The sequence below is a fragment of the Fistularia commersonii genome, chromosome 23 (genome assembly GCF_037954325.1).
Source record: "Fistularia commersonii isolate RoL2024-O1a breed Wild chromosome 23, RoL_Fcom_v1.0, whole genome shotgun sequence".
Taxonomy (NCBI): domain Eukaryota; kingdom Metazoa; phylum Chordata; class Actinopteri; order Syngnathiformes; family Fistulariidae; genus Fistularia; species Fistularia commersonii.
In genome coordinates this window covers 14,879,239-14,940,186 of record NC_141306.1, presented here as the reverse complement: position 1 = coordinate 14,940,186, position 60,948 = coordinate 14,879,239, and the positions used below count along the sequence as shown (strand labels likewise).

Here is a 60,948-nt window from a genome sequence, read left to right as displayed (position 1 = left end):
GTTCTGAACTGCAGACATCTTTAGACGAGAATTCCATCACAGTCTTCTTGAATATTCAGCTGAAGGTGGTGAAATGAAGCCTGTTTACGCTCTAGAATAAATGTCCCCTTTTCTTCTGTACAACTGAAGCCCCCCAGATCTTTACGAAGACTAGTTCCGTATTTTTTAGTAGTTCCTCCTTCAGAGGCGACCCCTTTGCAATCGATCTGATGTCGTCCATCTTTGTGGCCCAGATCTTAAAGGCTGCAGGAAAATGTCATGGTTTCTGTCCTCATGCGGAAGCCAGTTTTGGCAGGCAAAACAACAATATGGAATACTGGAAATTACCCTGTTGTAAATCCAAACTATGAGACAAAGCAGAGTCGCTTGTCGGGTGAATCTTTTCATCCGGAAGACAAAACTGTGAGATGGTCTTGCAAAATAGACTTGAAAAGAAAAAAAAAACACTATGTAAAAATATAGAAAACAACAATGAAACCAACAAAAGCCTGAAAAAGTCGAACAAAGTACAGGAGTCAATGAGTCAAATCAAAACTCGAAAAATAAGACGACCCTTATCACCCAAATGATTTCTTATCCGCGCTGAAGTAGGAAATAAACATTTTGTTTTTTGGTTGATACCGTAAAAATACAAGTTTGCTTCTTCTTGAATGGAAAAGATGTATCTGTGACTTTTTCGGGTGAGTTTCAGTTTGACTTCAGCAGAATTAATCGGGCGTTCAAAAAGGGCTTCCGCGTGGTTGTGATGGAACCAGTCATGAAAACCAAAAGGGCGCTGGATTTCCTCCTTTCTGTTTGACTCACAGACTTTAGGTCGAAGCAGCTCCTTCCACGTCTTGGTTGGAAGTCATTTTTCTGAGGCCAGAAGTAAGTTGATATAGAAAACTTGGTGAGAAATCTTTCCACCCTCACCAAAAGAAAGACTTCTGAAGGATTCTTTTCCAATGTTGTTTTTTTTGTTGTTTTTTTCCCCCAATGAGCTTCGGGGTTTCATGAACGAGCACTGCTTTAACACCTTTTTACAGAAAAATTGAAACGTGAACAACTTTGCCCCCCGGACGGAGTATTCGGGCTACTGCGAGTTCCTTAATTTAAAAAAAATAAATAAGAGAGAGAGAGAGAATTTAGGGATCATTGGAAACAAAATCTGACGTTTAAAGTTTGAAGTGGTGTTTTTGACTTAGAAAGACACTCTCTGATATTATGAAGCCATCGATCACGAGGATATAAATCACAAGTTAAAGTAGCAATTTAGCAAGAAAAAAAAACTACAAAACTAATTCAATTATACATTTGTACTATTCTTGTGTGATCAAGTCTTGAATCTGGAAAACAAGATTTCTACCTCTGGGTTTGCCCTTGTAGTCTAAGATCTTTATCATGTAAATATTTAACTTGATAATATCAGACAGTGTTTTTTTTTCTACAAAACATGCGTATTCCCAATCATTTCCTTTTCCAATTTTCGATTTATCGAAAGGTCGACGGCCCATGAATTCAGGACTTTCAATTTTGTGGTCCCCGTTGGTTTTGGGCTTCACCAGATTTTTGATCCAAAAACAGGACAGGCTGGTCTTTGAGCTTAAAGAGGGTCTGAGAGGGTCAGGATGAGTGTTTTTCCCTCCGGGGTCTTCAGTCCTCCGGTCTTTAATCGTCTGAGGAGCGAGTGCTGGACCGAACGCATCAGATGTGTCGCCACATGCTGCATTAAGTTTTTCTCGGGCGGAAGTCTTAAGAAGTTTTGACCAGGTCGTAGACGTAAATGAGGAAGTCGTCATCGAATTTGATGAAGTAGACAGAGGGCTTGGCTTCTACCTGGTGGATCACCATTCCCGTGCGCTTGCCGCCGTCCTCTTTGGCGTACTCCACCTGTTTCCCCACCAGACTGTCCACCACCTCACCGGGTTCCCGTTCTGCTGGGACGCTGTCGTCTACACAGGGAGGTAGAGGAATTACTTACTGCTTTGATGCAAATTCTCAAACCCGTATAGAACAGGCTGCCAGAGAGAAAGCAGGATATTATAAAATAGTATTCTTCATCATGGAAAAACAAATGTCGGTGTTCCCGTGTCAACAGGCGCCTCTCCACTCGACCGGCGGCGCCCGAGGTAGCGCCCCGATCCTGGTGATGGTCGAGGTAGCTCGGTAATTTCAGTGGAGCGCAAGCCGATCAAAGTCTATCATCGTCCTCTCTACGGCGCCTGCCGGTTGCCAGACATACAGCAGTACCTCACTTTATCGCGGTTCACCTCTCGCTGTCTCACTGCATCGCAGTACAAAATCATATCGCAGATTTTTCCACGATAAGTTGGGTTTTTGCGAAACCCTCGCAGACACGGCGACAAGATGAAAATTCCACACAGAAAGGCGCCCTGAGTCGTATATGGACCGTTTTCCGATAACCGCTTATAAATTTCAAACTTTTTTCGGGTAACCACTTGCTGACTGTAAACTTATTTCTTCCTCATCTTCAGGTAAATTCTTCAACACGGTCAGTTAAGTGTGTCCTCATTTTTGGTTGTTTAGTCGTTGCAATGTGTAGGTTGCTCAGAGATGTGGTCAGTTTTTCTGCCAATTTGTGATGTTCTTTAACTACTACTGCAACATGGAACCACCTTGCAGGACTGCAGGTGAACATCAAGTGGGCCCAGATGAAAATCAAGTTGAACAAGTGACCGAGCATCTCGATAGCCAAGGGAAAGCTTAAAGACAGGAGGTTCTGCACTGGTGAGGAATACCAGGGTTAGGGTGAGCGACAGTGTGAGAGCAACCGGTCAAAAGCCTGGGCAGATGGTACGACATAAACCTCAGGGACAAAGACAAAGTGCAGCAAATAAGGCAGGACATCAGTAGCAGTCTTGAAAACATCCACAAGACCCTACCAGGTTAGCTCAAGCTCTGGTGCCTACAAATTGGGCTTCTCCCTCGGGTAATGTGGCCACTCACTATCTACAAGCTCCCAATTAACAACTGGGTAGAAGACGGAGCGAACCATGACTTCATACGAGAAGAAGTGGCTTGGTGTCCCTGCCTATCACAAGCCTCACCGAAGAGCACAAGAGCTCCAAAGTGAGACCCCAGATGACTTCGAAGAGTCCGGAGACCACATCGACCACATCAGCACCGGTGCTTCACCCCTGGTAACGGGACGGAAACGGACAACATCCGACGTGGTGCATCGGGCCCGAGCAGGGAAAAGCAGGCTTTGGCCTCACAGCAAGCAGGCCAACTTGGCCTCAATATCAGAGAGGAGGAAAACGGTGGTCGAGGGGGCGCGCCGCCGAGACGAGGCAGAAAGAAGCACAAAGGCTGTCTGTCTTGCTAGCAGGGAGAACAGATGAAGTGGGAAGGCCTGGAGAAGAGAGAGCTCGGCTGGAGGAGCTCTGGGAAAGTCAGTGCAACATGAGCTTCATCATCAGAGCCACCGACGATGAGCTCCCATCTCCAAAAGACCATTATCGGTGGTCTGGCGAACACCATACCTGTGCCCTCTGGCCAACTCCAGCGACACTGATGTCTCGACCGATTGTAAGACCAGTTTCAGACGAGGCCGCTACACCTGGAGGCACAACCAGGTCCTTCTGGGTCTGACAGCAGCTCTTGAGGGCAAGTGGAATAACATCCACTCCTTGCCCCTCAGACCAACCAATTCCATCAGGCCACCAGTAGAAAAATCACAAGCATCTCCTTCCCAAACCAGAAGCTGGACAGCTGAAACTGTCCCGGGACTGGAAGATGCTAGTTGATATTGGCCAGCAACCAATCTTCCCACCTTAGATTGCAGCCGCTTCCCTTAAACCGGACCTGGTACTCTCCATCATTGAAGTCTGTTTAAATCACTCCATGCCAAGGACCACGCCCACCCCCAGCATGGACCGTTCACACTCTTACCCTCCGGCTGGAGGTACGGGAGTGTGAAATGTAGAACGACACAATTAAAGAACTCGTTCTACCCGACTGCCATCGGACACTTAAAAAAAGCCGACACTCATTGTTGTCCCTGCACCCGTAACGTCGACTGCCACTGTATTTGTACTCAAAGTGCACTCATCCTTGCACACTAACTGCACTCAAACATCTTACTGCACTGTATTCTACTCACTGTTCCATTGCAAAGTCTGCATTCATATCTATAATAATATTTATAATAATGTTTACACTCTTCTAAGACAGCAGAGTAGGAATTCACTTTACAGGGAAACCTGTTTCTACGCTGGATATGTGAGATCTTGAGTCACAGAACTCCCAGTCCCATGGGAGGGCTCAGCAGAAGAAGCCTACGAGCGCAAGAGACCATGCTGTGCTACACAGAACTGGCAGCAGACACTCAGCGACATGGGTGGATTGCAAAAATCTATCCGGTTGAGGTGGGATGCTGAGGTCGTGTGGCTTCTTCCACCATCGGGCCGCTGAAAGACCTTGGCATCCACGGGCCGGCTCTGCAACGGATAGTAAGGTCAGTCTATGAACAGGCCGAAAGACGCATCCAGTGGATCTGGATCAAGTGGAAGGACTCTTGCCGGGCTCAAAGAGCCTCAACACGACCCGCTCAATCATCCCCCAGAACCGTCCCCGTCCATGAGGGTGTCAAGGGTGTCATTGGAAGGCTGAAACACTCGGTGATCCAATGGGAAACTACTGATAATTCACCAGGCCTGAGATGCAACAGTCACACCAGTCTCAGCATCAAGACGAACCTCATATGTACCCTCTACTGGCACAATGGGCGGTTGACCATCACGTCCCGGGTTTCATGATTCTCGGACAAATAATTAACTCGGACAATAGCCTTTACCCGTGACTTTAGGGTGGGGGGGGCCGAGAGGACAAGCGATCGTCTTTGGAAGCGAAAATTCCTGGTTGTATTCCCAGCTCTTGGTAGCGTGTCCAAGGGTTGTTGAGAAAGACACTGACGGGGCTGAAGAGCTTCATGCTGCCAAAACATTTAGCCTCGTCGCACCAACGGACCATTGAAATTACACTTGATTCACACACAATATGCACGTGATGCCGCTTTAAAATCAAAGGCGACCGATCCGGCTGCCAAAGAAGGAAAGAACCTGCTGCACGAAAGCTTGGCATCCATGAATGGTGACGATGGTGAGACGTGAAAAAACGACTCGACGCAAAAAGGCAGCAAAAGCTTCAGAGAACGCAGACACAGCAGACAGCTGAGGCGTCTCCAGCATGCAGATCCGGCTGAAAGCCAAAACGATCGCCACCGAAAGCAAGATCGAAGACGCTGGAGTGATTCTGGAGCAGCAAACATGCTCACACTAACAATACCAGACGGGTATTTCGCCATCAGATGACCAAACTAATAATATCACAACAATATCACTTTCAACTTGAATTTATTTATTTTATTGCCAGTTTATATATTGTATAGTTATTTTATTGCCTATTTGTATATTTTAAATATATTGTCTATTTGTACAGTTTTATATTTGTATTATCTTCCCAGAACTACAGATGGAAATTAGCTATGAGCTACAATCTGGTACAAATTTCTCTGCCTCTGTGCTTAATGTTATTGTACACTGTCCTAATAAACTTTTTAAACTAAACTAAAAACTAAACTTGAGATGTGGATCAGATTAATGAGTCAAAAAAAGTCTGCCCATCAGGACACGGACGAGGAAAAAGTTACCAACATCCGCAAATTAACTCAAACAATAGCTGAGAATTCCATCGGACCAGACGACTTCATGAATATGGATGAGGTACCCTTGACCTTTGACCTGCCTCGAACTTGGACCGTTAACACAAGCGGCACATCGCCCGTCACGCTGAAAACAACCGGCCACGAGAGAACGCTGTGAACTTGTGTTCTGAGCTGCACCGCATCCGGACAAAAGCTGCCACCAACGGTGATTCTTAAGCAGATGACGACGGCAAAAGAAACGTTCCCGAAAGAAATCGTCTTGGAAGTCAGCACAAGCGCGAATTCGCCTCGAGACAAAAGTCACACCGACGGCAACAACCAAAGAGAGACCGAGGAAGAGCGCGACGAAGTGATGGTGGCCGTTCGAAGACACGGAAGAAGACGACTTTAACGGTTTTAGTGCACGGGAGGAAGATATAGATGGCGATCAGCCGGAGGACAAAGCGGGGAGAGAAAACGGACGGATGGATGGACTTTTCCTTGAGTTATTTATCATTCATCTTCTTGATCAGCCGTGTTTGCAAAAAAGTTTTTCCAGCACGTATTTGACCGATGCGTACTTAATTAAAGTTTAAAGAAACGTTCCTGTGTAAATATCTCGTGTTACAACATGGACACCTGCAGATTATAGACAAGTGCGGCCAATATATGTACACATATAGTTATTTGTTCATTTTTAGCTTGTGCGGTTTATATTCAGGTGCGCTCAACGGTCCAGAACATACGGTAAGTTTACCAGCAAATTGTAAGAAAAAACAAACTAAAAGTGAAGACCTTTACTCGACGATGACCTTCCTCCCGACCCAGACAGAGTTCGATTAGCTTTTGTCAACACCGACATGATCATTTCATCATCAGCTCGTGCACAGTTTGAGGACTTACTGGAGTCGGGCATGATACGCAGGTCTCCCTCTTTGTAGTCGTCCAGCAGCTGGTACATGTAGAGGACAGGGTCTTTCTCGTAGGTGATGTAGAACCAGGTGGTCATGATGGGGGCTCGGGCCAGAACCATTCCCCTCCACTCCTCCTTCGGGCCTTCCTCGGTCTCAAACATGTGCTCCACCGCCTTGCCGATCATGGCGTCTGCTAGGTTGACGTCTGTCAGGCGGGATTTGGCTACGGGATGAAAACCATAGAAATCACGTCACCGACCAGGAGAAGGCACGTCTTCGGTCCGCGAGGCCTCGGACATCATTTTCGACCGAGGATATCTATATGTAACTTTTAAAGTTGCAGAAGATAAACAAGACGACACTTGAAATTCTATCACTTTGTTTGTTTTCACTGTTGACCAAGTGTTTGCCGACAGTTAGCATCCAAGTACGGACTTAGAGTAAGAGTACCGCAGTTAATCTGGCAAAATAAAATGTCATTTTTCCCTGATGTTCGGGCATTTCATGGTAACAAATCTTGGCGTCTTAATACTGGTGATTTGTTTTTTTCATTGGAAGTCGCTGCTATTTATCGTTGCCATGGCAGCAACTTCATCTGTTTCGAGGCAAAGCTTTATCATTTCATAAGCTCGACCGAGCGTTTGTGTGTGTGATTTGTTTTTTCTTTAAAACGCTCATGTCTTCTGCAAACAAGTCAAGTGTTGTCATGGGTCATGTTGCCGCTGCGGTCGGGACGGTTTCACAAGCTGTGGCTAAAGACACTATTTTCATTGCAGTAAGAGGCAAAATAGAAATGCGGCTCTTTCATTGACAAACACTGCAGAGACTCTTGGTTATTTATGGACTGGTTTATGTTGACAGCGTCCAGGACGTCGCTCTTCCATTCGGCTGCAACACAGCGCGTCGACCAGCTGCGGTCTCGAAGGAAGTTTGAGTTGTAAATAGGAAAAGGTCAATCATTTTCAGGTCGTCGCATCATGATTGAGGCTTGTGTATGTCCACAACAATGGCAATAGGACTGAAAACAATGACAGGTTTGGATTTAATTATTGACCTCATCGAGGTTAAGCTAATAGGAATATTATATTATCAGTGGCGGCGTTTTGATTTCCGGTCTTGATAAAGTTGAGACTGGATTAATATTGCCCGTTTAAACCGGGTCACTGACAGCCTAAGGACTGTCTGCAGGATTGAAAATGGGCAAAATCTTATTTAATGCAATTGAAAGGCAAATGTTGAATTGTTCACAGAGCAATCAGCCCTTTCTTTGTTCGCGCCAGGACCTTGTCCTGAGTTGGAAGATGCCGGAGACGCTGACTCACCCAGTCTGTCGGGAAGCACCTCCAGTCCCTGAACCCTCTCGTCTTTATGGAGCTCCAGGCCGTAAACACAGTCAAAGCCATCATATTTTATCAGATACAGAGACGGGTTCACTGGCACCTGGAGACACATTTGAAATCGTGTGCTTTCCGTCATGCATTTTGCTTCAAACCTTCAACACGTAATAGAGCGCAGAGCTGGTGAGACGTTTCAGGAAGTGTGAGAAAGCACCGAAACCAAGTCGTACGTACAGCACGCCACCGGAGCCGAAACGGCGATTCAGGATCGTTGATCTGGTTACCTGGTCGAGGACGGTTCCCTTCCAGACCACGTGACCCCCTCCGTCCTTCCAGATGTGTTGGATCCGGCAGCCGACAATGTTGCGCCGTGGCTGTGACAGAACTTTGGTGGTCGGACCCAGACTGCTCTTGTGTTTCCTTCCGGAAGACGTGCGACAACGTTAGCCGTCAGACATGACAGAAACACCGTTGTTCAGACAGCGGAGCGTCTCCACTCACTTGTGCGGATTCTTTTTCTTCATCATATTTGCAGAAACTCCTGCATTTCCTGCTGACAGAAACCATTCCATCAGCTTCGCAGCTCAAAAGTGAACAAACAGATAAACAAGGCAAAAACAAAACACTTCAAATAACTTATTGGAATTCTTTACGAGGAAATTGCTCGAGCTCTTGACTTGCATTGGCTCGGTGGCCTGAGCTACAACACAGCGGGAACCCAAGCGAGGAACACAGAGAATAGACATCGAATTAACACCCGAGAAGATATCATTCGAAGATGTCTTTCATCAGCTGAACATTTGAATAAAAAGAAATAGCTCATGTAATGTAAACTCTGACTCGTTCATGCTTCCCTGCTAAGTCTGAATCAAGCGGCTGCTAATCCTTTCCTACGGGACACATCGGCTCCACGTGTTGAACAACAGTGTAGTCGAACGATGGTCCGGTTCTTCAATTTATTTTCCATAGCATATTAATTGGGTGTCAAGGAAGCTCCAGGTACTGAGAACGTCCCTGTATTTTGTTGTATTTTGTCCCGCAGAAGCGAAAGCAATGTTTCAGCTTTTCAAACTGCCAGAAGACACGGAAATTATCAGCTCGCTGGGTAATTCAGACAAACATACATCTTCATGATTCTTTGCACCTCCACCTGTTTCTATGGTAATGGTGTCCTAAAAATCGCCTGAAATAGAAACTATAAAGAATTACCTTAGCATTTCAATAAATGAATTCAAGAATAATGAATAGTGCTGGCCAATACAGGTGTGTTCACTGCGACCCCACCGTACACACTGTATTTTTGTCGTCGTCCACAGGATCAATTAGGTGACTCCACTATAAGAAGCTCTTGTCTTTACGACAAAACTGTTAACTAAATGGAAAGTATAGCGTTGGATCTGGATGCTAAAAGTGCACCAGATTAATGCATTTGTTTAAAAACTAAAGATGCATCAAACAGCAGTGAGGACTAGCTCTGACCTGTATCAGCTGTGTCTCTGTGTCCCGGAGTGCTCTTCATTCATCAGGAGGCAGGGAGGCAGCCAGGCTGCCCCGCCACACAGCTCACAGCTCACAACACACACACACACACACACACACACACACGCGCGCACACACACACACACACTCACACACACGCAAACACCTGTCAACCAAAACACACAACAGTCAGGAGCACAAACACTGACAGGTGCACTTGCTGCCACCTAGTGGCGACCGAGGGAATTACAACAACACGCCTCACTCATCCTAAATGTTCTTCATGCCATGTGGACATATTTTCCACTGTGATGCAAACTGGGTCTGAAACAGCAACTATGAATGAGGGAGATGAATGTGACAGAAGTGTACTAGGCCTGGACGGGCGCTCGCTTGTGAAATGTCATGTTTATATCGAGTGAACAGGCGCAGTTTGAACCAGACGCTCGAGTTCAACAAACTACTTCATCGACAAGCAAAAACTAAAAGCGTCACTCTGTTGAAGCAGATTTTGCAGTATTTACCAAATCTCCTCTCCGGGAGCGCTGACTCCTCGGGTGTTCAACGCAGGTCTGGGTCTTCACGACTCACCAGTGCAGAGGAAGACCAGGACCGGACCTAATGCAGGAAAATACCAAAATAACAGAGTCGAGAACTGTTATTTCATTGACTGATAGCGGTAGAAATTCTGCAGCGTTCGAGACGCCGCAATGACATCGAAAAGAATCGACTACTTTGTTTGGGGAAAGACAAATTCAAGAGTCCAGCTGTGATTTAAAGTTGTTTTCCACTCATGAAATGACAAATTGAAAGACTGCATTATAATCACGTATTAAAAAAGTCATCAGATCTATTGTCCTGAGATTTCTCACACATCTGCATTTTTTTTACATTATTCTGGAACAGTGTGGTCTTAACAAGCTCAAAAATCACATTTGGTTTTGAACAGGAGATATTTTTGGGGAAAAAAAAAAAAAAACACATTCACAGATGTGGTCGGATTCAAAAACAGGTTATTGATCCCCTCGGGGCGACTGCAATGTGGGTGATCATTCAACATATTGAAGGTCTTAACCTGAAACACATTTCATAACTCTGTCTTCTTTCTTAACCAAATCAGTTCTTACAACAGAACCCTTTGAGAAAATAACTTGATCCATATAAAATTCAAGAATCATGACTTATTTATGTAATCTAAGTGACTGGGAATTTTGATCTAAAAATAAATGACCTCCACTCGATTGTCCAAACTAATAACCTGATTTCATTAAAAACCTGCAACAAATAGCTTTTGAATTAGCATGAAAATTTGTAAGACATGAAACATTTTAATTACTGTGTTATGTTATACAGTTATGCTATGTTACAATAATAAAATATTCTGATGAAACAAATAAACACTAAAAAGAGGCAGCAATTAATTCATTTTCTTGTTAGACAAAGTGTCTTGGGCAAAAATTTGGAAACATCTTGTGTTTCTCTCCAGCTTCACCACAATCCAAGCCAGAATGTGGGAATGAGGAGAGAAGACAAGAAGCTTCCCTGGACTTGCATTGAACTAAAGATGTGGCGTTTTGCACAATGTTGTCCGCAGTGAATGTTTACATTTCTTAAGAGAATATCCCACATTTCATTTTTAGTAAACTGACCTTTTCCACTTCCACCATTATTTATTTTAGTTTTTAGTTTTAATTTTTCCCCTAAAAGAGCGCTTATGCATTAAAGTAGAAGTAAACTCACACCAAAAATTCAAATGTCAATCTAATCACCAACGGCGCAAAACAGCGAAAAAAAATCCCACTCCTGAATAAACGGCGATGTTACATAATTTTGTTTTCTAGAAAAGTCCAACAAAATGTGAATCTACAAATACCAACAACTCAGTACACATGAAAACCACTTGACAATGAAATAGAAATTAAATGAGATTTGTTCGACAAATGAACCAGCGTGCTTTGCATCAGAGGTGAAAGGACTCGTGTGGATCCGCCTCAACGCGAGACTGATGATTACTCTGCGGCTCGCGCCCCGTTTTATTTATCTGCAAACGGGGGGGGGGGGTTACGTAAGTCATGTCATCGCTGGAAAGACTTCAAGTTGCAGAGATGCAGAGATGCAGAGATGCAGAGATGCAGAGATGCAGCACCACCAAGTCTGCTGTGCACGAGTGACACATGACTCTGGTCAAATCTGAGGCTATTTTGGTGACAAATCAGCAGAAAAGTGTGTGCTACCTGTGACACCTGCTGCTTCCTTACATCACAATCCTGTAAAGGTAAGAAAAACCCTGAGCGACATGCACATGAATGTGTATGAATGTGAAATTGACTTTTCATTGAAACCATGAGTTTGAAAACAATCCATTAGATAAAGCACTAATTGCTTGGTTATTTTGAAACACAGGTTTGGGCCTTGTGTCGTTAATAAGACAATAATTAATGAAAGACTCAACACATGTAAAGCAGCGCTTCCTGAGGATTTTCTGTTACGCCCCCCAGGAAGAAGAAAACATTTCCCACCCCCTCCACTTTCCACCACAACTATAAATACTGTCATTTCTCTATAAAATCTGCACAACACTATATCCTTATTAACATTCAAAAAAAGAAAAAGAAAGAAATATAAATCAACTTGCAATAAAGAATTAACTTTATGAACATTTATTAGCGTCACAGTGCTCGCTGCTTTACTGAAGTAGGTTTCACAAATTGTTCCCAAAATCCGGCGCGTTTTTGCAGGAAAAACTCAAGCGGCTTGTCGGTGCAACAAGGGTGTGATGTCTGCCATTAATTTTGGCTTCATGCTGTCGCTGCCTACATTTTTAGACGGTAAACACCGCGGCCTTTCCTCGTCTCCCGCCGTCGTCACGGTGAAGCCGAGCGCTACATTCGCTTCTTCATATTCCCTCATCTTAGCTGCGGGTGAATTTGGTTTGTCTCATTATCTCCGTCTCTCGCCGCCTTCCTTATCATCCTGTTAAATATTTTCCCATCGTGTCTCTTGAGGGTTTGTTCACTGCACTACTCAGTGCTGTGTGTGTGTGTGTGTGTGTGTGTGTGCTCGGTGCACACCATACAACTAATACTACACCATAAGTGTAAGATAAGATAAACTTTTTGATCCCAATAGGTGAAATTCCTTTGTCCTTCCTGTCCTAAGCAGGTTGCACGTTTGTTGAATGGAACCTTTAAAGAATTAGTAATAACTGGAAGGTTATTTGTCTTGAACTTCATTGCTGCTTCGTGGTTGATAAACAACTATCAAACAGAGATGTTGGGGATCTGAGATTTTGTTTGTTCTGTATGTGAAAAATGACCATTTTCAAAGCTACATCTGAAAACTGATGCTAATTTAAAGACGTGCAGTAAGCCGTCATTTTCACATAAAAAAAGGGGTTTGCTTGGCAAAATACGAAAGCGGAACAAGCGATCACTCGACAAGTCCATTTACAAAAGTCACATTAAACGACACTATTAGTTCCCTGGATTTCCTCCTCTCTTATCATCAGTTTGGAAAGGAGGGAATCCAGGAAACTAGCGGTGGTGTTCAGTGTTAATTTGTTCTGCTTGTTTGAAGTGGACTCTCAGTCCTGCAGCAAAGTTGGGTTTTCATTCCTTACATATTTGGTCATCCTGTCATTCTTTGCTTGGCTTTAGTTGACTAAAGACTCAAGAAAACTGTTAACACGGATATCTTTTTCCTCTTTATGGCCGACACCAGACTGCAGTTTTACTATTCCTTTTTCTGGATTTCAGTCAATATATATGAGCCAAACTCATCAATCTGGATGCAACATCAAAGTTTACATAACATTACATTACTGGTCCCCTGAGATTTGAAAAATAAAGATCTATAGAAAAGTCTTTGGTGAAGATGCAGCGTCATGCATCTAAGTCTGTAAGGTTCCAGCTTCCTCGCTGCCGCCAGCTTCATAAAACACGACGCAGCCACGTACTCCACAAATCTGACCCAACGCCGGTTTCCATCTGGTCTTTTTTTTTTAACCAGCTCAGTTGGTTTAACCTTGCCGTTGGTGATCGTTTCAATGATACTTTGTGGTTGAGTTGATTCATGCTAATCGGTGCTTTATTTCTCTCCAGACAGTGTTGTTGCCAGAGTTAATTTGAAACCACAACAGTCGTCCCAATTCCCCCCAAAACAACAGCATATCTGAGGGGGAACAAGTGGAAGTTGACAGTGGGGGGCGCGGAGTCAGATTTCCAACTGTCGGAATATCCGGCCTCCCTCCGATAGAGGTTTGATTATTTAGCGAACGGAACGCATTTCGACCGCAGAGACCGATGGACACTCCTGCATCCGGCTCTTTACCTGGAGAGTAAACTAACCTTCCCGAAATACGGGAGACATTTTGCGGTATTTGTCTGCAGCTGCTGGTGATTTCCCTCCTGTTTCCCCGAGCAACGCGCGATTAGTCATCTGTTGTCGTGAAGGGCCGAGCGCTGCCGGCCGGCCGGACGGACGGACGGACGGAGAGGCCGTTTGAAACCAGAGAGGGGGAGCCCGATCTGAACACACACTCACACACACACACACCGTACTGGTACGGTGCAAAGATCGACCCAACATTTCACCACCAAAACATCTGGATTATATCAAGTCTCAGCTCAAACCGTTCCCTATTTCAACTCTGCGCTCGGACAAGCGAGCTTACAGTCCCGACTTGCATTCAGGGACGAGCTCTTACACAAAGCACCTTATTTAAACAATATGCTGCACATGCAGAAAGGGATTCTGAACAATGCACAACCCTGTGTGAAGTGTGTTTTGGACATGACTCAGATGTCACCAAGGTCCATGTGCTCTGCCTTGCAGGGCCAGGTGACACGCAGCTCCGCTATTAATGTCAACAGCCGTTTTGGCTTGGTTACCGTTCACCCTTTAAAAAAAATCTGAAACTGAGACACATCATCCCTCTTCAACAGAAGGCTTTGCTCGCTTAATCATGGCGGCTCCATGTTTGATATTTGCAGCGGAAATTTTACCCCAGCCATAAAAAGATTGTATTCAATACATGTGAAGCCTCAACTCTTTCCATTTTTGTGAAAAAAAATAACAACAACAACCATCATAATAATCATTACAGCCTCCTGGAAAGGTGACAAGCTCGCGCTGCACAAAGTTGGGCCAAATCATGGATTGAATTACGGGAAGGTGCACCGTGTAATAATGAGCTTCATTTGTGCGACATCTGTAAATAGGGAGACGCCGTCAGCGATGCTTCGACCGGAGGATCCAACTGAAGCTCCCCGAGGCAAAGCAGCTGTAATGGATGTTAATCCTTCACACGCCGGACTCCTTGGGTTTGATCATTTTTTCATGCTTGCGCGTCATGCTGTGAATCCCTGTGTGGAACAAGACAGTCCCAACTACGCACCCTCCAAATGGGAGGAAAGAAGGCACTCTGTGTATTCTGTATGTTCTCTGGATATTCAATGATTGTTTTCTTGATGCCGCGCTTCGATCACACATGGGGAACGATGACATGAAAAGACTCATTTTGAGACGCAAACACAACTGGCGCAATTAAAAATGAGTATGGGGAGACGGTGTACACGAGCACTTGTTGGAGAATGCTGATGTGACCAATAGAGAATTCAATCCATAGTTTCTGCTGGGTGGAGAAAGTGCCATTGCACGATCCGTCAACTTTAACACAGCGTGCATCGTGAGGTAGCGTTAGCAGTCGGCCGTTGTTTTCCCTAAAAGCTGACACAAACAATACTGAATTATGGGCGGAAATGGACAAAATGTAACAAGGAGGCTACAAATGAAATCATATAAACCGTGTTCCGAACCATCTTTAGAAGCGGCCGCCTCCACGTCTGTGGAGATGTCAGGACCTCGGCACATCAGTGCCATCTTCTGACCATTAACGCGAGGGCAAAGTATTTCCGGCACAAGATGGCAGACAAATGGATTATCAACACTTAATATACCACGACTGAACACTTAAAATATTGATTCATCCATATTTATGAAGGTTCGTATCTATTCTTACAAATAAAACGGATGACAAAAAGAATCTGAAACAGACCACGATATCATATTCTGTATCTGCACCCGCAATTCAATGTCAATCAGAATGTATGAACAGTGGGTGAATGGATTTCTGCCGTTAGCATCGGTAATAAAAGGGATGATTTAACAGTGACGATCTGAGTGAGATCCGGTCTCTCAAGAATCGACGATTCCAACGGTTTTTATTTTAGACCTCATAATTGCTACACAGGTATGATGACATTTCATGGAAAGTTGACACCGTACTAGTTGCCGTTTCCTGTACCGGCGATGATTCACCCTCCGTCTGAGATATAATCCTCTCCTCCTTTGGGCTTCTGCCTTCAGGGTCTCCACAGCAAACCAATCTTCTCCATCTCACCCTGTTCTCGAGATCCTCCTCTCACACCAACGACCTTCATATCCTCTCTCACCAGGTCCGTCCATCTTCTCTCTGGTCTTTCTCTAGGCTCTCCCTCCTCTGTCTGTGACCCAACCATCTCAGTCTGGCTTCTCTGACCTTCTCTCCAAAACATCTAACACATGAGACATGATGGACTCACTCCTGGTCACTCCCAAAGAGAAGCTCAGCGTCTTCATCAGTGCGACCTCCAGCTCTGCCTCCTGTCTTTTGGTCACTGTCACTGTTTCTAGTCCATAGAGCATCGTGTCCCAGAAATAACAACACATTTCAATTTTTGAATGACAACAAAGAACTTCCAGTTGTTTATAAGGACTGTATGTCTTTGGCTGAAATCAGGCCATGGTTGTGATGAAACTATCCATCCGTCCATTTCTACCGCTGATCTTTCGCTCGGGGATGACTGGGATGCTGGAGCCCATCTCAGCTGCGATCGGGCGAGTCGGGTTTCGCTCAGACCATCGCAGGGCCACAGAAAGAGACCAACAACCATCCGCACGTAAGCGTTGGCCATTTTGCCCATTTAACCTTCTGCATGTTTCTGGATTGCGGGAGGAAAGCCATGCAGATGTGGAGAACATGCAACCTCCACGCAGAAAGGCCCTCTGTGGAAACCCAACCGGGGTCCTTTGTACTGTGAGGCGGAAGCTTTAGAAAACACATGAACGAAAACTCATCGGCACCAGAAAGACAAATCCAGGCTTCACTGTAGTGTTTCGGCGATGAGGACCAAACACCGAACCACTGGATGAAAGTACAGGAGCGAGGCGTGTTCCGGTTTCTACGGGTGACGGCGGCCGCTGCCAGTCAGGTACATACGGGTTAACGCACGCAAAAGGTGTCTTAAATTCAGACGTTTAAAAACATTCATAGACACTCCAATGCGTGGGTGCGCGAGCTCCACTGACACAGTATGTGGGTCGGGCAGGAACCTGAGGAAAGAAGCTCTCTGACGCCCCGGTTTATGATCGGCCTCCACCCAGACGGTCAGGCTCGTATTCAGCAGCCGCCGCCACCAAATACCTGCTTAGCCGTGCACGACTTAGGAAATGACGAGACATTTATGTTTTGATCCCGCGGAGCCTGAACACGAGGCTTTAACAGCAAACATCCTGTCGGCGCCCCGTGGATTCAAATGCTGAAAAAGCAGCTTTTCTGCTAAATTCAAATCAGAACGCACGGGTCTTCTTGAGATAAATGAAGGGTTCATTTCACAAAGACTGTCATCCCCCCAAAATCTAGCCGCCGAAACTTAACTGCTATTTCTTTTCAATGGCGTCGGAATGTATTGGAAAAAGTGTTCGGACCCGACACGAGCGGTGTCACGCTTCCACCACGATGACAACATTTCATAAATCTTTGGCTCCTCCTGTATCCTGATTACATTTGTTGGAACCACCAATTTGCCAGCGCTGCCTTTCAATAAACAAAGAAGCCAAATACAGTGGCGTAAATCAAAAACCCGACGTTTCAGCGGCGCTATCACACAAAGGGTACCGCAAAACAGAAAACACGTGCACAAAACACGTGTAGAACCGCAGCCGGGGCTCTGCGTTCAACCAACACGCAGGTTCAAAATCCAGACGAATGAAATACGAGTTGGATTTCCAGAGGCGGACGCCCGAAAGCCGCTTTGTAATTTGTCGCAAAACACCGATAATGACATTTAATTTCTCCCAGTTTCCATAAAATCAAACTAGATTCAATTTGCAAAATGGATTCGATGTGGAAAAGTGAAAATCGATCCGACTCAAAGGCTGGGATGGAGGTGGGGCTTCCTTTTAAACGTGGAAGTAAAAGCGACGACGGCCTTACAACCCGCTGATGTACAACGTCCTGGCATAATCAAAGGAGAGGAAACAAGGAGGATGTGAACACACACACACACACACATTCAGGTTTCTAACAGCTGAAGGTTAAGGAGATTTAGCACTGCGTCCACGCCACTCGCCACCAAATGGAACTTTGCAATCGCAGGAATTAATGATTGGAAGAAAACGAGGACGGCGTCTTCCCGTACCGGTGAAACCCAAGCAGGTGAATCTTCAAGAAGCCTGTTTGAAACCAATGCGGGACATGAAGACGTGGATGATCCGCAGGGACACAGAATTTCGTGAGCAAATCTGGATGAAAGTAAGCGGTTTCCTTTTCATGACGAGTATTTAGGAACGTTCATAATTCTCCAAACAGAGCCCTTGAAATGGACTTCAACCGAAGACCTAAGTGGTCTGCATGGACGCCGCCGATGGCAAAAGCACCGAACGATGTTTACCGCCTCTCCGATCGAACGAGACTTTCGGACCGCGACTGCAGCGACAAGATTTTCTTCTGTATGTGTGAAGACAAACAGATGTCCTGCAGACGTGTGGCCGTGACTCCGTTTTTCGAGTAAAAATGAGACAAAACACACACACACACGTACAACGCATGCATCTGCCAAGCCCAGACTCGGACGGGTGACCGTCCAGTCCTGCGGCCGCTGGTTTTACCTGCACCGTCGGGCTTCGGTTGACCTTTGCTTCGGTTGCAAGTTGCAAAGGGGGGCGTCGCTGGCGGCGGCTGGAAACTCCAGCAGAGGCGGTTCATGTCACTTCTTCCAGCGGGACGATGCGCCAAACGAACGACTGCGTCCGTCGCCCCGGTGTCGGTCTCCCGCCGAGGGGGAACCGCTAAGCGTCGGGAACGGATCGTAAACATGCGCTCATGATCCGCACCGACGGGCGGCCGGCGGGTTCTGCGGGGCCGCCCCGCGTCGGCCCGCGTCAGCCATGTTGCTCGCTTATTTCGGAGTCCTTTTCTGCAGGAAGGGGGGAGCGGGGCCGGGCCGGATCGGCTCGGATCGGGCCTGGGCCTCGTCCGCGGGACTGCCCGACGGTGTGCGCGCGGAAAAGGCCGCGCTCCCCGGACAGAAAGAAGGCGGCGGGCCGGGCTCGGTCTGCGGCTGTCTGCCGCCGTCCGCCCCCGCCAGACCAGCCGAGGGCGGGAGAAGGCGACTGACAAAACGAGCGCTCTGTGTGTGTGTGTGTGTGTGTGTGTGTGTGTGTGTGTGTGTGTGTGTGTGTGTGTGTGTTGTTTTTGCCCGTTTACCTGCGTGCTGACACACGGGCAAACGGACAGGTGCACCTTGGTTTCTGTCTTACCGTGATTATTTTTGTGCGTGGAGGTGGACGTGCACCGCGGTGGCTTTTCCCGCCCGCCGTTGAGTGTCCACCGAACCCGTTTCGACTTCACACGATCGAGCGGAGACTCTCCGGCCATCGCATCACGGAAAGTCAAGCCAGATTCGACGGAACGACGCGCATCCGGTTCGGCCTTTCACAATAAAACACCTGCGACGCGCGTCACGTCAGCTTCCCGCGCTCACATTTAAACATTTCACCTTTAAAATGCAGCCGTCGGCGTTAAAAACCAAAGGTTTACGTGGCCGTTTTTCACACGAACTTTAGAAACGACGACTTATTTGGCGCAGCACATCGAGCGCGTAAAATAATACGGGCTTGATGAAATAGTGCGCGTCATTAAACTCAACATCGTGTCTAATTCCAGATAGAGAAATAGAAACCTTACTCGGAAGACTAACAATTGCCGTGCGGTACATTTGTAAAAGGCGTGTCAATGGTCTGGGCACACGCACGGGTTTTCCCGCACCTGTAGCGAACAGGCGGCGCTTCTGAAATCCAACGGTATCATGAGAAGCTTTTATTTTTCTCTTCCTGGTCGTTTCCTTCCTTGTTTCGTCCAACTTGCCGCATCTTCGTCTCTCTCCCCGCCCCGGCTTCGCTCCGCCAAATAGTGCGACCGAGACCGAAAGGAAGAACAGCGACTGGCGCATTACGCCGTGTTTGCCTGCGTAATAGTGATCCGTCCTGCTGTCGAATGCGACAGTAGCGAAGGCGGACGGACGGACGGACGGACGGACAAAGACAGGGACGCCGACAAGTCTAGGCTGCAATAGTTCCGTCCATCTGAGACCCTCCTGGCTTTCCGACGCCCGATCGACCAGCTCGACTCTAGTATCCTTAGAAGAACACTGGTTTGTCCTCTCGACATGTTCAATTGCAAGAACCAGTAAGTTTTCCAACCTTGGCGTTGCTCTAATTTTACATCGGTAGCCATGGCAACAGCTGGTGTTCCTCTGTTCCACGGTACAAGGCTGGCTGGAGTCATGAAACCAGATTCCTCACCAGCGAGTGACAAACTTAAAACCCCGTCAACGCCCGGCCGCGGGGCGCCGTCCGGATGCAGATCCTTCCAAATGTTGAAATAATGTAAGAAATAGGAATAGCAAATGACATTGTTACACCGTCAGAGACCACAGCATAAAAAATGCAACTGAATTCATTTTGAATAAACCACAGACAGATAAAGCATTGGCGCTGCATGTAGAATGATGAAAAACATGTTTTTATTTGAAATAGCAAAGATGGCCAGAGAAAATAAAAACTATTAACCAGTTGATGTGTGCGGAGGTCCTCGGTCATCCGGGTCACGGTGAATAACCTCAGCGCAGCACGGCAGAGCCGCCACGCCGAGGACGAGCGCCATTCCTTCCAAGACTGCCGTGTCCGTATTCTGGCCAGAGAAGACGGATGCTTCCGGAGACAAAGAAGCCGTCTTTGTCAAAACAGAAATCCATCTCTGAGCAGAGGAGGAGGCCTCAGACACGATCTTTCTCCAACATCTAACGCCGTACTGACGTATCAGCACACACACACACACCAGAACCATCTGCACCCTCCAGACAACCAGGAAAGATCCACCACCAGAACCAGACCCGGTGACTCCTACAAGAACCTTCTACCGTGCGATCCGACGGGTTTCACCGCTTCGTTCCTTCGTCTGGCTTTACCTTTTCACATCCCAATCCAGGTCGTCTCCAAGAGGTGCTCCTTTGTCTCCAACGAACGACGCCTCCATTAGCATAACGACTCCCTCCCGCCTAGTTTCTGCCCATCTACTCTTCATTTGCATAACATCCACCACCAAAACCTAGACCTGCTCAAAACCCTGGCAGTTACATCGGGGAACTCCCTGCAGGTCCTCAGAACTGAGGAAGGGTCTTGGAGGAAGGAGTGAAACGTCTTAGAAGAGTTAATCACCTGATGCGATTGATGTGTACAGTTATGATCAATTGACTTATTAACCCTCATATGTATGAAAACAACACCTTATCAGATGACTTATTGGCTGTGGTCTTCATTACCTTTCTCTCAGATTCCACACTGGCCTTCAGACTGTATTCAAGTCAGTCTTAAATCCAGCACGAGCTAATATTTAAAAAAATGCAAAATACTGCCTGCCATATTATTGCATGCCAGCCGGCGTAGCGTGCATTAAGACAGAACACACAGCGAAACCTTTCGGCGAGGCTGCGACGCCCCGCAAGTTCAGTCAGAACCAAGAACCCGTCGTCGATTCACGTTCGTCCGACCGCGGTCTTTGCCCAAAGCCAACAACCGCTTTACCTGATTGTTTTTTAAAACTGTAAATAACATTGAGTAGATGACTCGCACAGAAAACAAAGAATGATGAAAGTCATAAACTATAGCGACCAAACGGCACAAGCGCTCTTTGTCCCAGACAAAGTCCTGCACGGTCGCCTCCTACTGAGAGGTCTGGCCTCCTGGTTGACTTTAATTGCTTTTTTTTAACATTTTCTTTCCCACAATCCTGTTGTAACAGAAACACTCCTTCTGGTTGAAAGACCTCCTCACATCACATCACATCGCTTCTTAAAGTGCCAGAGTGCCTGGCCTTTCGTGTTGCCGGTTTATTCGTCTTCAGTATCTCTTTGCTGGAGAAGGTGTTCGATGGCAAAAAACACCTTGATATTTGTGATAAAGAAGGAATATAATGTGCAGGTGCATCTGTTCGTAATGTACGACGCCGCACCAGCCAACTGCATGCATGTTTTTATTACATTCTAGAATCAAACTTTCTTAGTGGCGTGTATCAGTAATCCTAAAATCAATGCACGATCCAAAATAAGGCTCAACTAATGTGCTTTGAATGTCATCAGAACAGAGAGGCATTGGAGAGTTGAAAGAGCTGCGCATATTACATCATCAACCAATACTTTCTATTATAATAGTTTAATCCCTCATTTTGCATTGCATCTATCTATCTATCTATCTATCTATCTATCTATCTATCTATCTATCTATCTATCTATCTATCTATCTATCTATCTATCCATCCATCCATCCATCCATCCATCCATCCATCCATCCATCCATCCATCCATCCATCCATCCATCCATCCATCTATCTATCTATCTATCCATCCATCCATCCATCCATCCATCCATCCATCCATCCATCCATAGCGTATCTATCTATCTATCTATCTATCTATCTATCTATCTATCCATCCATCCATCCATCCATCCATCCATCCATCCATCCATCCATCTATCTATCTATCTATCTATCTATCTATCTATCTATCTATCTATCCATCCATCCATCCATCCATCCATCCATCCATCCATCCATCCATAGCGGATCTATCTATCTATCCATCTATCTATCTATCTGAACTGCTGCATGATTGACAGGAGGTGTTGGCTTCGTTTCTGGATGTTGCTGTGCTCCTCCTTCAGCGTCTCCTGCTGCTGCATCACGTCCTCCTGTGAAGAGACATCAGACAGACAGCGGTCAGCGTCCGCCGGCGTGTTGCGTGGGCTTTGCGCCGCCTCTGTCCCTCGAGCTCGTCGCCGCCGCGGGGGATGAAGATACGGGCCGAGCTCATACTCTGAGCCGAGGCGGCGCCTACTTCAGGTTCATCTCCGATACAAGATCTGCTTTCATTTCTCTCAAGCCTACGGTAAAGCCGAGCGCCTGCGTGTGTTTGTGTTTTCTGACCCTGAGTCGACACAGTTCCTTCCTTTCACGGTCGTTTTCCGCAGCTCTCGCTCGGAGCCAGCCCTCGTTCTGCAGGCGATGTCTGTCCAACATCTCCTGAAGTTCCTGACAATCATGCCCAAACACACACACACACAAATGTAATGCTCAAAAGATGAGTTCATCTGCAACCCAGTTGCACATCACTGCAACTAACACGGTCACAGCGGGGAGGACAAGTGTTTGATACACTGATGATTCTCAGCTTTTGCCGCCTGTAAAGCATGTAGAGGTCTGGCATTTTTACCAGAGGTGACGGGATCCAACGCAAAAATCCAGAAAATCCCATGTATGATTTTTAAGTCATTCATTTGCCTTTTATTGCATGACATGAGAATTTGATACATCAGAAAAACAGAACTTAATATTTGGTACAGAAACCTTTGTTGGCAATTCCGGAGATCGGACGTTTCCTGGAGTTGCTGAGCAGGTTTGCGCTGCAGCAGCAGGGATTCCAGACGCTCCTCCATGCAGATCTTCTCCAGATCCTTCAGGTTTCGGGGCGGTCGCCGGACTTTCGGCTCCCTCCGAAGATATTCTGTAGGGTTCATGTCTGGAGACCGGCTAGGTCACTCCAGGACCTTTGTTGGGCCGCGCGTTGGGCCATAGTGTTACTCATGGTTTTCTTCGAGACCTTGGTCCCGGCTCTCTCAGGGTCCTGGACCGGGTCCGGCCTTGTGGTTCCGGGCCGATCCCTCGCCTCCCTCATGATCATTGAGATCTTGCGTGGAGCTCCGGACCGAGGGAGGTGGACCGTCACCTTGATCTTCTTCCATTTTCTAATAACGGTCGTGACCTTCTCAGCGAGCCGCTCGCCTCTCGTCCCGTCGCCCGTCCCAGCCGTTCCATCCCAGACGTCCTTCCACGGCTCTGGTCTCGGCCACGGTGGAGAGGTCGGAGTTTGTTTGGTGGAGTGTGTGGACGGGTGTGTTTTCTACAGGTGAGGAGTTCAAACCGGTGCCGTTGATCCAGGTCCCGAGTGGAGAACAGGAGGGATTCTTAAAGAACAACTCATAGATGTGTGAGAGACGCCACTCCTACTGGTTGGGAGCTGATCAGATACTCATGTCATGCAATAAAAAGGAAAATGAATGACCTCAGAATCAAAACATTTTCTGGATTTTGGTGTTCGATCCCGTCCTTCACGGTTGAAGAGTTCCTCTGGTGAAAATGACAGACTCTACATGCTTGGAAGTGGCAAAAGCTGTAAAATCAGCAGCGTATCAAACACTTGTTCTCCCCGCTGTCCACGCATCCTTGCAAACTAGACCTGGATTGTCCTTTAAATAAATGTAGACAATATACAGGTGGTTTAATTGACAGCCAAACCAATGTGGACACTGGACAGAGGTGTTTCTTTGTCCCCCAGAATGCAAATGCAAAATGGAAACAGATTAAGTTTTCTGATGTTTCAATTCACCCGTGTACTTTGTCAATCAACCCCTTTGCAATAATCAGAGTCCTAAACAAGTACGTCAAATGAAACCGCATTTAGCGAATCCCGTCAACGGACGATGTAACACCGGACGGGATCGGGTGCGATGAGACCGGATTACAGGGGAAAGATAAGAATAGATGAGATTGAATTAGGAGCAGTTTGATCACATCGGCCGACAGAGAGGCGTCGACTTTCATCAGACGGGAGAGATAAGAAAGTTGATGTTTGATGATATTTGTTAACCTGCAGGTGTTGTTGCTTTTGGGCCTTGTGGGCTTCTTTCTCTCTTTGCAGAGCAGCAGAAGCTTGAGACAGCTCCGACTTCTCCCTCAGAAAAGAGAAAGAAAGAAAGAAATGAAGGCAGCGTTTACATGGGTTTTACGCGACCCTGCTCTTTTGGAGAGTCGAGGAATCGGTCAGCCTGACCCATGACTTCAAATTGCATAATTGAACGACTCGATAAATGCGGCCCGGCATAAACCGCTCGCGATGCTCCGCAAATACGTACTGATCCAGTTTCCGGAACTCCTGGTCCAGGAGGGAGAAGGCCGACCGGATCATTGTCATGGCTTTATCTCGAACGGCGCCGAATTCCCTGTAGACGGCCGCCTGCCAGAATAAACAGCCACGGTCAGCACGCCGTTGTGTATCGCTGCAAAAGGTTGTAGAAGTTCAAACCACGAGTATCTGGCTGCTCCTGTTCCCGCTTGTATTATCTCTGACTGATACTTTTGCTATAAAGAAAACGCTTCTTGCTTTTCTTCCGCTAAAATAACAATCCATAAACACAAATAAAAACACCAGTGCTACGAATACGGCCGCTGTTTGTACTGCAACTGAAGAATATTGTAACTTCCAGTGCCATTGCTTTTCTGACTGCTCCTCCACTATGACTGCGACTGCTTGCGTTAGAATGACACTCACTTATTCTACAATCGCTATTCGTGGGAATAACGCAGGCCGTGGCCGGTGTAATGTGTGCATGTGTGCACGAGTGTCGATCACCTGCGCATTCGAACCCGCCTCCCCCGGCCGGCCGCACGGCGCCGAGCCGCTCAGCTCGTACCGTACGTTGGGAACCTTTGTGGGAGTGAAACTGGCCGTGGTCAAAAACAAGAACGTAACCAAAGTGTCAAACCGAGAGGCAGGGAACAGCGGAGCGTGACTTCAGACCAAAACCGCAAACTCAAGATGACATAAATAACAGAGCTGTGCGCCACAGCTGCTAACCTGTGGCCGATTCCCTGGAGGCCAAACTCAGACAGAATCTCTTTCATCACTGTGGATTCAAAAAAAGTTTTCAGCGCCCATGGCTTTTTGTTTTATACGCAAACACGACGATCATTTCAAAGGCCTTTTGTTAAAAACGGCAAGTGAAAAGTTGGCGATGAGCTACCTGGTTGCCTCTCTGAGGGATTTATGAGTTTCATCACCCTCAGATCATTGAAGACCTGCTCTTCATTCTTTCCTCCAAACACGTAGAGCTGTAACGCCCGCAGAAACACAAAGAGGGTCTATTTCCGCCTTTTTAAGACATGAAAATCAAACGTTGCTGTTTCGGTGTGAAGTTATGCTGTGGCAAACCGACGTGGCTGTGGAGGATGAAGGCCGTGTGCCCGTTTCGCGGAGCCGGAGGAATCCCAATATAGACCGGAACTTTCCACTTCACCTTGGCTTAGGGGACACACGCAAACAGACAATTATTTGAAGAATTTACGTCCGTCGCTGGACTTTCCCCGCAGTCTTTGTGAGTTTCCCAGCTCGTCTGCACTCACCAAGACTAAGTTTATGAATGTCATTAGACGTCATTGCTGTTCCGTCCTGGTTCGTACATTTGCCGCCAAACAGATAGATGTCCTGTGGAACAGAATGAATTTAGCACGATGAAAAAACTGGAAAAATCAATAAATACATAACAATCTTGACCATTCATATGCATTTGAACTAAAAACCTGATTCAAGAGCTAAACAGTCCATGTGTGCACATACTTTGTTTAGACGCTGTTATGCCTTATTGCTGAATTTTAGCAAATACTTTTTCATTTCATCGACTAAATTGCACCTCTTGACCGAAAAGTGCCCCCCCGGGATATTTGCACTTAAAGTACATGGCTGGAATGGGAACTGTCTGGAGTCCCGGTTTGTGTTTGTTCATTTTTCGTTGCAAGCACGGTTTGCACGCCTGTACTTTATCGTGGTGCGCTGTCATGGTCTGTCCACTGCAGGGTGCAGGTGATTCCCCCTTGACCTCCCATTTGTGCCACACCAGGTCATCTGAAACCAAGTGAGGTTGCAGCGGTCAGAAGCAGGAATAATTTTCGGAGGGCGACAAGAAACAATAAATATGCTGCTGTCGGTACGACAGTGGATTCAAGAGGGAGGCAGGAGTGCATTAAATTCAGCCCTGTGCAAGAGCCCTAGGTGACTCCGCTGCACATACAGACATACCTACTGGGTTCCTTATTGATCCATTTATTCTTTCAGCCGTTGTCTTTTACTTTTCGTCCTATGTTTTTAACCTAGAATTACAGCAATGGTTGTGCTCTGCCTCTTTAATTTGGTTTTTGAGACAACACTGGATCTGAGAGCCGCTATCTCCCAATTTCATCGCACTTTGTCTCACGTCAATAACGGTGCTTGTATTTGAATTGGGGATCAGTTCTGAGTTCAGACGAACGGATGAGGTAAGACAGGGATCTCCATGAATCTGAGGGACCTAACTGGAACAGTGAGGCTTCAGAATGGAGATAAAAATGTGGAAGAGCGACAGAAAGTGTGGAGGAGAGGTAAGAGGTAAAGAGAGGTAAAGTAGCATGTGCCAGCAAGCGTTTTTTGACAATGAGAACCATTTTACACATTTTGAACGTTAGCTTTGACAACGCTGCAGGGAATTCCCACAGGGTCTCCCCACCCTCCCAGAGCTGGCTGCCTCTCGTGGTCTCCTATGTCACTGTCAGCAATTGCAAGAATCCAACACACACCGACCAGCATGTGCTCTATCGACGAACACCAGCCACCTGGGCACAAACTCGGGGTTCTTAGAACTCTACACCACCAGGCCAAGAACGGCCCATCAACCTCCAAAAGCACCAAGACCGAGGTCCAACATATTGAGATCCTGTGACTACCCTAAATAGGCCTTTGCCGCATCAGAAACCACCAGGCGCAAGAACGTCGAACAGGAGGAAAAATAACAAACAGAAAAACATCTGGCGCTGGTGTTTGCCAAACATGTACAACATATTCTGTTTACGGGTACATTTCAAACCCCACAACACTCTGGGTTAGAGAGACCGGTGCACCCCAAGGACAAAACACCCAGACATAAGATGGAGAACGTGGTACATGCTGTCACCTGCACTGACGATTGTCTACACTGGGGAGACCAAACAACCTCTGCACAAAGGGATGGTCCAACATAGGAGAGCCACCACTTCAGGACAGGACTCCATGGTCCCCCTACACCTGAAGGACAAGGGTCTTCCTTCGAAGACGGCAATGTCGGCATTCTGACGGATGCTTCCAGAGAGGAGTCAGAGAAGCCATCTTTGTCAAAACAGAAAACCCATCTCTGAGCAGAGGAGGCCTCAGACACAACCTTTCCCCAACATCTAATGCCGTACTGGGATCGATAGCAAGATGTATAAGCACACACACACCTGAACCTTCTGCACCCTCCAGACAACCAGGAAAGATCCACCGCCAGAACCAGATCCCGGTAACTTCCTCAAGAACTTCAGTCCATGTGATCCAACAGGTTTCACTCCTTTGTTTAGCTTTACCTTTTCACTTCGTAATCCAGGTGATCCCCCAAGGTTGCTCCTTTTCAAGAACACAACCATCGTCCCCCTCCTTAAGGAGGAGCCCGTCCAGCTGCCTGAGTGACTACGGGCCAGTAGCACTCACTGCGATCATCATGAAGTGCTTTGAGAGAGCGGTCCTGGTCCACATTCAGAACGACATCCCAGACACCCTAGACCCCCTGCAATTCCCCACCGGTGGAGATGAAACCGCCTCCAGGATGGAGATAGGCAGTCTGGTGAAGTGGTGCGAGGACAACAACCACAACCTCAGCACGGACAAGACCAAGGAGGTGATAGGGGACATGGGGAAAGAGAGGAGACCTCATCGGCCACTGATCCTCCAAGGTCATGAGGTTGGGAGGGCTAGCAGCTTCAAATACCTTGGTGTCCACATAAGCGAGGACCTCATCTGGTCCTCGACACCATGTGGACGGTCAAGAGGGCTCAACGGCTGAGGAGGTCGAGGAGGTTCGGCATGTCGCCTAAGTTCCTCAGCGGCTTCTACAGCTGCGTGTGGTACAGCAGACGCCTGCAGAGAGGATCACCAGAACCTCACTGCCTTCTCTGCACAGCATCTACCACCGTAGAGTCAACAAGAGCTGCCTCCATGGCCGAGGACCACGCCCACCCCCAACGTGGACCGTTCACACCTCAACCCTCGGGAGTGGTACGGGAGTGTGAAATGTACAATGACACGATGGAAGAACTGGTTCCACCGGACTGCCATCAGTCACTTAAACGGCTGACACTCATTCTTCTTCCTGCACTCCTGCACATGTAAAGTCTACTGTCACTTAAACGGCACTCGTCCTTGCACCTGCACTTTGGGAGTTGCACACCAAGCTGCTCTCCAACGTCTTACTGCACTGTGTTCTACTCACTGTTCTATTGCAATGTTCACATTCATACCCATAATCGTATTTATAACAATGCTTACACTCTGCTACCAGCACATATCCCAATGCACTGCGGACAACAAAGTAGGAGTTTCACTGTACACGTAACGATAAACTTTGAATCTTGAATCCTTGTCCCCAGCTAAAGACACCCCCAAAGCATAACAGCTCCCTGCAACCTGGTTTCTGCCCACAGTAAGCACACCTTTTGAGTTTATGACATAGAGGCTTCAGGTTCCCAAATCACTGGCGTGTCACTGAATATTGGACTAATATTGGCTTCAAAATAGGAGTGATTTTAAAAATCTTGCGAGTCGAGCCACTAAAATCTAAAATCTTAATTTAAATTCATTGAGAGAAAAATAGTGCTTTGATCAGTCAAAATGAAACATAATTAAACTTAAATAATCAAATGTTGCAAAACAGAGAAAAGCATGTGACTAGTTTGGGTTCTAATAGAACCTTGTATTGATGTTAAATCCACATAGCCAAACTGTTCTTTTAAAATGGGTCAGTTGGTTTAAATGAATAAATTGGTTAAATGTGTGTCAGTATATACATTCTTCCATTTGTTGTCATTTTCGTTGAATGTCCTACGACGACACGAACTGGCCTCGAATGTCTGAGGTCGCCTGGATCACCTGTGTTTAGAACATGCAGGTCTTTGCAGAAGTTCCCACCGTCACCATAACCTCCAAACATGAAGACCTGATTGCCGACCAGGGCAAAACTCTGGCCACTCCTACACACACACACACACACACACACACACACACAGCATCTGCCTGTCAGATTTAATGTTACATGTGTCAGAAAAATCCAGGATACAGTATTTTTGTAATGAATCCTTTGTTTGCGAATGGAAAGCTTCTCACAGGGCAGGAGGCAGCGATCCACTCGTCTTTACCGGCATCCAGGCCAGAGACACTGAAAGACAGCGAGCAAAAATAAAGAGATAAAATAGGCTACTATCATGTACCGTCGAACACCAACGCCCTGCATCAGATCCCGTGCTGCTCAGGCAGCAGCAAACTTTGTTCCGCACCACATCTTGACACTTTGCTCAGAGCTTTCACGAGTCCTGCCTGATTTACAGTTTTATCCAACTGACCTTCAGAAGTCTTTTGTCGCAACACAATTTCCAGTTATTAGTATGAAAACATGATAACGGACACTGTGTCCTACTTTGTGGCATTGCATCCTTTTGCAAAAGGCTGTTCCTTCTTGCAGGTGAAGCAAAGCACGGTTGTCTGTTGTGACTCCTTGTTTATAGCAGCAAACATCTTACCAAAGTCTGTTCTCGTGGAATCGGACAGACACCGTGTCAAACCATACTTGCACTAACGCAAAACCTTTGCAACCAGGTTTATGAGTCCCTCCGTGGCAAAGACCTTAAAATGTAAAATTCAATTATTGGTTCAGTTTAAATACCTGACAAAATCTCTTATAATCTCGCAGACCAAAGTCATGGAGTCCATCCACTCACTGTTCTATTTTCAAGATGAAATTCCAAGTCCAGTCTCCGGTGGACCTCTGGAGTCATTCTCATCCTGACGGAACGACATAACACGTCTCGGAGTGTGTTTTGAAATCAAATCGGACGCCGTTCCATCGGGGTCCGCGTTCCAGCCTCGCGACATCCGCTTCTGTTGGAAGTGGATCTGCAGCACGGTGTGTTTGGATGGAGCAGCGTGGAGATCCCGTCTCGGATCATTTTTCAATGCGCCGCGGAGCTTCTGGCTGAGGAGCAATGATTGCTAACGGGGTCGCTGGAAGGTCAGGGCTGCAGTCCACCGAGCAGTGTCTCAGTGGCAAATCAAAAGCACCTGAATAATGCAGGTCTGTCTGCTAGCGAAAGGGCACTTCATTCACCAAGATGCTAAGATGAGTCACTAGAATTTGAAGGAACTGTGGCTGCTAATTGGCGTGAAGGTACAGAAGAGTTGTCCTGTGGGAGGCCGTCTGCCGGTGTTCGTCACAGCCTCGTGTCGGGACTGATTTCCACTAATCGACCCGTTTCACTCTCCGACACACGGCTGGACATCTCGCCCAGCGCATGACCACCGGCTTGGGGTGGAAGGTGCACAGAAATTTAAAATCAAATAAGAAACAGAGAAAGATGACATTTAAAAGAGGCACGAAAACCTGTGTTGAAGACCATGAGCTCATCGACTGGCCTCCCGCCCAGGGTGCCTCCGTACACGTAGATGTTGTCTCCCACGGCGACCGAACTGTGTCCCAGGCTTTTTAGAGTTACGCCCGAGGTGGTTAAACAATCCCAGGTCAGAGAAACTGTCGGGATACGGAAACACTGTCAGGGCTGATTTTTATTGGGTTAATTCTGCCCTGAAAAAGGTGGCATCCTCACCAATATCAAACCTGAAGACTCCCGGGAGACACTCGCTGGCGTGGGGACGGGACGCGCCTCCAAACAGATACAACCTCCCTTGAACAACGCTAACAACAAGAATGAGCTGCTGCTGTCACTGAATCGGATCTGGGTTTCACAAACTGCTCTCGCATCTTTAACTTGACAACTGGGAAGGCGTCTCTCACGGTCGGACATTTTCTGGGTAAAAGTGTCCACAATATATGGATCGAACCCAAAAATAAACATCAGTACAGATGCTACGAAGGACGATAGCTTCCGAATGCATTCATATGTTATATTCTAGGCATTTAAAGGTGGTTTTTGGATACGTCTTATGATGCGGTTTCTCGGACACAGCGCCAGTGATCCTGACGGGGGTTTCGGGTCCTTCGACTTCGGACCCCCGTCACCCAGAAGCCAGCGAAGAAGAGACGAAACATAAGGAGGCTGGAAATTACCAGAGAGTGTGTCCTTCCCTCGCAGGTGGAACATCTCCTGTCTGAGGAATCTCCTCCCAGGTCACCTCGTCTGGAGAAACTACAAACAACACCTGTATATTATCATTTGTTTCTCAGTCACAGCAGCTCGAATATGAAGTCGTAAAGATGACGATCTATGGACACAATGTAGCGGGAATTTGTGACGCGACATTTGCAGGAAGGGAAAAGAATGCATGAAGGAATTATGCTGTAGGTGGGGTTTCGATCCACATGGAAATGTCATTCAAAAAAAGAATGACTTGAATCACTTTGTAAACGTATTACAGGTCTTTGTCATTTTAATCCCATTGATGCTTGTTTAGAGTGGACAGACAGAAACAGTAGGTCGATCCATGACTGCTTTTGTGTTCAAGAAGCATCTAAAAACCAAGGGCACGCTCGCAAGTTTCCCATGTTGCTATTGAACATCCTACACATAAATGTGACTTTACTTGGTAATGAATCTGTAAAATGACAAAAAGATTTATATTTCTCATGCCTTTTTAACCTCATCTGACCGATTGAGTAAACTGTGGTCGAGCAATTATGGAGATCCTCCGTAAGCCCCCGCGGTAACGTCCAAAAAGAAAATATCATGTCATATTTCAGCGCTTCAAAAGCCTCCGATGAACAAAATCGTCCTTGGGACGGAGCCGCCTGATGGGAAATTCAAAAACCAGAATAAGTTTGTGTGCATTTTAAATTCTTTTACCCGTCAGCATGTAGAAGTCGTTGAAGTAAGCGAGGTTTTCCTCCTAAATAAAAGACATCGGACACATGAACACCCACATCGACGCCTCCACCGCCGATCTGCTGCCGCTGCTCGTTCCATCACCTCGCTCTGGACGCAGGAAGCTCCTCCAAAAAGGAAGGCTATGTTTCCCGCCACCGCCAAAGCCTGGCCGTATCTGGGACAACAGAAGGACCACACTTGATAGTTTCTTCATAGATTTAATCATTTTAAGATCTATTTTATTTCCGTAGTAAGTCATTCGTCAACAACACTGAATATGCCGTTTGCCGCCAGTCATCCGATGCCCAGAACAGTATCACACATGGAGGCACGGCGTGAAACCGATGTTCACCAATGCATGCGGCCTATGCTGAAGGTATCAGAACCACAGCAGAATCTTTGTCTTTGCTTCCAGGATTGTGGCTCAGCTCCTGCATGTGCAGAGCTGCTTGCTAGCTGCTGCAGAGCTCGCCGTGACAGTCGGACATGAGGCTTCTGCAGGCCGGGTCATCGGACCTGTCGCTTCTTTGTTTGGGAGGGTAAAAGACATTCACCCACCTGGGACTCGGAGCTTCGCCTCTCACCTCCTTCGACAGCCAGTGACCACTGGCTAGAGCCATTTTCCCCTCCGCTGCTTCTTCCTCCTATTACGCACACACACACACACACACACACACACACACACACACACGGGAGAGCACAACCTGAACCACAATCATAAATCATGTTCCCCCCTCACATAGGCTGGGCCATGCAACCTCATTTTCTGTGTGTGTGTGTGTGTGTGTGTGCGTGGAGGGGGAGCACACTCATGCACATGTCTGCAAGCATTTATTACCCAGAGGTTTCTTAGAGTCCGACAAAACTTTCCAGCGAACCTCATTCCTGCAACCAAGCTCACCCCCGTATTTCAGCCCAGCCGGTTCCAGCTGAAACATTGTCCTATCAAACGCCTGAAAATGGCCTTTAAGAGTTGAATTGAAACCAATGGCCCTGTGATTTAGGTGGGGGGGAAAGATCAAGAGAACAGAGACGGAGAAATAGCTCTAGTTTCATGCTTACGTTCAGGGGAAATTTTTTGAGATGTGATTGTGTTGATAATGATGTCCTGGGGTGACCTGAGTGTTGTTATGTTTTCCCCCAGGAGGCCAGACACATAGACTTGCGGGCTGGTTTATTCAAGTGTTCTCAAACAGGACCGGACGCCCACTGAAACATTGGGTCGCCTTAAATACTCCAGCATGATTAGCTGATTCCCCCCTGGTGCGCCGTGGCCTCCAGGTGTGGAGGATAACCGCAGTGATTGCTCTGCAGCCACACGAGGAACCGTGAAAGGTGTCAATATCTGCTGTTTATATGAGGCAGCACCTCTGAGGTCAGTGTCATTCTGTTTTCTACATTTAGAGCTTTTCACACTCTGGCTCACGAATATAATTTGTTCCCATTATAGTGAATAACGGGAGGTTTCAGATGAGACGTCAGCGCTCTCAGCGCTCTCAGCCTCGCCACCGACGCCTCTGGTTTCCAGTGAGACCAGGTTGGTTCTTTTGTCGGTCGAACACCTTCAACGAGCAAACCGGTCGTCGATGAAGTTCGAGGAAATGTTTGTCGGTGACAGACGGCCCGTCCGTTCTCAAAAACCGGGCAAGTCAATGTTTTACTACGGTGTAAATATTCTCTTTCAGATTCCTCTCACCGAGTCCCGAGTAGATGGACTTGTATGCAGGTTTCAAGGTGTCCCTCGGCGCGTCAGGCCAGTAGAGGAAAGTGCTTTTATGAGCATGGAGAGTTTGTGGAGTTCTGGCTCTGAGTGGATACCACAACACCTTGAAAACAAAAGAACCGCCAACCCGTGATCGGACAGGTGACACATCTACTTCCCCCTCTTGTTTGCCACCTTCTGTGCAGCGTGCTCGTCGATCACACTGACGATAATGATAAAAATAAATGAAATCCATGCAGAGGACAATGGAGCATTGGACATTTTCACTGTGACTCAAAGACTAATCCTGTCTTTTCAGATACATCGCTCTTCGGAAGGATACGAGTCAGGCGCCATTAGAAGGAAATCAGCTGTCATGGGGATCCATGAAGGTTTTTTGTCTTGACTTTTGAAACTTTTCATCTGAAGGTTTTATACAGAAGGCGTTGCGGCGGTAAAGCACGGCGGTAGTGCTGTGAGTTCTGCTTGGGGCAAAGAGCTGCCTGAGGGCAGGAGAACCAGAGCTGGTCAGAGGGAGTGTTGAAAATCAGCCCCGGCTTCTTGAATTTCCCCGACGATTGACGCCACTCACGACCTGCCTCGGGATGCCTTCAGTCACCTTTACTAAAACTTTATTTGATTTGGATTTTTACAATAAAGCCCTGCAACTGCTCCCTGTCTTGTCTGTGTTTGTAGATTTTGGAATAAAATGATCAAATAATACGCGTTGTCCTTATTGACTATCAGAGAAATATGTACATTTCTCCACAAGTGGTGAGTCAGAACCTTCCACACAGTTTTAAAAAATGATATTTTGGATGTGCATGGTGGTTCATTTTTAAAATGTACTTCGATGGTTTTCCCTTAATCATGATCATGTTTTTCATTCATTAGTTAAAAAGCATTTGGAGATGACATGTTCTCCTACGTCTTAGAGGAAAGACCTATCGTTGGCAGAGGAGAAGATCCATCTGCGACCGACCGAGGGAGCGGCGATGGCTTCGTCAAACACCACAGAGGCATCGCAGTGAATGTGGCGAGAGATAATGTGACGACTGATGTGCCGAGAGCGTCTCAGTGCTTCGGTTGAATATTCTCTCCATCGGCGAGATGAAACCTACCTGTTTTTTCCTGGCCGAGGACCGACTCCGCTGGGTTTCCCGGTTCTGGTCCCGGTCGGCAGATCGGCGAGGCCGTGCAAAGCATCGGACGAGGGTTCTCACAGCCCCGAGCGGCGGCTCGGCTTACAGGCGAGCGGCTTTCCTGTTCCTTAGCAACAACAAAACTAAACACACTGTGGACTACAGCGAGTCAGTGTTGTACCTGTGGTCTTGTCGAAATCGTCTCGTCTTGGCAACTGGACTCGAATTTCTTCACCTAACCCTCATATTATGTTAAGGGTCAATTTGACCCATTTCACCCATTGACCCGATGGGTCAAATTGACCCTTAACATAATATGAGGGTTAAAGATGTTTCACCCCGTGGATGAGGGGTGAAGCATCTTCTGAACTGTTCTTCAGTTCTGGAGAACTGAAGAAGCCTCTGGGAGAAGCTCCAGAGAACTGAAGAAGCCTCTCAGAAGAAGGGTGAAACATCTTCGAGTGAAGAAATTCAAGTCCAGTTGCCAAGACAAGGATTCACCGTGACCTGGATGCCTGAGAACCTCCAGACATGTTGTATATGTCATCATTTCGGTCACTTAAGACAATGTCACTTGGCCAGTGGAGGGTAACTTCTTAAAAACACCTTCTTCACACGGTATTTGAATTCTGCTACCAGGGGATTCTCCATCAGCTTCATGGGACATTTGTTATTTCCATTAAAATAACTCACAAACAGGGACATTTTCTGTGCATTTGGTCATTTTTAGGCGGCAAAGTGTGATAGTTCAATCCGGTCAAAAGCTCCACTGTGTTGCCACCTGCAGGATGGATGCAGGATTCCAATATACCGGGTGCAACATATGGACTTCTACAAGTTGCAAACAAGCCGTGGACTATTGAGTGTGTATGTTGCCGTGAAGTTAAGTCGAAAATATGGTGCTGTAAATTGAATGTAGAAAGTCAAACGGTGGCTGATTTGAGTGTTTTGTTGTTTGCCTCTTTTATAGTTCGCCTGATTCCAATTATTATTTCTCTTTGTGAATTTTGGTTCTTTTTGTTTGTTTTTTTTTGTACTTTTTGATGAATCCATTGCGGGTAAACCCTCTCTGTGTTCAACCCATCATGGATGAACCATGTTCAGAGACAGCTTATGTTCTCACCATGCATGTCAGTTTCCGTTTGGGTTTCATTTTCATTCTGTTTGCACGATCTGGTTTATCTGGGGTAGCTTGAGACTGGACAGACCGTCTGAATCGTACTCCTGCGTGCACAAATGGCACCTCCAGATCTGTCTTAAAAACCCCTGAAACTCCTGTAATAGTTCCCATCACGGGAAATGTCTCCACATGATTAAAGATACAAAGAGACCTACATGTTTTCCGGACCTCAAGTTCAAAGTGCGCGAGCAATCTTTGCCCTGTTACAGTTGTGAATATTGAGGATATGAACGGGATTGTTTTTGTCCGAGGGGAGGGTGAAGGACGAACTCGGAGCCATCTTGGACAATCCCTTCTCGCCCTCGGCACGACCAGCCGTGGCCGACGGGCAGCTGGTTGTCCTGCTGACCATCCCACGCCGGTGCAGAACCCGACCCTTCCATCGCCGCTTTGAGCCCTCGGATGTCAGACTGGACAACAGGAGTCGCATCGGTACAACCGGCCACTTCCAGCAGCCGCCCCTTTGCTCCAGTCCTGATGTAGTTTGTTGCCGTCGTTGTCTCTGTCCTTTTCAACGTCTCTCTCTGTTTTTAGTGTTATTGTTTCGTGTCTTTGTTTTCTGTCCTTTGCAGGGCCCGAATTTCCCGATGGGGATCTATAAGACGTTTCTCCTCTTGTCCGAGAGGCTTCTTCAGTTCCGGTTCGGTTCGGACAAGGGGACCTTTCTGTGCGGAGATCACATGTTCTCCCCGAGTCTCCGGTCTCCTCCCACAGTCCAACAACATGCTGCAGGTTCATTGAAAAACATGGGGAAAATCACCCCAAATGAGCGAGTGAATGTTGTCTGTCTTCATATGTGGCTCTGCCATCGGCAGGCGACCAGTCGGGGTGAACCCCACCTTTCGCCCCTTGACTGGGGTATCCCCTGCGACCCTGAGCGCACGACAAGCAGCTAGATGGATAATAAGAATATTAACAATAACAACAACAACAATATTATTGTTATTATTATTATTATTATTATATTAACAATAATGATGATAATAATAATGATATCTATCTATCTATCTATCTATCTATCTATCTATCTATCTATCATTATTGTTATTATTATTATTATTATTATTATTATTATTATTATTATTATTGTTATTATTATATTAGTATCAACAGCATTGTCATCACTGTGAAATTATAATTCCATTGTTTCCTTAATATGGAGCGAGTTGAATTAACAAAATAGAAAAGAACAAAATATGTAAACCAACAAACATGACTTGACATCAGAAGCATTTTTTTAATCTTTATAAAATGTACAAAGTATAAACAAAGAAAAGATGTAAACAAACGAACGAACACGGCTCGACATCAGAGGCGGGAACCGTCGGCTCGTGCGGACCCTGACACGCAGGTCACGTGTCCGGCCGTGTCCAATCACCGTTCGGACCGTGTTTCCGACGCACAAGCGCGCACGCGACCACAGCCACGGACACGTGCCTCGGTCGTCTCGCGCCCGGGCTCGTGCCCATCCCTACCGGAAGGAGATTTCCATTTCAAAATAAAAGAAAGATCCGCTCGAGCCGCGGCCTCGTCACACGCGGTGACACGCGTGACGTGGGATTTCATTAGAATCCGAACAAAATAAATCCCAGACGCTGCACACTTGAGCAGGTTTAGGGTCGGTACGGCGGCTCGTCCAATCCGGTGCACTTCCTGTTCCTCTTCCATCCAAACCGCTCGCCAGCAGGATCCGGTTCGGGTCGACCGGCCCGTCGACCGGCGGCGCCCCGAAGCCCTGCGGCGTCCGAGAGAGGAGGCGTGACGGCTCGGGTGCGGAAAGAAACGTGAGCGACCATTGAAGTGTCCGTGCGGCTCCATTTGAAAATATATCATTATGGATTTCGCTTTTTTGCCGTCGAGTTGAAACGAGAACCGAAAATATCGCCATCGTCCGACCCGGTCCGTCGATTGACTCTTAGATGAATCGTTTAATTGTCATCACGCCGTTGACAAAAGTGAAATGGGTCGACCTTTGTAAGTGAATGGACCCCAGAAAGCCGCGGAGCTGAACAACCGCTTTAATATTTGGATCCTGGGATCCCTGTGCTGCTCCAACAGTCACGGCTCTGTGCGGCTCCTCCGGCAGGACTCGTGAGCCCGGCCGTCGGTCCCGGCGTGACAAACTGACCCAACGGATGTTTGCATCGTCAACTTTCCCCGCCTGCGTCAAGCGTCCATCGCAGAGCCTCCATCGTCGCCGCCCGCCGACGATGACGAGCACGTGGCGGTGTTTTCCAAAATGAATGCGAGTCGTCGCGAGCGGCATCGAGGACGGTCCGGAGGCGAGGAGGGCCGGCGAGATCCGGACGCCGGCCTCGGACCGGGAGGACGAGGAGGGCCGGGGTCTGGATGTCACGATGGCAGACGAGGACCGTCGTCTCACAGCTTCTCTTCTCAGGACTCCCACGTGCCGATCGCAGCCAGTCCTTTCGACACCGCAGAGTCGCGAATAGCGGGGTTTACGCCGATGCTTGTTTTGGGAGTGACTTCGGGGTTCCCGGGGTGTGACGCAGGTGTGGTTTGCTGTGCAAGGAATCCCTTTTTTTATTTTGAGCCGGAATCAAGGGGAACGGTTGGTTATATATCGCAGGAGGCTCATCGAAGGGACGTTTTACCGTCGCCCGGGCGTTCGGAACGTCCTTGCAAGGACAGGGATCTCCGAGTCCGTCGCGGGGCCTCGGGAGGATTCAGTGGGAGCGGGTCTTGGAGAAAAGCGTCCAAGTTGGACGGACGGCGCGGCCAAAGAAACGGCCAAAGGCCGCTCGGCTTTTATTTTGAAAAGCAGCGCGGCTCCGAGCGGAAGTCGCTCCCCGGCCTGCGCTCACTCTCGGATCGGCTTCGGGTCGCGGCGCCGGCGGAGCCTCCGGACGGGCTGGATATCATCCGGACGCGGCTCCATAACCACCGCCAGCGCGGCTCAGCCTCCCCGGGGCTGCGGACGGAAGCACCCTGGAAGCGGCCGGAGAACCGCGGATCTCGACGCGGCAGGGATGCTTCGTGACCCGCGGCAGGTGTGACGACATGGCGGGCGAGCCGCCGGCGGGCGCCGGCCGGGTGGTGCTGGTCAAGAAGATCGTCATGAAGGACGGAGCCGCGGTGAGCCCACGAACATTAATATATTTAGTTGTTTTTTTTTAAAATCCTTTTCGCTTTTCGTTTCCCCGTCGAGCGGTCGGACCGGCGGTGGAAGCGGCCGGGCGGCGCGTCCCGGTCCGCGCGGAACGACGGGCGAACCGAAGCGCACCAAAACACGATGATCCGTTCAAAATGGCCGGTTCGTTTGGGACGCAACAGGCCGCGGGAGGACCCACGCAGGAAAAACACGCGGAGCCGCCGCGGGAAACAAGACGCGTCCACACCGGGGAATAAACCTCAATCTGACACGGAGCTCCATAAACATTCAGTAAAAGGCGCTGTTATCTTTATGATTACTTGTCGTGTGTGTGTGTGTGTGTGTGTGTGTGTGTGTGTGTGTCGGGTTCACTGTCCCCGGCTCCGTGGGGATGACGGGCTCAGGATGGAGCTCTTATTCTGTTACGTAACCGCGGCGTCCATCTTGGCTGATCCGTCCGCTCGTCCACTCGCGTGGAAGCGGCTGCGTGTTTTCGTCGTGGAATCCGTGTTTCCGTGAAAGACATCGAGCCGCGACCGACGGAGGATCCGCGTTCTGTCTGCTCGTTGTCGTCGAGATGGGAATTAGAGCAGCTCGATCTATTTATCTATCTATATAGTGATAGTCATTGTTTTAAATATTTTAGATATTTGGATGTTTGGACTTTAAATATAAATTATCAGCAGATAAGTGACTTCAAAGTTGAATTTTCCTGAAGACAAACTGTGGAGGTTTCTTTATGGTAAAGCACTGTTAACACACGTGTTTAATGCCTTTAATACTTTTTAATACTCACAATTGTCAATATGAATGATGTCATATTTTCTTTATTGTTGGTTATGTTTGATTTGCAGATCAGGAGCATTACTTTACTACTTTGATTTCAAAATAACATATTTGTGTGATTTTTTTTTTATTGTATTTTAAGAATTCTGAATTTTAATTTGAATACTAGTGTTTATATGATGATTACACAACAATTTTCTTCGGGATAAATAAAGTTGTTCTTATCTTATCTTATAAAATGTAGTTTTCCATCAGCTGCCATGAAACATCTCCATCATCCTGTAATTGACCAACCATATCAGCTTTGGCCCTTAAATTGTTGGCCATTCGATCACAAATGGTGACTTGATTGATTGATGGACCAGCACCGGAAGACGTGTCGCTGACGGACCAGTTGCAGCCCCTAATTCTGAAACCGTCTCGGGATTTCTTTGTTATTTATAAATCTCGGCATCGGTGGTTCGTTTTATCATCCTGTCATGGCCTTGCGTGGGTCTGCATGTTCGCTGAGCGGGCCTGAAACAATTGCAGGAATCTATTATGAAACCTGACGAGATGCGGGATGGTCGCCCGCCGTGCACGCTGTGCACGCTGTGCACGCCGGCCGGTTCGACGGGCAGCATCTCAACTCTCTGAACACACAAGCCTGCCGTCCAGTTGTGTAGCACATTTTCTTTGCGCCAGTTATCACTGAATGGAACCAAGTACATCCAGAAAGTATGTAAGCTAGCAATAAGATATCAATCTGTCACGCACGATGCTTGTTGTTGATGTTCCTCTTCTATTTCTCCCAATCTACTGAGAAGATGCATGGCAGCGCGTGAGAGGCCGAGTCTGGGTTTTTTGTGCATGTTCTCCCCATGACAAGGGGGATCTCTGGCTTCTCTCTTCTGCCCCTGCCGGCCAAAAACCTGCAGCAGGTTTATCAAAGATTCTTTAAATGTCTGTAAGTGGGGGGTTTATGGAAGTATGTCTCCATCATTGTCCAGCGATTGACTGGTGTCCAGGGTGAACCTGACCATCTCAGCTGGGATCTCTTCCGGCTCTCGGCCGTCCTGCGGAGATATAAACGCCACAGATCCGGACTGATGCAAAGATGCTGTTCTTGGCTGCGGACGCATCGTACCGCTTGTTCCAGGCAGAAAGGCCAGCACTTGCCCAAAAGTTGTTATGGGGTTGCGTCTGATGTTAATGTGAGACGTTCGTATCGGCGGTCGGCTCACGTTTTAAAGCCGGCTCTCATGGAAACAGGAACAGCTCTTGTGTATCCTGGCCAGGGAATAACAGGGCGGCGTTGCTGTCAGAGTTCTTTGCTGAGGAAAGAGAAAAGAAAAATCTCCTTGCACGCTTCATCCTTGAAGTGCCGGAAAAGAAAGCGAGGCTCCCTGGAGGCCGAGCTAAATACTCTTCAGCCGGTGTCGACCACGAGAATGTCCTTTTAGACACAGTCTTGTGAGAAGGCTGCAAGCTCAGCGTTTCTCAATTTGTTGCTCTCATGCTCCTCTGATTGTATCCGAGCCGGCCTCCGTGAGGTGGACAGTGTGTGCAGCGTGGAGCGAGGCTGAACACAGCTGGTCATTTCAGAGGTCGCTGATGTCACTCTGTGTCGAGAAGCAAAGACTCTGACAGAAGGCTAATGGAACGGACGAGGATTTAAGAATCCCGAATCCGTTCACATGGCCGCCTCCGTCGAGTGCAACCGTTCAAAATTAACATTTGCGCCGATTTCATGTGGTACTGTGCTCAGCTGGGTTAGAAAGGGAGTTCATTTCTGGACGCAGAATGATTAACAGGCATTTCAAATACGCCAGTAAGTGTATATTATATGTCATTCTTGTTTCATGTTTGACAGACTAATTATTGAATACTGCAAGGAACAATATGCCTTAAAGCAAAGTGTTTGCCTGCTTGTCAGGATCGTGATAAGTCTCTGTCTCCCAGTTTATAGTTCAGTAAGACAGCCTCGACTCCTCTGGTCTGCATGCTAAAGTGTCCACGGGCAAAACGCTGCACCTCCAGTTGCTCCTGCGGTCTAGTTGGCGCTTTGCATGGCACCTCTGTCGCCGCCGGTGTGTGTGAATGGATGAAGGCGGAGTCCAGTAGAAAGCACTTTGAAACCGTAACGTGATGGAAGTGCCACCTAAGTGGAGACCACTGACTGTTTTACTCACTGCAAAGACCTGGACGTGGGGAAACTTCCCCCACGTCCACCTTTATCCGCTTCCTCTGTAAATTGGTTTCATGAATGACTACGCATTCCGGCCATTGTACATCTCATGTGTGCACGTGTAGCTGCCGGACTGGACCGGTGAGGTGCACGTTGTTGGGACAGCCATCATGTCCTTGAAAGGCTCCAGTGAAGTCAGCAACAGAAGTAATAGCTTTGAGGGAAAAAGCCTGGAGTTGAAACCATGTCTCCTACAGGAATGAGGGAGGAACTCAAAAGGTCAAAGCTTTCATGTGTTTCATGAAATATTCAGTCGGGGCAACAGTTACTCTTACCTCGTCTTTGTGCCTTCGACTGCAGCCCCTCTAAAACATGAAATCCATTCAAAAGATCGAAGTTCTGCCCTGATGGACTTTAAGTGCTGAGGTGAAGATCAGAGTTGGTCAGATCAGCCCTCAACCTACCAAATGGTGTAATACTGTATTATCACTTTTAACGCCACAAAAGAGCTTTCCATCTGGACACAGCAGGAGGAGACGGCTCTCTGGGTTGAATGGTCTGTGGTGGATCAGAGTTTGTGCAACTTTTATACCTTTGATAGTCTTGGAAGAAATGTTGCGGTAAGTTGTATTTTAATAAATCATTTGTATCCTGGTGTGTTGGTTTCAAGGGTTCGGTCTGAATTTGTGCAATCCATGCCATTGTAAGGTCATTTTCTGGTGAAAATGAACATTCTCAGGCTATCGGCCGTTTATTGCTCATGATGTAATACTGGTGACGTCATCTTGCGTATTCTTACCGAGTTACACTGATGTTACACAACTGCAACTTAGCTTCCCGAGCCAAGACAAGTCACATCAGAATGTAAGTCGCATCAAAAATGCAAGAGGCGTTATGCAACTTGTGTGTGTGTGTGTGTGTGTTTCAGTTGCAACAGGGCATCGGCAGGCCCAGTGTGTATCACGCCGTGGTGGTGATCTTCCTGGAGTTCTTTGCCTGGGGTCTGCTCACCACACCGATGCTCACCGTGAGTACCAATGTGTTCACATCGTGAAATAAAACCAGCTGTGATACAAGACAAGATTGTTGGAAAATGGGGTTATTATTCCCACTTAAATCCCTGAACGACGTTTCTGTCATAGATTTGACAGCGTGATCAGCGATTCCTTTTAATATGCATTTATCTAAGCTGAAACTGAAAGCCTGTTCAGACTCAGGACAAAACTGTATTTTACATTCACCCCAAAGGACAGATACGGAATCATCAACCTCAGTCTACAATTTTCAAATCCTTCCCAATGCAAGATATTTTGGTCATACTCGGTGTGTTTTCAGTGTCACCGCTTGGCATCTGCAATGTTTCTGTAAAGTCCATGTTCTCCGCCCCTTGGAGAACAATACATTACGTCATTAGGTCATGTCTTGGTGTGCGGCGTAATAAGGTTGTATATTCTCGAGCACAATAAGTGGGTCATATAGTGTGGAAAGGGTAAGTGGGTCATATTAATGGACAAAGATTAAACCCACCTCTGTCCTCAAACAGCGTTTGCTGCTCCAGCAGCTACGATGGAGCTGAAATGTTTTTCATGGTCTCTTTTTGCCCCCGCAGGTGTTGCATGAAACATTTCCCCAGCACACGTTCCTGATGAACGGACTCATTCAGGGCGTGAAGGTAAGAACTGCAGAACGTGACACGAACCTGAGCTCCATGCTGTGCGAAGCCGATACGTTCGGAGACAAATGCCAGCATGCTGTGCTGGAGAAGCACAATGGAACCATAACGGGCGCTGCGATCACATGACACCAGGGGGCTTCTGCCGTCCACGCCGGGCCTGGGACTGCAGCTTATCCCAGAAGTCATTTTTACTCTTAAAATGCATAGTTGTAAAGATTAGTGTCTGATCCTCATTGTAAAGAAAAGCCCATTACTCTCGTATCATCAAACAACCATTTCAAATAGTGTGGATTGGTAGACAACAGTTTTATTTTATTTTTTTCATCCCAATCGTATCGCATCCTGTACTGATCTGCTCGGAAAAACACATCCAATCATAAAATAACAAAATGTGGTAAAAGCCACAAATCGCATTCACATCTTAAATTGCTTTACATGAGCATAAATTGTATCTCTTTCAATGGTGAAATCCTAAAAAGTGGAGTAGGTAAATAGATACTGTAATTTCTGGACTATTGAGCGCACCTGAATATAAGCCGCACCGGATCAAAATAGCTCAATAAATGTATGTGTACATTTATAGGCTGCAGGTGTCCACGTTTTAACATGAGATATTTACACAGAAACTTTTTAAAAAAGAAAAAAAACTGACTTAAAGACATACCGGTCACATCCACAAATACGTACTGGAAATGTTTTTTTTCCAAACAGCGCCTGAAACGCGGCTGATGAAAAAGATTAATGATAATAATACAACAACACAAGGAAAAGTCCATCCATTTTCTGTCCCTGCCTTGTCCTTCTCCGGCTGATTGCTATCTTTGTCATCCTTCCTTCCCGCGCACCAAAACCATGGGAGTCGTCGTCTTCAGCGTCGATATTGAACGGCCTCAGAATGTCACGCTCATTTCATTGGTTCGATGTGACGAGGCTAAATGTTTTGGCGGCATGAAGGTCGTTCACCCCCCCAAAAATCAGTAAATGAGCGGCGTCACCGTTTAAGCCGCAAGGTTAAAAGCGCGAAGGGGAAAAAGTAGCGGCTTATAGTCCGGAAATGACGGTGACCTTTTTCGACATCTCGCTCAAGAACCGGCTGGAGTTTTGATCGTCGCTAACTTCCCCTCTTCCTCATCAGGGTCTGCTGTCCTTCATGTCGGCGCCGCTGATCGGAGCGCTGTCAGACGTCTGGGGCAGACGCTCCTTCCTGTTGGTCACAGTCTTCTTCACCTGCGCGCCGATCCCTCTGATGAGACTCAGCCCCTGGTAGGTCCTCACTCACCTCCACGTCACCAACAAGAGTGGAGTCTGCAGCATCCCGGAGTCATGATCCTGCCTTGAGGCCCGAATGAGACCCGGATCTGCTCCTCCCTGGCAGTGTTGTCATGAAACACGTGGAAATGCAAACTTCTCTCTCTGCAAGATTCTCTCCAGTGTACAACCGGACAAATGAACCCAATGTACCTGTCGGATGTATATTTTGAATTGTTCCAGCATTAGTATCGTGTGTGTGTGTGTATGAATTTTTGTCACTTTTGACATTTGTAAGGGCAGATCAGTGTGTTGTTTTTTTTCCACCTGGTTTAAACAAATGGGAAATTTAACTGCTCTTGACGTTGCTGTAAATCACCCAGTTTTATAATGTTGTGTCTTTCAAACAAATATCCTCTGCACGGTTTTGGACAAAGTTCTTTTGGGGTGAGGAGGATGGCTAGGACCAGGAACGACTCCATCAGAGGGACAGGTGGACATGTTGAATGTTTTGGAGACAAAGTCTTACTGAGATGTTTGGACTTGGACAGAGGAGGGATAGCGAATGATTGGTAGAAGGATGCTGAGGTTGGAGCTGCCGGCCAGGAGGTCTAGAGGAAGACCAAACACAAGAGGAGATTTATGGATGGAGTGGAAGAGGACAGTAAGTTAGCTGTTGTTAAGGAAGGAAACCGAGTGAGAAGGAAAGCCATCACACCTTCAGCAGCTTGCAGGTCCATCGAGCCAGTTAGCCGTAGCATTAAAACCACTGAATAATCCTGTTTGTTCCGGGCGGCAGCCGTCAGTGGGTGGGATACAATAAGACAGCAAGTGAACAGTTTGTCCTCTGAGTTAGAGTTTGAAACAGGACAAATGTTAGTGGAAAAAAACCTGTGACTTTGACAAGGGCCAAACTGTGATGTCTGGACAGCCAGGACGGAGGACGAAGCATCTTCAAAACTGCTGCCGCCGCCACGCGATGGTTGTTTCACAGGGTTTCAGCTGCTGATGAGTTTTGCAGTTTTTATATTTGTCAGCTGCCTGAAGTTTTCATTTTCTTCGTGCACAAGTTATATGAATTAATACTAATATCAGACTTGCACTCCATGCTGTTTTTCTATTATTATGACAATATATAATTAGGGGCGGCGTGGCGCTGGAGGTGAAGCAATCGGCTTTGGAACCAAACAGTCCTGATTCGATTCCCGCCTCCTAGCGTGTTGTTGAGTGTTGCTCAAGTGTTGCTGAGCAAGACACTGAAACCCTGACTGCCCTCCTGGCAGCTGCTGCTCATGGTTCACCCATGATGGGTGGATTGCAGAGGAACAATTTCCCCAATAAAGTAGAAATATATATTATTATTATCAAATAATAATAATAGAGGCATCTGTTTTACTTTTTTCTCCAGAAGCTGCAGCTTCTGGTCAAAAAAATGTAGCTACTTTATTTTTTTAGTCTTGATCCTTTTGGTCAGTTTTTATTCTAGAATTATACCGAAGAATCAGGAACATCATTGCTTGTGTGTGTGTGTGTGTGTGTGTGTGTGTGTGTGTGTGTGTGTGTGTGTGTGTGTGTGTGTGTGTGTGTGTGTGTGTGTGTGTGTGTGTGTGTGTGTGTGTGTGTGTGTGTGTGTGTGTGTGTGTGTGTGTGTCGCACAGTGAACCTATGACTTTCACTCTGCAGAAACTAGCTGAGCGTCTCCCTCTGGCTCCTCTGCAGGTGGTACTTCGCCATGATCTCCATGTCGGGCGCATTCTCAGTCACCTTCTCGGTCATCTTCGCCTACGTTGCCGATGTGACCGATGTCAGGGAGAGGAGTACGGCTTATGGTCTGGTAAGGAAAAGTCTTCCCCCGCCTAGATTATTTTACTGCCACACTGATGAGGTGGGTTTAACTGCACAGATGAGCAGAAATAGTAATGCTAATGTAAAGCGTGAAGTATAATACAGCATTGACAGAGGTGTGTGTGCTGGGCATCCCGAGTGTAGCGCTGATTGGTCCGAGCCCACCCTGTGTATGGGGTCGGTTCACAAAGGAGTCCAGCGTGATGACATGACCGTGACCTGGTGCTTTCAGACCAACGGGCGCATAGATGAGGGTGTTGGTTTACTGACACGGGCACAGAGTCGGAACACTGCAGCTTCATCAGAGTATAGACTCACCTCTGATGACATGGCACCTTCTCTGTACCGGTACATTGTCCTCAAAGCCCAGGTTCATCTCCCTCAAAGAGTCACATTTGCCAGGGAGTTGTAATTCAAAAATACATCAAGATTAAGTCTGTGTTTGTAAGACTCGGAGCAGAAGGTCAGATCTTATGTTGGCAGTGAAAGAACAATTGTTGAATCCCACCATCCATGTTTGGAACCCCAACTTCACACCACAGCGGCCTGTATTGCTGGTCGCCGTCCGTTTCCTTGCTGCGACCCGCAAGCACAGTGGCTTCGGTGTGGGTCTTTACCTGACCGACTATCCAAAATATTATCCTGTAGATGCCAGCCCTGCGCACCGTACTTATTAGGAAGCTCTCATATTCTGCATTTAACAGAATAGGGCTCGAGGAACTGTTATCTAGTATTTGTTTAGTTCCAAATTCTTGACTTGCAGAGCAGGTTTGGAAGAAGGAAACATTACTGAAGTGAGAAAATCCTTTGGCCAGACAATACATTGATGTCACAAAGGGTCCCGGAGCATTAAAGTGCACCATCTATGGCCCGAAACCTGGTACTACAAGGAGGCCGGACTTGTGAAAATGACAGTCACATGCTGCGGTCAACTGTTACTGTTTCCATGACAAATCCGAGACCTGGACTGTATCACCAACCCTACGTGTTCTGATGAAAAACGGTGGATTTTCCTCCCCGCAGGTGTCGGCTACGTTCGCAGCCAGCCTGGTGACGAGCCCGGCCATCGGGGCTTACCTGTCAGCCTGGTACGGGGACAATCTGGTGGTCCTGGTAGCGACGCTCATCGCCCTGGCCGACATATGCTTCATCTTACTGGCTGTTCCCGAGTCTCTGCCCGACAAAATGAGGCTCAATACCTGGGGGGCGCCAATATCCTGGGAACAAGCGGACCCCTTCGCCGTCAGTAACAGCTCGTCACACCCGACAACTAATAACTTGATAATTGCGTACAATTGATCCGGTAGATCGCATTTTATCGTAGAGGTTTTCAAACGTCCTTGAATAACGAATAATACCTGAAAATCTGCCTACCCACAATTTGCAACCATTTGCCAGAAAATAAGAAGCATGCAAGATATTTAGGAAATACCGTAATTTCCTGACTGTAGGGCGCACCTCAGTATAAGCCGCACCTGCTAGCCGATGGCTATCTTTAGCTTCCTCCTGCGCTCTAAAACCGTCAAGTAGTCGTCTTCAGTGTCCGAGTTGAACAGGCTCGGAATTTCCCGGCCAATTCATCGGTCCGATGTGACGAGGATAAATGTTTTAGCGGCGTTAAGCTCGTTAGCCTCCCCTCAAAATATCCGTATATCAGCCGCACCGTTGTTTAAGTGAATAAAGCCGTTGCTTATCGTCCGGAAATTACGGGATGTCCCCATCATGTCGGGGAATGTTCTAGGACTTAAGAATTTACCTCAGCCAAACAGCTTTTGTCAGATACATGGAAGTCTTCTGAAGGTTGTATTTTTCCCTCCATCTGGCTCAGCCCTAATTTTTAGCATTTCACAGGCTTGGACTTTTGTGATTGAGGTGAAAAATAGCAGTTGTTTCTGTTTTCCGCTTAGCAAACATTTGAAAGGGTCACATTGTTCCAGTCGAAGGTCTGACTGTTGTCTTTGTCCTTCTAGTCTTTGAGGAAGGTGGGTCAGGACTCCACGGTCCTGCTGATCTGCATCACTGTGTTCCTTTCCTACCTGCCAGAGGCCGGACAGTATTCCAGCTTCTTCCTCTACCTGAGACAGGTGAGCCTTTGTGCTTCTCTTGTGTTTCTCTGCAGACCTATCCATCATGCCTGCATTAAATGTGAGGGACCAGGAAGCCTGGATCTTGGCGGGTGGACACCAGATGAAAAAATAATAAATCAATTCTAAAGGAACAATGTGGGATATTTAAGAAATGTTGTTTTTATTTCAAAATTCAAAATGTGAAAACCCTGCAGTTCTGTAAATAGTCTCTTGTGGTCCATTCTTATTCTTCATGTAATAGAGTGAGAAACTCGACTCTGTTCAAAAGAACCTGATCTGGACCAGCAGTTTCAACTGAAGCTGAGAATTTCTATTTAATAACTTATGGAAGTGGACACGGTGCTTTCATTTAATGATGTAATAATTGCTATCATTTGTGTTTTGACAGGTCATAAATTTCTCCTCGACAACCATCGCTGTTTTCATCGGAGTGGTTGGAATTCTGTCCATTGTAGCACAGGTAGACACACTCAAGACCACCGTAAACACACTGCACATCCTCCCATCCAGATAACATCCGAATATGATCGGAAAGTCTTTCCTTTGCACTTCATTTGTATTTAATCTTCCCGCGGAAGCATTGAAATGACGATTATGACCATTAGAAATGGCTATTCTGTAATTGCGCTCATTTCCAAAATGTATGGTTCCCCACCTCTTACCTCTGTTTTCTCAACAGACTCTGTTCCTCACGCTACTGATGAGGACTCTGGGTAACAAAAACACTGTCCTGCTGGGCTTGGGCTTCCAGATCCTTCAGCTAGCCTGGTATGGCTTTGGTTCCGAGCCATGGTAAGAATTGCTTATTTTTATCAAGCAATGGGGCTGATGCAGCATGACAACAACCCAGGACCAAACCGCTGACCTCCACAGTCGCTGTCGCTCTTGCCGGCCACAGATCAGCACAGAAGGAGACTCTAGGGTGGGATGAGGACCAGCAGGAGTATATAAGAAAGATAGAGGTTCGCAAAGAAGAAGTCGGACACTGAGGAGACTGAAGAGAGCAAACAGAAGTACAGGGAGATGCAGTGCAAGAGGAAGGTAGAGGTTGCAAAGGCCGTGCAAAAGGTATAGGATGAGATTTATGACAGGTCGGGAAGTTAGGAGGGAGAGATGATGAGCAGGTGGGGAAAACCGATGGAGGAGAAGGACCTTCTGCAGTTTTAGAGAGGAATCCACTGGCAGGCTCCAGATGAGTACTTAGAGAGCTAAAGAATGAGGAGGAGGAGAGATGACTGAGTGGACCATGAAGTAGCAGAGAATAGTAAAGGTGCAGTGAGGAGAGCATGGAAGAGGATGAGGAGTGGAAAGGCAGTCGGTCCTGATTTTATGCCCGTGGAGATACGAAACATGCGCAGGGGAGACGGCAGTAGAGTTGTTCATCAGGATCTTGGAGAGTGAGACGATGCCTGAGGAACGGAGAAGATGGTGGCCATTTTTAAGAGTCCGGGAGATGTGCAGAATGGCAGCAACTCATTATAGAAATATAGGGACGCGATAGCTCGTCCCTTTCCGCCAGCATCACTCTGTTTTGCAGCGTTCGCCTTTGTGTTCGTGAATACATTCTTGGAGTGTATATTAGCGTCCACGGCCCTATTCAAAATGCTACTGTCGGGAGATCAAACTTGGAGTTGTGCAGGAAGGCTTCAGCCGGTAAAGAATGGCCCGTGTGCTTCCAGGATGATGTGGGCCGCCGGCGCCGTGGCAGCAATGTCCTCCATCACCTTCCCAGCCGTCTCTGCTCTGGTGTCACAGTCAGCCGATCCTGATAAGCAAGGTAGGAAAGAGTCTGTTTTCTAGATCAATATGTCATGGTGCCATGGATCTTTTACCCGACGAAGGCATGGCGTCATTGTGCCGACCGGCTCCCCTCCTCCAGGCGTGGTCCAGGGCATGATAACGGGTATCAGAGGCCTGTGTAACGGTCTGGGTCCGGCCCTCTACGGATTCATTTTCTTCCTCTTCAACGTGGAGCTGAACACCATGGACCCCATCCAGGGAGACTTTAACATCGACCCCCTACCTCTTCACAGTCCCACGGAGGTATGGTTCAAATTTTTACGTGCCCAGTGGTAACTTGACATCTCAACCAGACGTGGACCTCGTTTTCATATTGTATTGAAATTACGGGTTCAAAACGCCACACAAGGCCCGGCAAAAAAGGGCATTTTCTACCTTTACATTTTCTGCAACAGAACCTGCATTAACACATGTGTTTGTAAGCGTTTAAATTGACAGTTCATGCAAGCACATGCAAGTCTATTATTTTCCAGTGTTAGTTGTTGCTCTGCTCATTCATGGTATTCATAGTGTTTGAATAAATGTAAAAAAACAAGTGATGAAATCAGTATTTTCTCACAGTGGAAAGTGGTGTTTCATTAGTTTGTTAATGCCTCTTTATTTCATCCTATTCATACTCATGCTGCAATTTCTTTCCTTGTATGCTGTGCATGCTCATAATAGGCCAGTAATTCCATTACAAGCACTATTTCATGGCTGAAAATAGCTAATGAACATGAAAATGTTAAGTTTCGCCAATTTTTATGACATAAAAATGGCAGTATTTCATTTAGATAGATAGACCTGTATGCAGACATAGCCTTTATAAAGAAAGTCAGGCCAGTGAGTTACTCTTTGGCACGTGACTGAGTGTCTGACTGAGATGAGATGAGATGAGAACAACTTTATTTATCCCGAAGGAAATTGTTGTGCCAGAGTTTCAAGCAAAAACATAACAGTAATAGATAATAGTAGGAAGGAGGGAGAATAAGAAACACAATAAAATATAAATTGTCAAGGTTAAGGCTATCAAGTGTTTGAAGGTCTTCAGTACAAAGATTTGAAGGTTCCCTGCGGCTGAAGGAAGAGGAATTAAAAAGTCTGATAGCCTGATATGATAGTCTGATATGATACGCATGATAACTGACATGATGCAATGTAAACATTCAATAAGACTTGATTTAAAAAGATGAAGTAAGAAAACTGTCTGCTGCTTATGATACTGGCCACAGAAATAGCGATGGCATTGTGATAGCACAGTGTTTGAAGTTGAGCGGAAACCATTTTTAAGTAGTCGGTCACTTCTGTTGAAACACTTATTCAAATTGTCTAATTGTTGAAATCGGCACACGTCGTATCACAACTTACTCCACAGGGGAACTTAATATTTAATACGTTAACGCTGCACTTGGTAGGGTCCTGAAATGCCTGCAGAGTCAGGAGTATCCTTGATGACTAGTAGCTGAGATAAGCAAACCCTCACTCCCCCAAACACACCACCCTTCATGCGAAGATCTTGGAGTTTTGGCAGCCGAGCTCCAGACGTAGGGAAATATCAGCCGAGGATAACCCCTTTCCTCTTTGTCCGTCAGCACGCCCTCATCCCCGGCCCTCCCTTCCTGCTGGGAGCCTGCACCGTGGTGGTGGCCTTCCTGGTGGCGCTCTTCATCCCAGAGAAACCCTCCTGCTCCTCGTCTTCTCAGCTGTCCCTCGGCGACAAGCCCCGCCCCGACAGCAAGGAGTCCCTGTCCTCGCTGGCCGGCGTGCACATCAACACGCCGCTCCCGGGCAGCGACGAGGAAACGCCGCCCTCTGCCAGCGACGAGGACTTTGAGCCGCTGCTGCAGGACAGTGTTGTCTGACGGACCGCCGGAGGGAAGATGGCGACCAACAGCCGGCAGCACCTGCGGTATTTTGTGTTTGCCGGGAGGAAGGGCTTCTTCTCGGAGGGGAGGGGTTTGCTCGGCGGGGACGCAGAAAAACCTCATGGTCGTCTGCGTGGACGAGGACGGACCGTTTGATTGACGGACGGCGGACGGGGTCGGCGGAGGCGCGTCGTGGAAGTCATCTTTGAATTAACGGAAGTTTTGTAAATGGAAAACGGCCCGTCTTTCGTCCCGACCCGCCCGGGGGACCCATACTTTTTTGGTTTTCATGGAAGGATTAATGTTCATCTTTTAAGCTTGAAGTTGTTGATTGTTTTTGTGATTAAACTGGAAAGGGTATTTTCACCTTCAGCGTTCTGAAGCCGTATTTTAAAGCTGTTTTATTGTACAGAAGAGACACGTCTGCAACATATGTACAGTAGCCAAAGCTTCGGAGTTGATTTGTATACTCTTTTGGCAAAACGAGCATTTTTTTTTCCAGTCGAAAAAAGGGACTTTTTTTTTTCCAGGTTTACAAACGGTATGAGTTCCATACGAGGTCAGAAGATTAGAAAAACGAGCCTAGTCTGATGACGTCACTTCTCACAGAACATGGCGGCTATACATGTTCTTAAGGGCCAAATGTGTATTTATTTTTTAGATATCTCCAGAGAAACCTAATGCTGACTAAGATATTAAAAACACCAGAGCGTCTCACTGTATTTCACCAGTCTACTACTCTACCTCAGACAAACTCAGCCTGAGTTTAACCACCTTTTCAGTGTTTGATTTTAACATGGATTTATACTTTATGCAAGTGCCGCTTCCTGCTGGGAAAACCTCCAAGCAGAAGTGCAGAGCTGCTTGTTTTCCAGCAACATTTATTCCAGCGACACGATACTCCAAACATGTACTCTCAAATTGAGCCACTGTAAGGCACTGCAGTACATGTGATAGAAACAAACAGGCGTACAACTCTGTTTATACTGATACTGAGAAAAAACTATATATGTACATACTCGGGTCAGTGACTGTCACGGTCTTACTATAAGACCGTTTTAGAGCTCATTTTATCTCATTTAAAAAATGAGACGCAGAAATGAATACTTATTATAGACTGTATTTGTAGGAGCAAGAGGTTGTAGTTTATAACTAAGGCACGGCCAAAGCCCTGAGATAGCAAAAATCTGCAAAATTCAATAAACCTTGAGGTGCAGTGTCTCCAGATGACACTGAATTACATATTTCTTTCTCAGGGAAAAGGAAAAAATGACCAAACTCACCTGAAGATTTGTATTTTCAACATCACCATTGTTTTTAGAAAAGTAAATGACACTCATGGATGACAGCGGTCGCCACCAAGAAATTTGATATTTACATATGCAAAGAAAGAGTTTCCCAGTGAAATATGCCTGCTGAGACCAAAACCAGAATATGAGCGAAACTTGTATTTAGGATGTTTTTCGTCTTTTTTTTTTTTTTCCCTCCTTTACGTCAGATGCATCCGAGAGGGAAAAGTTGACGCTGTACGCTAGGGTTTGAACCGCGGTGTCTCTACTTGACTGTCACGTGATTTTCCAGCATTAACTATCATATGATAAAGTCCTGAAATTCTCTGGTTTTAATCCAACAAAGGTGAACCGCCCAGTTTCTTCCTGCTGTTTCCGACTGTTCTGTTTATCTCTCCTTGAATGGCACGGGTTTTGCCGTTGAGGTGGCCGTGGCACGTAACACGAAGATCATGACCGCTTTATAAAATGTGCAAGAAATCCCCTTTCAGTCATTTGTGTGTTTGAATGGGATCCTGAGGGCCGTGAGTCACTCGCACCTTTGTTTTTAAGGGTGGAGACCCGAGGGTTCGAGAACCCCCGTGTCACTGTATCATTTCATAAAGCTGTTTTGCAGTTGCGATGTTTATCCCTGATTGCAGGGAGTGTTCCTGTGAATGACATTCTACTTGAAGCTTTTGGCAGATGTTTCTGAAAGCTTTCAAGAAGGTTGAAGATTATATAAATGACAAGCGTATGTACAGAGTTACTATTTCCTTTAAGACCTTAAAATCAAAATGTGCATGTGAATGATACAAGAGTGTTTACAGTGCAGAATTGGCGCGTTCGCTGGCTCGTACGGAGGCTTTCCTCGGATCCGATGTTCTGCCAGCATCCGCACCGTTTGACGTGACACGCAGAAGATGTCCACCCTTATCCGATCTGCGCTGACCGAGCTAGAAATGTCAAATTTGAGCCGACGGTTGCATTGGAGGGGCAGCCGTCGAGGAAAATGTCTCCTGAGTGACGACGCGTTTTCCGTTTAGGAGGACGAACCGCTGTCGCTATTTTCTTTGAATTCGAACCAGCATAACGGTGACTTCGGGTTTGTTCGATAAGATGTATCCAAAATCCCAATCTAATCTCTACACGGCGTAATCTGATTTTAGCTAGTCGGGCTTCGCTGCGTTTTACTCGACTGTGTAAATAGCGTACGCAGACCGGAGAGTCTGTATGCGAAGAAATGTAAGTGTAAATATGTCTCTGCTTTGTCCTGACGTGTACAAGCCAGCTGTTGATTCTTGGAAATTAAAAATCTACATGGTATGCTTGTGTGTGTTCTTGAACAGAGGCAGCATCTGAAGCTCTTCCTTATTATTCAGGATTTATTGCCGCGGTGCAGCGACAGTGAAACTCCTACTTTGCTGTCCGCGTGCTGGTAGAAGAGTGTCAACATTAGATAAGACTGTGAACAGTGAGTAGAAAGGATGTTTTTAGTGCAGCGTGCGGCGTGCAGGTGCACCGCTGCCCTCCGCTCGGTTGCACACACCCGCAGGTCCTGCGGGAAAGCGCGCCGACAGCGCCCCCTAGCGGGCAACGCGGGCGCTCGGCTTGAGCCAATCAGAGCCTGCGCGGTGCGTCATGTGACCGCGGAGCCGAAAAGAAGACGACGAGCAGCAACAACAAACATGGAGACGGCCTCGTACAGCTTCCCGTCGGACCGATTCTGGACGGAGGAGAAGGAGCGGGCGCTCATCGCCTTCTTCTCCAGTAAGTCCGCCGAGTTGCCGCAGCGACTTCTCGCGGTTGCCCGAGTTGCCGCTCTCGCCTCCCCGCCGACGGGAGCAACGCTCGTCGGCAACCGTTGCTCCGCAGGCGGCAGCCATTGCCGAGTTCCTGCAGATGCTGCGATGGCGACCGGCAACTCGAGTGAAGTTGGCCGTCGGTCGCGCTGAAATTCATGACTTTTAATGCTTTGATAAACGTTTGTTCGCGCCGGCGTGTCCTCGTGGGAGCAGGAAGTGCTCGCAGAAGGTCGGCGTGTCGTTCAGTCGCTCGAGATGCTCGTTCAGGACGAGGTAAAGACACCAAAGTGCACGCCGTTCACGAGTAATGGTGTCTTCGCGCAACATCTCAGCGTCACCTGCTGTGGAAGCCAGAGGAGTGAAACTCCGGTTCCCTTCTGATCCCGTCATCCTTTTCCAAGAGTGAAAGGTGCCGGGAAGAAACGAAAGCCCTTTATTTCGTCTCGTTCCCTGATCCGCTTGTCCCGGCCTCGGAGACGCCGGTCCTCCGCATCTAACCCGTCCCGGATGGGCCGGGAGCGGGAGAGGTCAGAGGTCGAGTCTTGGTGGGACGGCCTTCCAGGAGCTCAGGAACCGAACCGGGAACGTCGGGTCGGCCGCCCGAGAAACATCGGGCGGCGTCGATCGCGTGTGAGCCAGGTGAGCGAGGTGAGCGGCGCCGTTCGGATCTTGTCGCACGCGAGCGCCGTCCTGTTAAAGCGAATTCTTCTGGCTTTGCCGTGATTGTGAGTTAACGCTTGATTGTGAGTTAATGCTGAGTACCCAAAAAGCAACGCGAATGTTGTTAAGAGAAAAAGGTTTCGTTGAATTTTCAAATGTCATTTTCTCCACTTGGCATCAAAGAGCAGACATTTTGAAAATGACAAAACGCGATCATTTGCAAAACTTAGCAAAAGCAGCTCAAAAAGACGAGTAATAAAATGTAAAAAACACGACGGGCAAGAGCTTGCTGTTTCTCAGCCACCTGTCATAAGTTTAGTTTTCCAGTTTGACAATTTAATGTTTCATAATGTGTGTCCGCACAGTGTTTGGAGGAGAACAACCGTGCAGACTTTTTAAAGGGGTTTCAGAAAACTCCGGGCACCAGATGTGTGCATGTAGAGTGAGCAGGGATTCTGCCCAGAGTGAATGCAGTGGCTGCAAGGAAGAGCAAACCACAGTGTTGCTTCTGGTGACGCTTTCAGTCCGAAGCTTCATCCAAACCGAACCCTTCAGACGTTCCTTCCATCAGACTGCACAGCAGCCTGAGGTGCGTCTGTGCCACCATGACCTCACTATCTCACCCTTTCACTGTCTCACCCTTTCACCATATCACCCTTTCACTGTCTCACCCTTTCACCACGTCACCCTTTCACTGTCTCACCCTTTCACTGTCTCACCCTTTTACTGTCTCACCCTTTCACTCTCACCCTTTTACTGTCTCACCCTTTCACTGTCTCACCCTTTTACTGTCTCACCCTTTCACCACGTCACCCTTTTACTGTCTCACCCTTTCACTGTCTCACCCTTTCACTATCTCATCCTTTTACTGTCTCACCCTTTCACTATCTCACCCTTTCACCACATCACCCTTTCACTATCTCATCCTTTTACTTTCTCACCCTTTCACTGTCTCACCCTTTCACCACATCACCCCTTCACCACGTCACCCTTTCCCATGTCGTCACGCCTTTTCTCTGCTGTCTTTCTCATCCTCGTTGCTCTCGGCTCGCACACATCCTGCCCATTTTTGTTGTTTTATTTTATCTTGTCATCGCTATTGTCACTCTATTTATGCTGTCGTTTAGATCTGGTTGTGTATTTTCCACCCTCACTGTTTACATTCTGCAGTCGGTTCATATCGCTGATGTTGTTGTTGTTGCTCTTCCTGCTGTCTTTCTAGTCGTGGACGTCTTTGCTATCTTCTGTCTTCTAACTGTCTCTCTATTTATGTTCATATTTATTTTTGACGGTCATTTGAGATAACTTATCTCAAATGACCGAGTGAACAGACCCAACTTCTCTCGGAGTGTATTTGTCGGTTACAAGAACAATTGAGGAAAGGAAAGCGAAGCTAGATGTGTCGGGTTCCTCTGCTGAAAGTGACCGTCTCTGGGCTTGTCGGAGAGACCGGCACATCGGGGAACTCTCATGCGATGGGACCTTCTTCCCGTTCCCCTGCTCCGGTCCCTTATCTAATCTGGAAATACCACGTATGGAACGGTTTGCCGAGATGGACCGAAGGACCGTAAACCAAACATAGGTGTCCTACGTCGTTCTGATGAGGTTGAGATTGGCACGGAACAAACATGCCGATAGCTCGATCGACTACCTTAATTGTGTCGTCAGTGACCTGAGACCGGGTCGTGTTGTCGACCGCAAGGTTCGAACCAGGGGAACCTTAACGACCGGTGAAGAGAGAAGGAACACTAGTATGGCACACTTTGTACGCGTCCCTGTTTGACCACGCGAGGAGGTTTCCCCTGACAACATTGTAATGCTATTGTTGTTGCGTAAGGACATTGTGGAATGAATCATTGTGGAGGCGTTCCGCCGCTGCGCTCCGCTGTGTACTAAGCTAACGGCTAACTTAGGTTAACGACGCCGACCTACGTCCTCCGTGCTCCGGCCGGTCTCCCCAGTCCGAGAGTTTTCCTTCCGGAAGAAGTGTTTCGGTCCGAAACTTATTTTACTGCGTGTGCCTGCCAGTCTTTACCTCGGGCCATATGGTCGCTGCAAAGATGACGGCCTCCTGAAGCCATAACTTGTGAGTAATCTGCATCAAACTTCAGCTTGTGCAGTTAAAACCAGCACCTTGTCATGCACAGCTCGTGGTCAGTACGAGTTTCATGGCGTTCTCCGTTGGCAGCGGAACCAGTGTGTCGGTCCCTGTTAATTGAAAGGGGGGGACAGTCCACTGGACAGGAGATACAAGCATAACAATAGAAGTAAGAAGGCAAAGGGTTAAATAGACACTCGTTACCTGCTCGCCAGAAGTTAGTTTAAATACGGTCTCCTGTCGTTAAGGCTCTTACGTTCCAGCCAGCACGGAGGCACTGATAATCCCAAAAAGATAGGCACAACAAATCAGAATGAACTAAAAGCAGTGTGATGACAAGCGGGACCGGGCTCTTCTTGTGTCCCAGAACACAGCTGTCTTTGGAACCACAAATCTGAGGGCTATAAAAACCGGCAACTGCGATGGAAGACCCTGGAGCACCTGAGGGTGCTTCTTTCGGCCCACCCTCCACCCGCCCCTTTCACAGGTTAGACGGGGCTCGTGTCTTTTCAGATCATAGCTTTATTTCGTGCCGGAATTACATTAGACACTGAACCCCGTGTCTCCACAGTGGAAGACATCAAGAACAAGTTCAAGAACCTTCGCACGACCTTCCAGCGCCAGTGCAAACTGGTGAAGGCAAGCCGGGAATGCGGCGACGACATGTTCGTGCCTCAGTGGAAGCACTACCAGCAGCTGATGTTCCTGCAGGCCTGCAAGGACGGAGATGAAGGCCTAGACGTCATGCCGCCCTCGCCCCTGGCCGTCCCTCCGGAGGAAAGCCGCCCAGCCCTCAACTCCCCGGGACTTGTCGTTTCTTTCCTCCCGGCGACCTCCTCATCCTCCTGCATGCCCTCCAATAATCCGGTGAAATGCTACTGGACCGAAGACAGAGAGCGAGCGCTGATAGATTTCTACTCTGGTAAATAACTGATTGTAGCTTCAGAATGCTTTGTCCTTGCAGATGGGACTGTCACGCAACGCAAAAAAAAAACATGTTTGTCCTCACTGGGAAGTTGATGTTGTGTGTTGCCGGACAGAGCACAGCTGTCTGTGGAACAAGAAGTCCGAAAACCACAACAACCGTCAGCTGAGGCTCAGGCTGTTGGAGACTCTGAGGAGCCAGCTGTCTGATCACGATGTGTCCTTCTCAGGTAAATCTCATTGGCTGCTTCGGTCGTTTCCTCGTCACTATCGCTTTCCCGAGCCGGGGATTCTGCATTTGATAGAGTTCCGTATGACAGCGTAGTCACATGTAGCCTGGTGCATTTAAAACCACCTCCAGGATTGTTTTATCTCTAGTGAAAGCGCTTGTGTGGGTTTATTTACACATCATGGAGTGGATGTGAAACGTATGACGATTTGTTTCCTTGCCTGTTTTGCAGTGGAAGATATAAAATTCAAGTTCAAGAACCTGCGGACGGTTTTCAACCGTGAATACAAGGCGGTGCAGGCCAGCAAGGCGTCTGACAAGCTCTACCTGTCCAAGTGGAAACACTACCAGTACCTGCTGTTCCTCTGCGAGTGCTGTGATGAAGACGAAGGGCCCGACGACGTTCAGGTCCTGATGGCGCAGGAAGACAAAGATCTGGAGCATGGAAACCAGACGCCTTCCTCTACTCTGAGCAGCTTCTCCTCCAGTTCCACGCACACCAACGGCTTGAAGTTCAGCAACGCAGCCGCCCCTTCTGGCTCCCCCCAGACCAACAACCTGAAGTTCAGCGGTCTGACCACTCCCTCCAGTTCCCCCCAGACCAACAGCCTGAAGGCCCCCCCCCCCAGCTCCAGCCACGGTGACATTAAAACCAATGCTCCCTACCAGGTCTTCCTCTCCGCTTCTGCAGATGGTCTCAAGCTGGTGAATCAACTGCCACCCCCCACATTAACCACCTCGCCGTCCAGTTCGCCGCGCGACACGAAGCCGAATACTAACAACCCGTCTCTGAAGTTCTCTGCCCCCGGTCCCGTCCAGCCGGACAACCGACCGCTGGCCGACTCTCGCTGCCACTGGAATGAAGCCAAAGTTCAGCAGCTCATCTCTTTCTATTCAGGTAAGTTGCTGCCTCCATCGTCACGGAGGTTTTCCTGCAGTG

General features: G+C 47.4%; 4 protein-coding genes and 2 long non-coding RNA genes across 8 annotated transcripts in view; 3 read left to right on the top strand and 3 right to left on the bottom strand.

Moving 5' to 3' along the window:
- Positions 1-410: 410 nt before the first annotated feature.
- On the bottom strand, positions 411-19,093 carry LOC147221126 (spindlin-Z-like). Of its 3 annotated transcripts, none has more exons than XM_086170172.1 (8): positions 18,954-19,093; positions 9,899-9,992; positions 9,375-9,540; positions 8,397-8,445; positions 8,180-8,315; positions 7,881-7,998; positions 6,548-6,781; positions 411-1,931 (listed from the first exon to the last, which is right to left on the bottom strand). In XM_086170172.1, exons 3-8 carry the CDS (start codon positions 9,412-9,414, stop codon positions 1,732-1,734), a joined length of 777 nt encoding a protein of 258 aa, XP_086026298.1. In that variant the 5' UTR covers positions 9,415-9,540; positions 9,899-9,992; positions 18,954-19,093; the 3' UTR covers positions 411-1,731. The 3 variants fall into 3 exon arrangements, with proteins under 3 accessions (XP_086026298.1, XP_086026299.1, XP_086026300.1); XM_086170173.1 differs by lacking the exon at positions 18,954-19,093 and adding an exon at positions 18,303-18,533; XM_086170174.1 differs by lacking the exons at positions 9,375-9,540; positions 18,954-19,093 and having other exon boundaries at positions 9,899-9,920.
- Positions 19,094-22,292: 3,199 nt separating this feature from the next.
- On the bottom strand, positions 22,293-25,963 carry LOC147221125 (uncharacterized). Its single transcript, XM_086170127.1, has 8 exons — positions 25,930-25,963; positions 25,743-25,828; positions 25,588-25,638; positions 25,160-25,234; positions 24,663-24,763; positions 24,398-24,482; positions 22,678-22,782; positions 22,293-22,442 (listed from the first exon to the last, which is right to left on the bottom strand). The coding sequence occupies exons 1-8, from the start codon at positions 25,961-25,963 to the stop codon at positions 22,344-22,346; spliced, it is 636 nt and encodes a 211-aa protein (XP_086026253.1). The 3' UTR covers positions 22,293-22,343.
- A 3,566-nt stretch (positions 25,964-29,529) lies between these two features.
- Positions 29,530-31,140, bottom strand: LOC147221124 (uncharacterized). The gene is made up of 3 exons (XR_015107950.1): positions 30,999-31,140; positions 29,729-29,780; positions 29,530-29,595 (listed from the first exon to the last, which is right to left on the bottom strand). It is a non-coding gene; the product is annotated as an uncharacterized LOC147221124 (long non-coding RNA).
- A 2,744-nt stretch (positions 31,141-33,884) lies between these two features.
- LOC147221123 (uncharacterized) lies at positions 33,885-34,795 on the top strand. The gene is made up of 3 exons (XR_015107987.1): positions 33,885-33,973; positions 34,122-34,300; positions 34,458-34,795. It is a non-coding gene; the product is annotated as an uncharacterized LOC147221123 (long non-coding RNA).
- A 4,477-nt stretch (positions 34,796-39,272) lies between these two features.
- slc71a2a (solute carrier family 71 member 2a) lies at positions 39,273-53,391 on the top strand. The gene is made up of 12 exons (XM_086170337.1): positions 39,273-39,556; positions 43,454-43,552; positions 44,135-44,197; positions 45,336-45,463; positions 47,168-47,282; positions 48,317-48,535; positions 49,264-49,377; positions 49,769-49,840; positions 50,060-50,172; positions 51,060-51,157; positions 51,260-51,423; positions 52,752-53,391. The coding sequence occupies exons 1-12, from the start codon at positions 39,482-39,484 to the stop codon at positions 53,019-53,021; spliced, it is 1,530 nt and encodes a 509-aa protein (XP_086026463.1). The 5' UTR covers positions 39,273-39,481; the 3' UTR covers positions 53,022-53,391.
- Positions 53,392-55,974: 2,583 nt separating this feature from the next.
- Positions 55,975-60,948, top strand: part of LOC147221121 (uncharacterized) — a 13,899-nt gene continuing 8,925 nt past the window's right edge. The window contains exons 1-5 of the mRNA XM_086170587.1: positions 55,975-56,062; positions 59,223-59,342; positions 59,427-59,777; positions 59,896-60,009; positions 60,241-60,906. Coding sequence (XP_086026713.1) covers positions 55,981-56,062; positions 59,223-59,342; positions 59,427-59,777; positions 59,896-60,009; positions 60,241-60,906 — 1,333 coding nt within the window. The 5' untranslated portion in view covers positions 55,975-55,980. The remainder of the gene's footprint in view (positions 56,063-59,222; positions 59,343-59,426; positions 59,778-59,895; positions 60,010-60,240; positions 60,907-60,948) is intronic.

Coding starts and splice junctions, on each gene's coding strand:
- slc71a2a (XM_086170337.1), top strand. CDS start 39,482: ATGGCGGGCGAGCCGCCGGCGGGCGCCGGCCGGGTGGTGCTGGTCAAG. Junction 39,557..43,453: donor TCATGAAGGACGGAGCCGCG/GTGAGCCCACGA, acceptor TGTGTGTTTCAG/TTGCAACAGGGCATCGGCAG. Junction 43,553..44,134: donor TCACCACACCGATGCTCACC/GTGAGTACCAAT, acceptor TTGCCCCCGCAG/GTGTTGCATGAAACATTTCC.
- LOC147221126 (XM_086170172.1), bottom strand. CDS start 9,414: ATGAAGAGCACTCCGGGACACAGAGACACAGCTGATACAG. Junction 8,316..8,396: donor AAGAAAAAGAATCCGCACAA/GTGAGTGGAGAC, acceptor GTCTTCCGGAAG/GAAACACAAGAGCAGTCTGG. Junction 1,932..6,547: donor GCGTATCATGCCCGACTCCA/GTAAGTCCTCAA, acceptor CTCCCTGTGTAG/ACGACAGCGTCCCAGCAGAA.
- LOC147221125 (XM_086170127.1), bottom strand. CDS start 25,963: ATGACGTCTAATGACATTCATAAACTTAGTCTTG. Junction 25,829..25,929: donor CATTCATAAACTTAGTCTTG/GTGAGTGCAGAC, acceptor GTGTCCCCTAAG/CCAAGGTGAAGTGGAAAGTT. Junction 22,783..24,397: donor AAAAGCAACAACACCTGCAG/GTTAACAAATAT, acceptor CATGATTGTCAG/GAACTTCAGGAGATGTTGGA.